Genomic DNA, 72,089 nt, shown 5'->3' with positions numbered 1-72,089 from the left:
TTATTGTTTATTTTACGCATTTAAGGAAGGCTTGGACTATATTACGGAGATATAAACAATGGAAGCACGGAGTAATTTGTTTAATCGACGAAACTTATATATTTCCATGACAATGAAGACAAGCTTGACGAACCAGACGGTACACCCACGACAAAGGTGATCAAATATGGTGTTATCAGTCTACGGGTTGATGGACTTCATATCCATTGATGGAAAAACTACACTTTGCAAAAAACAGAATGAATTGTGTCCCTTTGCAGGGTCAACCGTATGTAATACTATATCCCTACCTGACCTTGAGAAATACGTACATAAATGTTATTGTATCCCTACATATCTACCTGCCCTTGAGATGAACGTGTAGGTCTTCTAAATCCTTCTGACCTTGAGATACACGTGTAGGTTCTGAATCCCTGTCTGACCTCGAGACGTACGTGTAGGTATATTTCTGTATCCCTGCCTGACTTTGAGATGTGTTACTGCGTCCTTACCTGACCTTGAGAAGAACAAATTGTACGAATCGTGTTCTTTGTGCTCTGCTCTCTTCATCCGACATCTTAGAATACACAAGAACAGGAAGATGAGAATAAAGCAGATCACGATCACTGCACTTATCGTGGAGCTGGAATATAAGAAACATATGATTGAAGCTGTACAATAATACGAAATAGAACCAAATATCGATGCAAGTGTGATGTGCATTGGTGCTCTCTCTCTCTCTCTCTCTCTCTCTCTCTCTCTCTCTCTCTCTCTCTCTAACACACACTTAAACACACACGCACGCGCGCGCCTGGGTTTTCAGTACTACGCTTACCACATAATTTAGGACAGGATCGGTGTCAATCTTTGAGAGATTGGGCGTGTCACTCCTTTTGCGAATGGATGTTCCTCGATGTTCCTTTTCAATTTGATTATCAACTTTACCTATTTAAATAGGTAGTTTGCATTCCCAATCAACATGCCTGTATGAAGTGCATACTGTACATGTATACCTGTATGAATGTGATAGTCACAAAATACCTGCATTCGATAAGGCCGCTGTAGCTCAACAGGTACAGCTTCCTATTGCATCATGTGCGAAAGTTTGGGCCTAAAGGCCACGGCATACATGAGTCTTTGAAATAGGTATCAATTGTTTCTTCTTCAAGCACATTTTATTAGAAATGAAAAATCACGGATCTGTTGGAAGATCGATCTTCTAAAGCGGAGGTTCTCTGGGTGTGTGGGTAGGTAGGTTAAACATCAATGTATGACACGTGATATAAATACCATATTAAATGACAAGTACATTGAAATATGAATAGATGTATCAATTTCTAGTATAATCTTAAAATGTTATGCAGTTTAAATAAGACTAGAAATTTGAACTAAATAAACATATACATGTTGAACTAAATAAACATTTACATGTTGAACTAAATAAACATATACATGTTGAATTAAATAAACATATACATGTAATGGTTATCACAGTATCCTTGTTTTGATTTGCATCTAAGGATAACCCATGAAAGCACAAGTGCTTATTTCCATTGGGGTCCTTATTGTAACAAAAATTAACAGCAAAAATATGATTATGTAAAAAATGTGTCACAATTATAATGACTAAACATCAAAAGTATACAAACGAACTCTCTTCACAATATTTTAAATCCTCAATTAGATGTTTCTTAGAGTGTTTAAAAGATGTCTTGTTAGTTTGATGTTAGTTGGCAAATCGTTCTAATCCTTAAAGTGAAAGGCAACCCTAACCACACTGTTGCCTTTATGAGTAAAGTATTACTTACTGATATCGTAAATGACAGTCTTTAACAACAAAAATCCTTGCTTAACAATTGAGACATATTAATCTATCTTGTATTTCAAATTACCCGCCGCTAAGAGAGCGGCCATTGAAGTTTAATGTATTACGTCACACCGTCGGTTCCGGTTTATTTCATCAGCAGCACTGTAAACATGACAAGTCACGAACAGTTAAGTTTGGAGTCGTATAAATTTGATCCCGCTCTTTCGCAAGAAGAATTTAAGAAAGACGTTCAGTCGAGTCGCCGACCAACCACATGGTATTCGTTTCTTCATACATGTATAAATGTGTCAAACCTCAAATTTTCATTACGCAAATGGTCATGATCCACAGTTTACATAGTATTTTCTTTTTCAAATAACTTTGATGCGTCAGGAATTTCGGGGGGGGGGGGGGGGCTGTTTTCACATCTCCCCTTCGCATTAGTGTAATTAATTTCTTAACAGGAAGGCATTTAGTCCACCTATTTAAAATGTATTTGTAAAATCTACCACATGCACATCTTTGATGATCTCATCTAAACCGGAATAGACGGTGTGACGTCAAAATTATTGATTTTTGTGATATTGAATACAAAAGAGTTTCGCATCATGGCGGGAACTAAGTTCGTTTGGTATCGTATTTGGCCCCCTGAATTATTCAAAAATGAAGTACATGTTGAATCAAACTTCTACATTGCAAAATACTGACGGAGATACACTTGTCCCAAAAATAAAACGAAACTTTGAAAATGTGTCACATTTCTACTACATTGACGTTGCCAAAATACGTACGGAACACAAATTTCCGGAAAATTTCATAAAATTTAACCACTTTTAAAGATATTTGAATAGGTCCGCATAATATCACCACTTTAAAATTTTCACACATAAAACATTTATGGTTAAGCATTTCACATACAAAAAATTACGAAGGTGATATTGTGCGGACCATACTTATTTCTTATTTTACGTTCATATTTTTAGCGTTTTTACAGCATGGAAATACACGTCATGTTTATGGATGTTGTTATATATGTGTTGTTACATAAGTTTACCTATATTTTGATTACAAAAGAAAATACTCGTCTAACACCGCATCAAATGATAAAATTCCTAACATCAATTTAAAGGGGCAATGTCATGATACGATATTTACATGTCTTCCCTTGTGTTGTGTATTATATTAATCATGACATCTTACTTCCGTCCCTGTAACTAAGCGGCATGTACACTGGTTTGGAATACTTTGATATCAATTACTTTTAATCAATGGAAATTGCATTATATGAAACATTTTGCCGAATACAAAATGCTACTATTTCTTATTAATCTATATAGCTAAATGCATGGCAAAGCACGATGCCGATTTATACATATGTTTCGGTATATAGACGTCACTTCTCAAAAGTGACAGACGTCACTTAATTCTCTAAAATGGCTGAAATAATGTCAATACGATGTAAAACATTAAAACAATTTATACTCTACATGTAGGATTTAAAGTATAGATTATAATTTACACCTTTCACTAGTTAATGACAACAAACTGCTGGATAATACAAACCTTTGACTGACGGTATTATATATGGTAGTGAATTGTCATAAAAGAATTTACTTTTGTACAATTTAAACTGTCACTACTTCATCCATCATTAGAAACTGACCGAATAGGACTAAATCAGGCATGCAGCAAGGAGGGGGGGGGGTGCATTAAGGTACGATCCTCTCCCATGCGGACTTCGGACGCGGTATGAGACGATAATACTGATTTATAATTCAAACTGTTTCAATTGCGTAAATACCAATGCATTGAAAGATGTGTTGTATATAAAGAAGTATTTATGATATATTTTTTAAATAGATATACGTGCATATGCTAAAATCTTGAATCTTAAAATCCCGCAAGATTATTCTTAGTTATATTCTTTTCATTGTGATAGTGTTGAATACGTGTGTTGTACATTCTCAATCTCAATGTCACGTGTGGGTTTTTTTTTAATTTCAAAACATTTTGATATTTTTTTTCATATTACTTTGAATGAATTTCATGTTCTTTTCACTGTGACATTGTTTGGTGTCTTCGCTGAGCTGAATACACCTTTAGTGTTCTTAGGGGGGGGGGGATTGAACATGGTGTGTATATACACATAAGTATAGTTTCATGTACCCACTCACCATTCATACAACTGATATTCATTTAATTCATATTTAAACAATACAATTTAATCCAAATGTAAAGACACAAACATGTGCTGAATGATAAAATTAATTGAATATGGGTTACTCTACAGTTACTAAATACCGTTACACAAATCGTCATTCAAATCGTAGCACCCGTCGCATTGAATCATTTACAATTCATGAAAACTTTCGGAGTGAGTCAATTAAACTTTTCAAATAATAATCACAGTACACTGATACGGCACGCTATGTAATAACGAGACGGTCCCGGAATCGGCCTAAAAAGGTACAGTCACCACACGCGGTTGCAAAGCGTTGCACGAATGACGACGCTATGTACCAAAAATTATTGTTACACTGTGCATACCTTTGCCATTTATGCCACTGTATGTAACATACCCTCTCGTTATTACATACCGTACCGTACCAGTGCATTTTTACTTTTGCCAAAATAATAAGACATTTAGCCTTCTTGTTCATGACGTCGCATAACGTAACGTCAAAATGGCACAACGTTATCGTAAACTGTACTGTATTAACGTATGTATTATATGAAAATAAAGCTTCTTACGGACATATGATAGTCATTTTATAAAAACATATATCTTATTAGAGAACTTTGAGGGATATCTTTTAATTTGAACACGGGGCCGAATTTGGCCCCAAACGCACCGAGTCCTTTCAATTTTTTAACGTTTTGAAATTAGTACAGAAGCTTATCTAGGCCGTATATCAACAGAATAGTATGAAAAATCTATATCATATAATTAATCATATCATTTATCATGAAAAATGTTTATGGGTTGTCTTTCCCTTTAATGGCATTGTAATACAAGGTTTGATCTTGACCTAGTTTCATCGATGGTAATCTAAAATGGAGACTACATGTATTTGTCGATCTGGTGTTACAGTATTGATCACATAGACTTCTCTTAAAATAAACAGGGGCTTATGTACAATATTAAAAACATGGCTCAGTCTCATTTGTATCACTCTTCTGTCAACATTCAACATATTCAAAGTAATTAACTGAATGCCTTGGGGTTAAATCTAATATGAATATTATGACCTTGTTCTGACAAAGTTGGAATTTACGTTTCAGTGCTTTGGATGATCCAGAGTACCATGAACTGCTCGAATAATCTGGATGACAGAGAATAAGTGCTGAACATGATGAAAATTTGCTCTTTTTTATCCAAAAACCTTGCTTGTCTATACAAAAATTTCACTCTACAGTTGACTTTTTGAACAATGGTAGATACAATATTTTCACTACTCAATTTAGCATCAATGTACAAACCCAGATATTTTACTTGCTTTGAAGCTTTAATAACATGCTCTTTACATACAATAGAGAAATCATCAACTTTCCTTAGTTTTCTTTTAGGGCCAAATAACATACACTCCGTTTTCCCTAAGTGCAATGACAATTTGTTGTCAACCAACCACTCTGATTCAAGATTCAAGTACTTTACCAAGTTCCTTTGATATAAAATCTGTACATGTATGAGAAAAGAGGATGACACTATCACCCGCCTACAGAGTTGTCGAAATGTTTAGATCACTGTCAGACATTTGGTCTGACTGAGTTAAAGGTTCTGTCAGACCAGACAAAGTTTTGTCAGACCAGATACATGTACCTTGACCTTGTATTGCATAGAAAGAACGAAGGGGAAAAAAAGAACTGCAATTACAATTTATGTCCCCCCTTGTCCCAATGATGTTCCATACCAAATTTGAAAAGAATTGAAATGGTAGTTGTTAAGAAGTTAAAAATGTTTAATTGTTAACGGACGACAACCAATTGCAATAAGTCACCTGAGTTTACTCAAAATTTGAAAGTTATAAATGTACACTTTTCGAGAATTTTTGACACAATGCTAAGAATACTAACAGGTATATAGTTTCCAACATCAAGGGGGCTATTTTTATATACAAAGGTTTAACACGTATTATCTGGTACCTCACCCGTTGTTATAGACAATGAAAATAATTGGAATCTTTAAAACCGATGTACCATATAGGATTAAACATTCTTTTTGAAGAATTTATCGATGTGTAAACTCCGGACATTTTACTCACAAACAGAATAAAAGTGCGAAGCACTTTTATGTTAAGTTTGTGAGTAAAATGCCCGGAGTTTACACATCGATAAATTCTTCAAAAAGAATGTTTAATTCTTATAATTCCAATTCATTCACTTTGTTAACAATTGCAAAACTTTGAATAGTTTCCCCGCACTATGTTATTTGTTTTCAGGCGTGTATGAATACTTCGCGTTTTCGGATTTATTGATGTATAAACTTTTGTTCAGCTTTATTTTTGTCCAATCAAAACAATTGTAATAAATAACATTGGAATTATTCCTTCATGAACCTAGCTGGTAATTCGTAAAGACCCGTGCTCTTTGATGGGTTTAGACAAGTTAATTCCTTATAGATGCAAGGTGAAGATAACGAACAGTGATCAATCTCATAATTCCTACAAGCAATACAAAATAGATAGTTGGGCAAACACGGACCCCTGGACACACCAAAGGTGGGATCAGGTGCCTAGGAGGAGTAAGCATCCCCTGTTGACCGGTCACACCCGCCGTGAGCCCCATATCCTGATCAGGTAAACGGAGTTATCCGCAGTCAAATCAGTGTACCAAGAACGGCTTAACAATCGGTATGAAACACGTCAGACAGCATTTGACCCAATGCGAGGTTGTATTGACGAACTAGATCGTTATAACGACCATAGAATTTGCGAAATGCTGACTTCAATCAAGACTGTTGAAATCCCTGTACCATCAACTTGTTTGTCAGTAGCTTACCTCGATTTAAAAACTGACTATACCCAGAACAAGCTCTTGCATATCGAATCAGTTGAGATATATAAACACCATATGCAGGTGATAATGGAATATTGCTACATAAATGTGGGAAGTTGACGATGGAGAAGCTGAAATCATCTCGTTTGTCATACAGTTGAGTTGTCAGTTTGCCGTTAATGTCTACTTTCAATAAAATATCTAAGTATGAAGCAGAAGTGGACGACTCTGTGGTGTCCTTTATTTCGAGCTCACAGGGATATATCAAATCGACAAATGAAGGAAAGCTATCATGTAATCTTCACTTACAGGTTTTAAAACAAATGTAGATCTTTTCACATTTCTCCGTGAATAAAAAGACTTAAAACACTCGCTGCTCACAGAAAACAAATTTGGACATGCCGGTAGTTTAGACACTAGGTTTGAAGCTACATTGGTAAAAAAACAAAAAAACAACAACCCAGTATTGCTAATTTTACAATAATTTTTATGATCCTCGTCTTTCTTTGACTTTAAAACAATGTAAAAGTTTGTCTCTTTGACGTACTAAAGATTCAGAATCCGTCTACTCCTCTGTCCTTTTGTTTTATTCGAACTTCCTTTATACATTGTAGGTGCAACATTATTTAAAACTGATAAGATAATTTTCTGAAAAGCATTTCATATGGTATTTACACATTTGGTAATAAAACATTCATTACAATTCGCATCTGTAAGCTGCTGCAGAAAGTTGTTCACAGAGTAGTTTCTCATAGATCGTATACGAACAGTATTGTGCATGTTACATATTGTAAAACACCTCTACATGTTTTCCTTGTCACATAGGTAAGTACGTGGTTACTTAAACCAACGGAGACGGTTCCTGACTGAATGATATTTTCAGGTGAGTTGCACAGTATATGATCGATAATAGTGTTGGTAGTAGGTGTAATTCTAGTTGGACTGTTGATCAATTGCTTGAGATAAAACAAACCTAACACATGCTTATACGATTCTAACATATTACTTTGCTGCTGGTAAGAGATATTAAAATCCCCTAAAATGTATGCTTCACAGTTTGTTCTAAGCTTAAAAGGGATTTCCCCAAATCTATCTACAAAACTGGACTGTTTTGGTGGTCTATAGCATACGCCTAAAATGATTGGCTTAAGACTTGGACAGGTAGATGTTAAAACTAACAGCGTCTCTTCTTCCGCACTGGTTACATCATTAATACGTGATATGCTGTTTTATTGTTGATATACGGACACACTCCGCCACCACTTCGGTTGCGATCCACCCCTTCTTCTAAACAGTACCCCTCTATGGACACTTCACTTACAGATCCGTCTAACCACGACAAGCACGAGTTTGTCTGGCAATATGCCTAAGTTCACTAATCATACCCCACGCAACGAAGTTTCGAAGGGTATAATGTTTTTGACCCGTCCGTCACTCCTCTGAAACCGCTCAACAGAATTACGTGAAACTTCGTAGTTAACAAGGACACACTGTGTAGATGTGCATATTCCCAGGAAATTCTGATTCAATAATTTTTCTGGGAGATATGCCCCCTATTGCACTTAGAATTTCAAGCCCGTCTGTCCTACTCCTGTCAGCGCAACTCCTCCGAGACCGTTCAACAGAACTGTGTAGATGTGCATATTCTCAGAAAATTCTGATTCGATAATTTTTCTAGGAGTTATACCCCTATTGGACTTAGAGTTTTGAGTCCGTTTGTCCTGTTTTTGCAGTAATGCATAACATTACCATTCATTATCTGTGGCATTGTCAAGCAATGTTGGAGCGGGGGGTATGTGAGCTTACTCGCCTCTGCTTTCTTTCATGTTTGGTAGAATTTATCTTGCATTTATTTGAATAAAATGTCATCCTTTTCTTCCAAAATTGTCATCCTTTAAATGAGATGTTGACAGTGGTTTACTACTAGTACTAGTAGTACATTTGGTGGAAGGACTCAATGGCTCTAATAAAGTTGGTTCATTGTTTGTACAGAATGACAAATCTACAAAAGTGCCAGTGATTTTTTTTTCAAACTACCACCCCTCCTTTTGAATTGGGAAAAATTAGCGACATTTTCCTCAAATTGGGAAAAATCATTCATAGTAAATTAAAATGGTAAAGATGCATAAAATAATCAAATAACATTTTTTTTGCTTGAGGTTTATTTGAGATCAGATTCTGATTTAAAATCATAAAATAAATCATTATTTAACATTAAATATGATTGTATTGGAAGTCACACCTTGAATAGATATTACTTACTTTTTCTAAGAAATACTTATTGTCTAATTTCATAAAGAAAATAATAAATTATTAATTCACCAGCATTTGTACCCATAATCTTGTAAATATTATATTAATAATCAAGTTTGCAGAATGTCTCTCCTGTTTGTATTTTTCGGATTTTAGTAAAACCCTATACTGTTGGCCACTTCCTGTTATTAGCCTGACCCTACATATAATGGCTTCAAACTAAATTGTCAACAATATGGCTTAATGTGTATCTGGAAACTATATACTTCACTGCATATCTGCTTATATGGATACTTCTATTGTTTTACATATTCTTTACAAAACATTGTGCATGTGCAATGGTTTGGAGAATAAAACTGAAGAAAAAAACGTATTTACTCTTTGTCAGCAATATACGCTAACCTGTTTAACTATTGCAATTGGTTTTCGTCCGTCGTCGTCCGTCGTGCGTTTACAATTGAACATTTTTAACTTCTTCTTAATAACTACCAGCCCAATTCTTTTCAAATTTAGTATGAAGCATTATTGTTACAAGGGGGATATAAATTGTAAATTTCAGGACTCCAGCACCCCTGGGGCCCTAGGGGCGGGGCAAAAACTGCCCAAAATTGACAAATTTTCAAAAATCTTCTTCTCAAGAACCACACACATGTAAGAAAAACTAAATGCATGGTGATGTAGAGCAGGAAGGCCTCTACCAAAATTATAAATTTCATGATCCCCGGGGTAGGGGTTCTGACCCCAGGGTGGGACCAAACTTGTTATATAGTGTTTATGTGTAAAACACTTAAATAACATTTTCTTTAAACTAAATGGATAGAGCAGGTAGTCTTTTACCAAAAATATAAATTTGATTTTCCCCAGAGTAAGGGTTTTGACCCCAGGGTGGGGCCAAAGTTAGTATATATAGTATTTATTTGTAAGTTTGCTGATACTGTATAAAATCTAAGTGTATACTTAGAAATAGCAGAAAAGGATGTACAAAAAATGGTGAATTTCATTACCCATGATTATGACTTTAGGATGAGTCCAAATTTGTCATATATTTTGATGTTTTAATGTTAATACACTTATTATTTAAAGCCTTTCATCAGTGTATGCACTTTTGAGGGCTAGAATTTAGCTTAGATATTCCGAACAAGAATTTTTTTCTAGATTTCATAGCCCATGGAAGTAATGATACTTTTTCACTAGTATTTAGGTGACCGATAAGGCCTGTGGGCCTCTTGTTTTTAAATGGCATAATTTCCCTAGATTTGAAATTGGGAAAAACATATATATATAATTGGGAAAAAATAGCTAATTTTAGTGAGGGGAAACAGTCGAATATCGGTGGCATTTTGGCCCCAAGAAAATCACTCAGTGCATTCATTGCAAATATATAGTTCTTCTTTCTCTCCTGCTATGTGTTTGGTCGCCTTTAGAATTTGATCACTAATGCATCGAACATGCGTTTCACGTTTGCATTTGTCACACAACACCGCTTTGCTTGTTTTGATAAACACCCCTTTCACACACAGTATATGGATGTGATATTTTACGAGTTGCTGGACCAGGGTTGAGCTGTACATCGTCACTGACAAGCATTGATGAATAAACATAAGCTGCATTATAAGCACGTAGTTGTAGAACAATGATGACCAAATCGGTATGAAGACCTTGCCCTAATATCCTATGACCAAGCTTGGTATTCACAGGTTTCAAAAGTGAAAGTAGAACATGGACCCTGTAATGTTCAGGTATGACTCTGCTATTGTCAACTATACAATATTTACAAATCGTTGACGGGTATACAATCTCTTTAACCGGATTTTGACGTTGTGGGGTTTCCAACATGTAAAATATGTTTTTAAAAATTGCTGCCCTGATTTTCGTACCAACCGTCGTCTTGCTGATCCCTATTTGACACGTGTTGACACGATGAAGAGTCCTTATTGTGAACGCCTAGCGCAAGATCAAAGTGCCACGTCATGATCACTTAGGAACTTATGAATGAATTTGTTTGTTTTCCGTTCCTTCGAGAATTTTTAACTCATAGCTATTGTAGTGAAATACCTCAAATTTGGACCTATGCTTATTAGTCCCCTACCGACGAAGTCCGTCTGTCCGTCAGTCCAGTTTTCCGCACTTTTTTTCTCTGTTCTTGCAAGTATTTATTTTATATTTGGTATGTGGCTTCGAACTTCGTCTCGGTCCATTGATTTATCACTTAGTTATGGCCCTTGAACTAGAAAAATAGCATGAATAATCAGTTTTCCAGACGTTTTTTGGTTGTGCTTCCAGATATTCATTTGATATTTGGTACATTGCTTTGTCATAACAAGTTACAGATAAAGTTTGAATTTCGTCTCGGTCCGTTGATTTTTCACTTAGTTATGGCCCTTGGACTTAGAAAAATAGCACGAATTAATTATCAGTTTTCCGGACTTTTGTTGGTTGTGCTTGCAGATATTCATTTGATATTTGGTACATTGCTTTGTCATAACAAGTTACAGATCAAGTTTGAATTTCATCTTGGTCCGTTGATTTTCCATTAAGTTATGGCCCTTGGACGTAGAAAAATAGCATGAATTGTTAGTTTACATCCAAGTTTCTTATCTCTGTAGATAAGAATTAAGAATACTACACTCATTAAAACTTCTAGCATAGTGATACTACAATATAGCTAAATTATTCATGATCATCTACATGTCACAGTTTATTGACTTGGTTAAAGACCTAAACCTAATTATAAATTTGTCTTTTTTCTTGGTCTAGTCTCTACTCGAATAGTAATTGATTTCCAACCATTCCTATCCTGGTTCCCCAATTTTCCCTTTTACCATAACCTACATAATGAACTTGAATATTGTTGTGGTACAGTGATTTTTTGCAACCGGTAGGGGACCATGCAATACTCTCAGAATGCTTGTTTTAAATGCCGAGCATTTGGCAAAGGAGCAACGACTACCTATATAACGCGGTCAAGGCACAAGCGATTCCCTGATCACGAAGCAAATCTCCACCACTGAGCTACAGCGAGCGGTATAAATGACGTCTCTAGATGAGTGAAAAATTGTTCAATGTAAAACTTATACGGTACCAATTTTGATGCACCAGGTGTGCATTTCGACAAATAATGTCTCTTCAGTGATGCTCAACCGAAATGTTTGAAATCCGAAATAACAATGAAGTTTTAGAGCTATTATAGGGGAAAACAGTGTGCCAAAAACGTGGAGTCAAATTCGTCTAAGGATAAGAGCTATGCGTGAGGGAGATAATCCTTAATTTTGAAATGAATTTCTAAATTTTATAACAGCAATTAAATATACATCCGTATTTTCAAGCTAGTAACGAAGTCATAGCTACTGGGCTGTAGAGACCCTCGGGGACTAGCAAGTCCACCAACAGAGGCTTCGACCATGGGGTCGTAATGTAAAACTTATACGGTACCACTTTTGATACACCAGATGCGCATTTCGACAAATGTCTCTTCAGTGATGCTCAATGGAATATAAAACTTCAAACACATTGAGTATTATATGCTTGTCTGTCCGGTCCAGTATCTAACAACTTGGTACATTTGATCACCATGATATTGTTTCTCAAGGTCACATTTCAAGGTCGTATTACTCTGTAGGAAAACCTTGTAGGCAGGATACGAACCAAATCGTAAGGTCCAGGATCTTACAATTTTGAAATGTGAATATGATACAGTGTCTCGTACTGCAGTCGAAGCTGAATCATTAAATGCATCACTCGTGCTGGATTGCATTTTCACTCTTTAATATGTGAGCAGTGTACATCATCAAAATATTGGGAGTATACAGCCCTACAACCCATTTTACGTACTTTATATAATGCATGGTCGCTAAAAGGATTTACTTTAGAATTTTGCATTAGGACACTCATTCGGAAAATAAATTGGTAGTCACATACAATGTATGAAGAAAATAACACCACCTGTATGCTTCCATAGACTGAAGTTTGAAGTTTCGTTCATAACGTTGTCATTAATCCAGAAAATATGATACATGTACCCATGAAATGACGAACTATGACCGCTGGTATGTACAGTACTATACTCAGATTGTCAGTAACAGTCTGGACCAATGCAGAGTAAAGATATAAACGCATTAAACTGTTACACCATCTGCAGAATCTACATGTAAATAAAATAGCATCATCATGCCGGACAGTATGTACATCATGCTTGGATGTCCGTCTGTGTGGGGGTTATAGCATACAGGTAATAAATCCGTTCTATAACTAATCTGGGTCCTCGATTATCTGCTGATGTTCCAAAAATCTGACGAAGTCGGATAACTCTGTTCTCTACTATTGTAGGATAATGCACATACATAGACGAAGCTGCAACATGACGACTAGATTCTAGTCTTCCTTATCATGAATATATAAACACAATGTGTCAAGTAGGAAAATTATCTATAAAGCTAAATCTAAACATGTTAATGATTAAAAACTTAGAGATACTCACAAAGTCAGCATTGCGGTTTCTCTTGAAAACGGGCCATCTTATATTATATTGATTCCTGTTTGCTGATCCTTAGGTCTCGAAGTCACCATATCAGAATTGTTCTTCTGTAGACAACAAATGCATACTTAATCTCTCTATATACATAGAGCACAATGTGCATTCGTAATGAAGAAGCTAACCGCACGCTTACATTCAATGATAATTACAGAGCTAACTGTCTACCAATGTCATCAGGGCAGTTTATAGACTTCACATAACTACAAATACTTTGTTAAAACACAAGACCTATTACTTGTGTCCTATGTAATGGTCATTAATTTAAATCTATTGCGCTGTTCTAACTACACAGAAACATGGGATCTAATGATATAGACGTGGAAGTTAAATCGTTTGATTCTTCCTCTTCTTTGCACTTAATATTCTTGCCGCTGTTCTGAACCAACAATCACTCTGTTTTTCTTCTGTGATATGTCTTTAAGTTACAGAGAGTATACCTTATTTGGAAAGCAGAGTTCCTTAACTTGACTTCCATAATTGTTTGAAATAATCTGCCTTCGGGGGTCTTAATTATGTCCTTATTATTAAAGAAGTTGCTGCATGTCATTTTTCCTAATGCTATTGCATTTTCAAACTCGAGTATTAAAATTCTTTGAATGACCTGTGAAAAACTTATACTTGTGATTTGTATACGTTGTGAAATTGTACGAAATGAATTTGGTACTTTTAAAATAATGAAAAATGGAAAACAGATTAGCGCGATTTGTCGATTTCGGCTATTAAACAGGGGTAATAAACTGCATTCTTAAAACAAAACATTTTTTCACCATTCTAAATCGATGATAATCGTTGCCATTTCAAATAATACATCTTCATCGGAAATCTTATAAAATGAGGTGAGGCATGCTCTAAAGTCGTTATTTATAAAGATGTCAGTATTAATTATTTTAGTGTGAAATTGAATGGTGCCAGTTGGATTTATTTGCGGAAAATCATTCATGGATTGACTTGTGTGAATTTTTGGACGATTTATATCAAATGTAATCTGAAATAATATCGAGCCGAAGTGCGATGATGTGGTAAACATTTCCCACTTACTTGACCAAATGTAAATTATCCACGCGTTGCCATAGTACCTCTATACCCAATTTGTAATTTTCATGATCGAGGCAGAGGTTCTGACTTCAGGGCGGGGCCAAACCTAACATATTTAAAGTGTTTATGTGTAAAACGTTTGAATAACATATTCGTTAATGCTATCATATTGAATCTGCATTTTCGGACGGTTTCGGGCAGGAAGTTGGCGTGCCACAAGGGAGTGTTTTGTCGGTTACATTATTTAGTCTGAAAATGAACGGGCTAGCTGATGTTACGACTTTCATGGAAGTTTATATTTCGATGACTTTGTTCTCTGTTGTAGGTCTGGGGACATAAATTGCATTGAGCGAAAACTACAGTTGTGTCTGGGCAGAGTGCGGGGTTGTGCTGATATAGGTGGTTTTGGGTTTCCCAGGACTGAGGCTACATGCGTGCATTTCTGTTCTGGGCGGAAACGCCGCGGTGGTCCTCGGCTGCAGTTGGAGGATGTTCCGATTGGGGTTGTGAAAGAGTTTTGGTTCTTGGGTGTCGTTTTTGGGTAGTGGGCTTTCTTTTATTTCTCATGTGGCGGTGCTCAAGGAGAGATGTACGGGGGCTCTTGGTGTGGTTGAGGTTGTTGCAAGCACGGGATGGGGAGCAGATACTCTCCTGTATCTATGTCGCTCTCTGGTCCGGTCTAAACTGGACTGCGGCTGTGTAGTGTATGGTGCTGCAGGAGCATCTTGTGTTGGGCCCTCGGTGCGATTCGCCATCGGGGACTTCGACGGTGAGCGGGAGCTCTCCGAACCTCTCCTGTACATACTTTGTGTGTTTAAACCAACGAATCACCTCTCGATCTACGTGGAATGGAACTTGTCTTGCAATGCATTTTTGAATAAGGGTCTAACATTGGAAGTCCTGCGTTTTCCATCCGCGTTTTGAGCATTTATATGACGGAGGTAGGGTGTGTGTGTGGAATCAATCAGTGTGCGAGTTGAGGGGGGGGGGGACATGTACATGGTTCTGGCTTGCCTTTGAACATCATATGGCCCTCGTCGCGTTCTGAAATGCCACCATGGAAACGACTAAAACCCAAAGTAGACACATCACTTTCTGAATATAAGAAATCTGAAACAAATTCCGTTATTTTCAAGCAAAATTATCCGAAATAAAACAATCCAAACATAATACAATTGATATCTATACAGATGGTTCCAAAGACCAAAATAAAAATGCAGCAGCTGCTGCAGTTATCACAAACAACGTTTTCTCTGCACGACTTCCGAATGAAGCAACAATTTATAGCGCCGAAGCAAAGGCTATTCAGCTTACGTTTGAGTACATTAAAATTTCTAATGATCAACATTTTACTATATTTTCAGACTCCCTGTCATGTCTACAGTTAGCTGCAATAATGTAACCCTCTCCATTGATGGGGGGAGGGGGCTATAACTCCTTAGGATCTCTGTAATGGTGCAGATGCGGGAGTGGTTCACTCCCGCAACATTTTCGATCATTCTAATTATTTGCTGACTTTCTTTACGTAAATAAAATGATATTCTATGTTTCTTAGTATATAAATTTACAACCTGCAACTTACGATTTGTGAGGTTCTATTCTACCGTTTTCAACGATTTCGATACATTCCAATTTCTCGATTCATATTTGTGCGCCATGTTTGATGTACTGAGTTTCAACTTCCGATTGTCAAGTTATTTGCATATGCTATATAAGGTAGTATTTTAATCAATGGACGAGTACGGAGGAGAAAGATATTTCGTCGGTATTGAAAAGGTTTAAATATAATATCAAGTTAAAAAAACGAACAGCAGAGTGTAAATTCTTTCTGCCACCATATGATTTTCCTTTCTTTGTCGAAATGGCTCGAGTAACTACGTTTTCGCGCTGATTGTCAATGTTTAGGTTTTTCAGTAGATCCACCTACGAGACTCGCGATAACAAGCATGGCGGAGCAGACGAAGAATTTTGCATGCTGTACATGATATTTAATGAAAAACTCCTTTATTAGACATGTCCAAGCACAAAGTTGGTACTACTTTTTGGTGTAAACAACATTTGGAACTAATGCATGGAGCTTAATTTCGGATATTCATAAAATTATTTTGCACCATTACGGAGATCCTATGGAATTGTAGCCCTATCCCGAAAACGTCAAAATTAAAAAAAAAGGAAAGGGCTACATTATTGCAGCTAGTCTACAGTCAATAAACAACATGAATATTGATCATCTATATATTTTAGATATTTTAAACCGGTACTATCTTTTAACTAAACAAGGTAAAATAGCTGAATTTTGCTGGATCCCAGGTCACATTGGTATCCATGACAACACCAAAACAGACAAAGCGGCAAAAATACACTTCAAGATGATATTGTACACTTCGAAATTCCCTACACTGATTTTAAATATTTCTTAAAACTATATGTAAATTCTCGTTGGCAAATCTTTTGGGACTGTGACACAAGTAATTTCTATTCTATTCAAAACAAAGTAAACAAATCGTGTAACATCGTAATGAAACGCCAATACCAAGTGATTATTTCAAGAATACGCATCGAACATTCAAGATTGACGCATTCTTACTTACTAAACAGAGAACTTCATCCTGAATGCATATCTTGTGACTGTTCATCAACTATACATCACATTCTTTTAGAATGTAGTGGTACGAAATAGACTTTTTTAAAATTATACTTTCATGTAAAATACTCGAATCTGATTGGTTGAGAAGCATTTGAAAAATCATATTGTTGCCCTCTGAGAACAGAAAGCACGCGCTCCAGGGTGATATTATCTGCCAACGAGTTAGAGTATTTGACAACGGGTGATATTATATAAATATTGCATGTAGTTGAGGGTAACATTGAAACTTTCACCCCGAGAAAACCATTGTCAACCATGGCTACACATTGAAAAAGCAGCATTGAAAATTTTCACCCCTCGAAAAACCATTGTCAACCAAACTAAATTAGGATATTTGAAAGGAGCAGGTACATGTACATTACAGCTATATACGGTACCAATATGTCCAGAGATAGGGTTTTTGGTACCTGGGTGGGGCCAAAATGGTCATTGTGAATAAATGACTATCATTTGAAAGACTTCGGAATCTTTTATTTTGATAATACTTTATAAAAAATAAAGGCATATTTGGGAAAATAAGAAAGGGTTGTATAAAATATTCTGACTCTAGGGTGGGTCCAAAGAAGTCCTATAATGGTAATAACATATTATGTTATGTGAGATCTTTCATAAATATGAGCACTTTCGGGCCGGGAGCGTTTAGGAATCAATATTTTTAGGTGCTTGTACTTCAAATTATGTTGAACTCTATTAATGCGTATTAAACTCCCCATATTTTGTTTTGTGGTCAGAGTCATGTACAGTTGCTAACTGTTGGTTGTAGAAAATAATACATACGAGTATATATTAAGAGCTTTTAGACTGTAGTAGTACGGAATATTAAATATTTGATACACTCGTAACATGTGTATCTGATACTCAGAAAAAGAAAAGAAAAGGAAATTTTTCACGATTTCAAAACTTATGTTTACACTACATGTATAATGTATTGACACATAAAATGTGTTGGGCTTGTCCTTAGTACTGGGGAATCCTACAGGTATTTAAATGACAAATACGCAATAGGAGTATAAATATGGATAAAGGTCAGTTCTACGTCACGAGACCTGGCACGAAGCTCCGATTAGAGAAAGCTCCCGCTTTGGTGCAACATCCTCTTTATTATATACCCCTTATAAATCCACATTTATAAGATAATAATGTAATCCAAATGATCAAAACACAGACGTACAGTGGTAATATATTTTGTGTTAACAGACTCCCCGACGAGGCCTCATTACTTCATCTACGTATAGACCTCTCCCAAGTGACTCAGTACAATATACAGATTTGTATATTGCAAGTCCGCAATTATCACGAGGGCAAATAACACTAAAGAAGTAGTTCGTAGTTAAAAGCTTGAAATTATTGACATTAAGAGCATTAATATGAAAATATGGATTTTATTTTAAACATAGAATGATCAAAAGATCATTAAAAAGTATGGAGACTCTGTTCAAATTATAGTGTAAAGTTATGAACTTTATGTTTACGTTTGACGTTATGTTTTTTCCTCATTCTACAGTAACGTCACACAGTATACGCGGCCTAAGAAATCGCTATCCCATAATGCCTAATTGGAAGAGGTTGGTTCGTGAGCAAACTAGCCTAGGTCACGCAAGCCATTTGACTCCCCACTCACTCGTAGAACAGTGCATTGACAAACGTGTAGGTGACCTAGACTATGAGCAAACGAAGTCTGGTGAAAGTTTTTTTGTGTTCAGTTTTGTTTGTGACGCGGTCGATATTTTCCACAAAAGACGTTACGTTGATGTATTGTGACATCAATTTCAGAGGATACTGACACCGGATCAGAAAACCTCGGTGTAGTGACTCGGAAAATCTTACACACTCTGTGAAATCCACAGTATCAAAAAACGAAAGATTGATGGGTATATGATGAAATATTTTATCCGTAATCGGATATTCGGTGGCATATAGTTTTTGGTACGACTGTTGTCTGTTAGACAATATTTAACGTTAACCTTGGTCATGGTTTTTGAATAGATGTTGCGCTCATAATTGGCATGTGTGTATTTCTTGTGGAAAGACTTTTCCTTGGATACCAGAACTACTTTGCAGCCATTTGGGGACATCAGTTTTTCACAAACATGTACACATTTTGTGATTTTATAAACAACGTTCACGCTTTACAATCACTGTACATTTAATTATGTTAATAAAACAAACCTCTATGTTGTTTATGAAAATAAGTTGCATGCATATAGTGAGTCAAATTAAACAGACATGTGCATGCACAAGTAGTTATAACAATAGATGCAGTCCAATTCTAATTACTGTTGCTATTTATATAATTATTATTCAGTACTGGCACACTATGATATGTCCTTAGATATATTCTGAATTCCAACATCCTTCTCATCAACATCGCGATTTCTCAATGTGGTGCCCGCACTATTGACGTCACTGACTGTCTTCGTTTGATGACACGAATTCGAAGCAAACACTCGTATGCTATAAATAGTAAAGCAGAGTAGATGAATCAGTGGTACAACTATTAGAGCAGTTGCAATCGTTAATAGAACAGTATTTGGCATTTTGTTCCAGTCCAGAATTTCGTAGATTGTTCCCCCACCAGCTTCTTGGTAGATAGCTGAGAACACGGTGTACAGTACAGACAGAAGAACAGCCTGGTATACGTGTAAAAGACGTACGGTTTTCGCGGATATGATAAGGTTCGATAAAGCGTATACAGAGTTGATCGCATGTTTTAAAATACTATTGGCATCCATGTCTGAAAAAGCAATAAAATAGATGATCATTAATGTGATCACAAACGATAGCTAGTCAGGCAGTAATTACTATACATTGTACATTTCGCATTTAATCACTTTTCCGTAATTTTAAATGAATAAGTACATTGTAGTGTCAATGTATGTGATACTTTGACCACAATCTTTCAACGACAGTATAAGTTACCGGTAACAAAGCAGAACGGTGCAGTGATGTTAGACATCCTTTTGTTTATTTGCATTACTTTTTAATGAAAACAAGACTTCGTTGGCCATTAGATATAAAATTTATACCGAGTCTCTCTCTCGTACATGTAGTCCCACACTACATACCTACATGGGACAACTATCCACTGATTTTGTATAGCATTTTAACAAACAGCATACTTATTATAAACACTCACTGTGACCATAAACCTGCCCCTTGTGTCACGGTATAAACAAATTTATAATGAGCTACACTACACCAGAATGCTTGAATGTCAATTCATTGCAGTGCAGATCCTCTCGAGATGAAAGGTTTATTTCCTGTATAATCTAATCCGTGAGTTGCCCAACCTTAGCCCCAAGAATCCTTAATCTAGATAAGAGTGTTTCTACATTTTTGGCCAAAACATTGTTCTCGCGCATGTCCTATGGGGCCCTCTGTATTCTTTATGTAGATGATACCCCTTATATAGGTAAATCCACCGTGATCCAGACGGCAATGGTTCTAGCAAACGTAAATAAATGTTCAACGTACACTCGAGAAATATGCTTGATATATATTATTTTCACAAACTGTAATCGTGATATTCGTGAGAGGAAGTATATGTTTTAAAAAATTCTTCTCCTGTATGGGGAATATACCCATTGTATGTGGCGCATCTCAGTTTACATTTACATGAACTGTGGCAAAGTTGTTTTGGGGAATATTATCTATAAAATGATTTTGCTATCGATCAGGGTGATGCGGTTTGTGTCTGTAATGTAGCTCTTCAACTGCGTACGTAAAAAATGAATTTCATTTTTTGAAAACATTTACTGCTACGCTTTTAAAGAGTTCTCGCTTCATGACAAACATGCCGGCGTGAAGCGTTGCAGTTCATACCCTCATGTATTTCATTTTTATAAATTTACATTCTATCGGAATTCCCAGTCGTTAAATAGACGTACTATATTTTTTAATATTCATATGCGTATTTTTAAAAACTGCATCGCATTCATGAGGAATTTGTCACTATTACATTTGGTAAAGGTAACAAAGGGGAAAAAAATTTGGAATGTAAATATACATGTTTATGGGTTTATGGATTGTTTTTCTGAAATTTCCCTTCATTTTTTTTAAAATTCTGTATACTCTAGAGGCCCTTTATTTGAATGAATATTATGCCTGCTTTGCCAAATTGTTCTGGATCCGCTCCTGAATGGAATGGGTGTTTCATCAAACCCAAGGCAAATATGCCGGTATGGTCAACATTAAACAAGTGCAACAGATGGGAAAAACAACATCGATTGACATTGTATGTACATGTATATACACATGTATCAACGGCAACTAAAGTACATCCACACGTATCTACGAGGATCATTCATTAAATATGCAACCTATGGCTTTCCATTAAATATACATGTACATGCATGTGACCATCAGAACCTTGAACGTAGCCCTGTTTACTAAGATAATTCTGTAATTTGCTAGTACCTGGTGTTAAAAGCGTATAAAACAACAATGTTATCACTACAGCTGTGACAGTTGAGATATTGAATAAGACCCACTGTATCTTCATGTACCAAGGAATCTCACACTCATCTGAAAAAGAAAGCAAACATTAAACCATTAAACAAGCTATCACCGAATGCTGTCAAGATATAGGGCTCACGGCGGTTATGACCGGTCGACAGGGAATGCTTACTCCTCCTAGGCACCTGATCTCATCTCTGGTATGTTCGGGGGTCCGTATTTTCCCTTTTTGAAATTTTGTAATTTCATTTATTTTTATTGAACATTAATAATCTAAATGAAAATCTATCATCATCGGGACACTTAAGTCGCCTCTTTCCCAATAAACAACTTAGGTGATATAGGCTACACAGTTGTTCTGCAGAAAATGTTGCAATTGCAAAAATGGACTGCCACACGTACTGGGATAATTTTAACACTACCTTGTACTGAGGCCGATAGATGCCAGAGTATAGAATTAATATTCATTTAACTGGCGGCCGCCACTTCATTTATGTTGCGGCTGCCACTTAATTTTTCTGGCGACCGACACTTAATCTATATATGCCGACTGTCAATTTCAAAAACAATTTAATTCATATTGCTGAGTGATTATTTTGGAAAGATTTAGAATACTAGTATGTAGTACGCAAAAACGTAACATCATTTTTCAAAGTGTAGGGAAAGTCGGAGGAGAAATTGTCTACTACAATTGTTGACAAACAAAAAAGGAACCTAAATACATGAATGTCTCTTTTGCCCAAAATTCATACATGTATTCCTAAATTGAAGGGAGGGGGCTTCGTTCGTTCTTCTATTCATCAGTTCATTCATTATTATATTTTTACCATTCATTACTACCACCAAAAGAGTGGGGTGGGGGGGTCAATCCGCCAATTAATTTTATTTCACGTGTGAAAATAACTTAGTATGCATAGGAAAATAACAGAAAATGAACGTTGTTAAAAAAAAGTGGAGGGTCAACCCCCTGGTTCTACGTGCCTGATACGTTGGTATATTAAGTACACGTAAAGATTTGCTCGTGCGCGAATCTTGTCGACATTTGATATCGTGAACATTTATAAAACTTTGTAAATTGACAGCACAATCGAAAAACAATAATGCTCTTAATTGTATATTACATACATATTACTAAGTATTGAAGAGGGAGATTACAGAGATTGTATCCCTTTCATTTTGAGAGAGATAGAGAGAGAGAGGGGGGGTGAGTAACTGGCGGCCGCCAGATAAATTAACTAGCTGCCGCCAGTTAATAAGGGGCGGTCGCCAGGTAATAAGTGGCGGCCGCTAGTTCAATGAATAATAATTCTATACCCTGGCACGTATTGGCTTTTGTAACTTTGTATATAATTGGAGGTAATTTGTTTAAAAGTACACATATACGTCTGCTAATTACAAGATTTGTGAGAATTTTGATTCTGAACGAGAAGTACTTTTGTAAGAATGTCATTATTTCCTCGCAAACGTCATTTCACGTGTTTAACCATTTATACATGTATATCTAAAACAGAAATAGAGATCTTTATTACAGGTCTAAGCCGTCTGTTTTAAATGAATTGTTATTGAAAGACAAGTCATCTAAGATTCGTTTGTGTCACATACACAAAAGAATCTTTTTAAATAAAGCTGTATACTATTGTCTCCTTTTTTCGTAAAAGATGCATTTCTCTGAAGTATTTGTGCTATTCATTTGCATGTGATTTGTAGACAAGACGGAAGTATGCATGTGTTTAATAATAAATATTATAGAACTCGAAAAGTAGTCATTCTGACATTGTGTTTTTGTTCATATATTTATTCATTTTTATGTTTTGTTGCGTTTTAATCCCTGACATCAGAACATGAAACTCAATACTAAATGTCTATCAGCGTTTGTTCAAGGCTAATCAGGTATTCACTGATGGAGAAACTTGTGTGTTCAAATCAATGAAATATTTCCGAATTCTTACGGCCAAAAATCATCGTAAAACTTGACTTTACAACTTCTAATATCCGTAATGAACTTTTCTCACGATGAGATCTCGATCTACCATATCAATGTCATCTGTATACAGAGTGGCATCCAGTAAAATTACTCCGACAGATTCACATCAATGAAGTTAATTCATTTTGTGTACATGGAAATGTTAGTTGTGTAAAGAAAACACTGTGCAAAATCACCCATGTGCTAATCTGGTACAACGGTGGGAATGTGTGATATGAAGAAAGCTTCATGTATGCACAACTCTTCGAAGAAGAGACGTGCACGCTATAACAAATTTTGAAATGGCAATGAAATATACCGATTCCCGTAAAGAAAAGTATGTGCGCTTTGAAGGGATATAAAATTACGTTATCTCAATTATATTTTTATTCTAGAATGGTGACATAGAGTCATATTACAATTATGTAAGAATCAGATATCGGATTGATACGATGGCAAAGTTATGTACATGTATTTTTTACTTTAACAGTTTACTGCAGCAAAGACTATACAATATATACACTTACTTTTTCACTACCGTGGTACTCTTAGTAATGCACGTTCTGTCATCGTTTTAATGAATGACAGCTTACACTAAATAGTAAAGATTTTGTGACACATGAAATAAAACACGTATACAAACAGCAGGAAAAGCAAAACAAAAGTACCGCAAACGGTACATCATTGGGACATTGATGACAAACAGTGCAATATCTGTATCCATAATGTGAAAAAATCTAGGAAACTATTTGACCTACTTTTAGCCCTATTGTAGGTCATAGTGCACCAATTAAGACGAAATGCGAACTGAAGCTGTATTTCTCTGAAAGAAAGGGCAATACCTGTATCCATTACGAAAAAAAAAATATCTGGAAAATTGACCTACTTTTAGTCTTAAAGTAGGTCACGGTGCAGCAATCCAATTGAAATGCAAATTGAACTTGTATTCCTACGAGAGGAAGCTTGTGACTAAATTTCAGGGCAATATCAATACCCGTAACGAAAAACGTCCTTAAAAGCATTTGACCTACTTTAAGTCCTAAAGTAGGTCACGATACACCAATCCAGCTGAAATGCAAAATCAATCCTACGCTTCTTGAGAGAGAATTTGTGACTGAATTTCAATATCCAATATCAATTACATTTGTAACCAGCTGTGATTTTTTTAACTTGATAACTGTATTTTATTGTGCAAAGATCCCCGAACATTTTCGGGAGAGCATATAGCCGCTGTCGTGTCTGTCCGTCCATCAGTCCGGACTCATCTCAGTAAACGTTTCATCAGACAATGATCATAACAAATGTTCTTTGAAACAAGGACTTTTTGACCAATGTCTCTCAAAGTTATTTCGGAAAGGTTAAGGTCACATTAAAAGTTTCATATTTCAACAGTTTTTAAACAGGTATTGGTCATATATCACACAATTATGAAATAGGCAAATGGCGTTCAGACAGAGGTCACTCAAGGTCATTTTGTAAAGGTCAATGTCACTATGAACAGACACATTATAGATGAAAAACCCTTCATTTCAACGATTACTTTTCATATATGAATACACAATTGTGCGAATGACTTACGCGCAAAGGTTTTGATATAAGGAAACAGTTACTCATTTCAACAGTTTTTGAACAGGTATTGATTATATATCATTAAAATACAATGTAAGTAATAGACAAATGTCTTTCCAACAAGGGTTATTCTAGGTCATTTTGTAAAGGTCAAGGGCACTCAGAACATATACCTTATGTATGAAAAAATTCATTTCAACAATATTTCAACAGTTAAATTAAATTGATCATTGTGCGAGTCATTGTATTATTGGTTAGATGCAGTTAGGAGAGCACCCATCAGTTTTACCGATATTGAATTGATGTCGGGGTTATAGTTCTTATGTAATATCTACGTTTCAGTAAATTATTATTTTGCTATGAAAACAATTTCAAAATTGGTTGTAGTTAATTAGACTACAATTCACAATGAAATCGCATCGCCACACTAAACAATAATATGGACGTCACAATGCCTAACCGACCCAAACATCGGTGACTATTTCATGGCGGATAAAATGGGATGTTACCATGACACTTCTAGATTTATTATAATTATCGGCGTTACACATTTAACAATAATCTATTAAAATGTGGAAATGATGCGACCGTGTGTAGATAAACTCTCGTAAGGCGCGTATATTGCTTTAAACAATCTCACGTGCTTATCGTTAATTTTCTTCGTATCAGTACATTTACATTCTTTGCACACAGAGAGACGAGGAAACATTAATACCATGAAATATGATCTTTTATTTGTATTTAATTTTTTCAGCATTACGGTTCATGGAATTACGTACATTTCTTTCTGGAGATTGCTTGTAGAGCGATGACATGTTCACCTCAGAATGTGTACAACCCCTATTGGATATGGTATTTACTCATTCAAATGTGCAGGGAATTATCTTCAAAGCATATAATTATACCGGTACTTAGGACAGACAGGGTCTATATACCAATTGTAAAATTGCCTATCGGAGAGACTGGTAGTTCATGTGTATTTAATTTGTGTATGTGTAATGTGTATTTGTTTCAAATGTGCAAAAGATTAACTTCAAAGCAAATGATTATACCAGTATTAATGACATACAGGGTCTATGTATAATTGCCTATTAGACAGACTATGACATTCAATGTGTATTGGCTTCCTCGTTCCCTCATAATTTTAAACACTTATCTCGCATATATCTGTCTTATCATGCATTCTCATCGAATAAAGCACAGTGTGCCACGACACCGTGTGTCTGATTCTATCGACATCATTTATAAAGTTTGTCAAATCTTACACGTAATTTGATCATAATTCAAAGCCTGTCTTAACATTTAAATTTCATTTACCATGCAGTCGATGTTTACTTTGTGATGTTTTATATACACACATATTCTGATCTTAAACAAATATCTTTCATTTGTCCTTTAACTGCACTCCATTTGAAATACAGTAAAATAAGAAGGGTACATGTACTTGACTGGGGACCGTGTGTTGTTCTAACGCTGCTAGCGTCTACCGTCTTATAAAAGTTTACAAATTTAAAGTTAGAAAAATTCCTTATATGCATGTTACATATTGTACATGTATTATTATCTGTTTATCATTTAGTAATTAAATCTGCGGTGGATGACGGGTATGTGCACTCAGTAATAGAAAAAATTATGGAAAAGTAATTGGATATTTGATGCAAGAATGTGAAATATTTTATGACTATATAGGCTTGTGGTGCTCGGATTTTTTTTATTCACCAGATGGTATTATGTATTCCGAGACGAGAATTAGCACCCAATACAAATGAAAACATAAGGATAATTTTACTGTAATAGATTTACCAAAGAAAAATAAGTGCAACAAAAAATAAAATGCAAAGCTTTTAAATCATCAAGACTTTACCCCAAAGGAGAGAGAGAGAGAGAGAGAGAGAGAGAGAGAGAGAGAGAGAGAGAGAGAGAGAGAGAGTTCATGTATCAGTAACAACTGCACAAATAATGCTGACATAGTACATGTAATACATACCATTTTCAAGCAACGCTTTCTTTGAAATGTTAACGTAGAAAGTTATAGCACAATCCACAACTGAAAACAGCACAAGGAGGATGTACCCCCAGTTTGTCAAAAAAGAAAGCCATTTTGGATTAGGATGGTCGTCGATGAAATAAAACTGCAGGGCAATGACGAGGAGATGGAATATGGCCCATAGTAGCGTCCATGCACAGAAGAATTGCGAGCGGAAGAACTGTTTGAAGAAAAAAAAGTTTGAAATATGAAAAAGTATACCTATATTTTTTTTAAAGAAAAGATATAGGTCCTTTGCTTATCTGCCAAACGCAAAACTTTTTGGTTCGTCTTGTACGTGATAATCAAAAGAATATGAAACGTACTGGATATTTATTAAATTAGTTACATGTAATAATTGCACGTATTCGAGTTATTCATGGACCTACACAGCACAAGAGTTTATTTGCAACTGCTGTAGAAAATTGATAAATGCAGTATCCTAATCAGAAAGATTAACAATCGAAGTATGATATTACTTGCTGAAAAAGAAAATTCGGTCATTTCATTTTAAATGCAACTGCAAGAAATCTAAAGTAAACACTTCTGTTTTGCATACACCCCTTTTTGGTTTTGCAAGAATTTATATTCTTATTTGCTATCCATTCACTACTTGCCTGTGCTGTTACAAAATTCCTAGGGTGACTGTCACCAAATCCAAATCTCGGAATTCTGAATTCATCTCGGATATTCCCACAAGTCCTCGTGGTCATTTTACCCGTTTCTGGATCCCTGGTCATGTTTCCTGAATATCTCGTCTTTGTGCGACATCCGTCACAAACGCTCACAATCTTTGTAGTTTCATCAACGATTTATGACGGTAGAAAGGTCGACACATTTTCCACTTTATTGCAACTTGAGGCAGAATACTTTTAAAACCGTGTACCTGGATGGTCGTTCAAATCATCTCTCCTGTAGGTAAACTCCTTGGAACTATATGGTTTAAGTACACTTATCCAAAATGCCAAAACAAAATATTGACTACTTATAAAATAGATGATATATAACAGAAGTCAGAATTCTAATAAAAGTGGCGGTCACTTCATGCGTGACAGTTAGATTAGCTGTTTTACTTAATCCTGTTATTACCTGTCTTTAAATTTATTTGAACAATTCGCAGTAGGAGTAAAGTTTGTCCAATACCTGATATGTTCTTTGACAATAGTTTTTTTAAAGCTCTTTTATGGATGTCGACAGTTATATAAAGAATAGCAATCATCTGAATGACAATCATAAACATAAAAATTAAACATCGATACAATGATGACCTTTTGACTATTTGACCTACATGTATATTCTAAAATGTTTGCGTGTATCAATCAGTGTTTTATTTCTTGTAATACAAGTTTATGTATTCTCTCAAAACCACTTATAAAACATGGCACACGAGGTCCACAAATAACATACAGAGGACGTTCATTCAGATATCACACACGCGGGGAAAAAACTTGCGAAAATAAAATAAAATAATCAAATCCAAGGACTAACTCCCTCCATAAAATTTTAAATAACCTGATTAATATTTTGTTTGTTACATTGTAGTTAGATTTAATTTAAATAATTGATAAAATGTGAGTGTTAGGATTTGTGCAATAACACCATGAAACATTGGAGTGCCTACAAGTAGTCTGTTTTACATGTATATATTAGTACCATTATTCATTACCAATCTCATTTCTATTACATAGTTGACAAATTCTACATTCTCGTGGTATGTTACAGTGACTACATCACAGTGACTACATATGTATATAAGAACATTCTTATGACGAAGTGGTGACGTACCAAGAGAATATAGAATTTGTGCTAACCTTATGACTTGTAATAAAACAGATATGATTTTGATATATGATATAAATTATTTAACATCATAAAAGTTTATGCACTATCCATTTACTACTGTTTGTATATATAATATATGTGAATTCAAAGAGCAGTATGGTTCACGGAAATAAAGAATCTGAAACTGGTAAGAAAATTACCATTATTCTTAGAGAGAGAGAGAGAGAGAGAGAGAGAGAGAGAGAGAGAGAGAGATACAATACAAACAGGTACATTCCAAATCTATACTGAAAATACTGCAGAGGTTCTCATCGTCCAAGTGAGAGCTGTACTATAACTGTAACTGACATGCCTTTGAATACATGATTGGGACACTGACGGGGTAGGGGTGTACTTATAGTGATAAGTAAATGACCAGGGTATATTAAGTCAATGATCAATAGCTGGTCAGGGTATACTTAGAAGTGATTGATAGGTGGTAACTGTTTAACTTCTACGACTTTAATTCATTAACCAAAACATGATGAGTATGTATGGTAATTTAAACGTACAGTTATTCCTGCAGACCAGGCAAAAAGTAATACATTTCGTGTCAGTCAGAGAGAAAGATCGAGAGAGAATCTTGAATCGATTATAAAAACTTTATTGAAAATATTTGAAACAGATTTAAAACTACTCGTTTTTTTCCTCGTCAATATTAGATCTACGATAGTTGTCCTTGAGCAAACACATACACGGAATGCAAACAGTTATAACTGCCATCAAACACCAGTTCTCCCACGACGACCCTACAGACAGACAGACGGATGAGTTAGAACACGGACAATAATTATTAGTAGTAACACTAAACCAAGATTTATGAGAAAAGGAAAAGTTCATCAATGGTAAATTCATTTAGAAACTTATAGGAAATGACAGAACTTTTCGAACATAATTCACCTATATTTCAAAAAGATTTATATTTTATATGAACGATTTCGCATTTCAGATTCTGCTATCAATGATGATTTCAGTCCTCTAGATAAAATCTCATTGTCATTTTAACACAAATTCAAAATGCATACATGTATATCAAAATTGGCAATGCATGTACTTTATATATACAACCACGACAACCACGACTTTTACCATGCTTTTCATATATCTGACAGCAAATAGAGACGTGTGGCCTGAAACATTCCTCTTACATACATACCTATTTTTGGAATCATTTGTAGGAGAAGGAAGACGAAACTAATCACATTGGCCAATAAGGTTAGTAGGACATTTGTCAGTCCCTCGGCCACAGGGTAACACACTTCACAACCCATCTCAAAGTACAGGGGAGTCGATGCCTGCAGACACATAGTCCCCAGTATAATGGACACATACAGAGACACTGCAATAGATCAATCAATTAGGCTATTAGCTCCATTGTTTTCTTTTCGATTACAAGTCTGTAAAAGTGGGAATAAGCGATACACCACGGAATCCGGGAAAAAGTAGATATCTGCTGTTCGTGATATATATTTAGTTTAGTCTTATTTAGTTTTAGACTGGTGTATCGATAAAGCAGTGATGAAATGGTGACGATGGTGAAATAATGTGGTGGTGCGATAAAACGATTAACGTTTGTGACGTCAGCACGATAGTAAAATAGTACGTACATGAAAGGCCGTCGAAATTCACCATCGCCTTTATAATTTTACCGGCATTACTTATCACGTTGTTGTCCACACATTTTGTCTTCTTCGTCGTGACATTAACGCGTCGCCGTATCGGTTAATCGGCGTGACATTAACGCGTCGCCGTATCGGTTAATCGGCGTGACATTAACGCGTCATCGTATCGTTAATCGGCGTGATATTGTAAGGAGCAGTAAGGCCCTGTCTGGATTTCAGAATGATTGAATAATCCGTGTCAACAAACAACCCACAGTAACCTTGTGTAATTGATGTTTCAAATGGGTAAATTATTCATAAATGCATACCCTCTGAGTCTGGCAATATGTCCTCTACTAATAAGATAAACCATAGGAAAGCTAGGCCTCCGACTACATATAAACCAATCAGGAAAAAACGGTGATGTCGACTGAAAATGTCGGCAAATCTAAAAAAATAATCAGTAAAGCCAAATAGTATTTCAAAACATCATTAAAATTGTCTCCTAAAAGTATCATCAAAATTTTCCCTCAACTTTTACACCAGGAAACGTTTAGGTGACTGTATGAACTATGCATGTGTTTCAGTCAGCATAAACGACTTACTGCAAGTAACAGTGAAATGCAAACCTGGAGATCACAATGCTGGATACGAATCCTGCACAGATAGCAGACGCCCCTAACCATGCCACCTGGTCCTGAAAGAGATACTCGGAATATATTGCTATATATATTTCCAAAAACATATTGTCGTTTATCCATCAAATTAGGTATTTAAAACAAACCTGACTGAACCCATGCGGCTTCAAGTAGACATCGAAGATACCTTGCCATACATTGAACACGCCCATGGATATGCTATATATAGCAGCTATTATCCAAAACTCTCGAATTCTGCAAAATATTTAAAAGCAAAAATGTTATGTTAAAAGTTATGATTATGTATATAATTATAAATAATATACATAATTATAAATATGTATATAAATTATCATTCTCTGAAATTGCGGTAATATGGAATATAAAGTCAGTCTTCCGGTAAAGGAAAAGGACACTGGATCTGCAGCATTGTTTCATTATATCATGTTTTCTTCTTTGATTACCTAATTATCTTCTTCAGTCCATTCTTGAACTCAATTCGAGGAATGGCCGCTGTTTTCGTTGGAGGTATTTTTGGCTTGTTTGGAAAATATATCAACATAACAACGAACAGCAGGACCGCCCATGCACACTCTACAACACGTTCAATACGTGGGAATATATAACTATACATGTAAGATACGTGTAACATCAACCGAAGACACACAGCACAATACGTGCAGCAACGCCATTTAATGCTAGACACAGTCTGTCGATATCAATGACGTCAGTGATAGCCCGCTGATATCCAATCTCTACACACCACGTGACAAGCTTTAACCCAATGAAAATCATTGACACATAGGACTTTAAACGTTCACTGTTTGATATTTAAAAAATAAATTTTATCATTGAAATTACATGAGAGTGCATGAACTGCGACGATTCATGCAGGCAGACTTCCTGAAGCGCGTTAGCCGGTGTGAAGTGTTGCAGTCCATGTATTTTCAAACCTGAATTTTATTTCTTATCTTTACATATTCTACTTGCATCTCTGTCAGAATTCCCAGCCGTTAAATTAAACGTACTATATCTATCTGTATTCATACGCACATTGTTCATACGCGATAATGAGTTTCACGAAGTACTACATGTAGTTTGCCGGAGTGAAGCTTCGTAGTTCATACGCTGATATATTTTCAAAAATAAAATTTATTTTTTAAAGTAACATTGTTTAAAGAAGGTGACTTAATGAGTACGGTAGACCATGTACATATTACTTCTCACCATCGTTTCAGTGGACACTTTGTATTTTTTCTAATCGAGATTCTGATAAATGCTCTTACACTGATTGACTAATTAAAAGGGGTTGTGTATGCACCCGTAGAAACTCATATGTACTTAACTCTAGAAAGTTTATAAACATACATGTTGCCGTGAAAGAAAAGTAGATTCACTATCTAAAACAACTTTCCTCCAGAAAAGATGTTTTTGGATTTGTCCCAGCACAACTACCACTGTGGATCAGCTCATTGGTACTATAATATGTAATTCGCTTCCTAGTGTCAAGCCAAAAAGTCATAAACATGTAATTTGTAGTGTATATACGTTTCATCTGCGGATCTAGGGGTGTGTGTGTGTGTTACGGGGGTTGCACCCCCCCCCCCTTCGATTTTGGGGGAGAGAGAGAGAGAGAGAGAGAGAGAGAGAGAGAGAGAGATCAGATTATGGTTTTTATATTTTTCCAGGAACATCATTACTGCATTGATTGTCGGATAAAAATCTAAATTCAAACAGTTAGTGGGAGGGGTTTGGTTTTTGCTATGAAAGAAAAGTAGATTCACTATCTAAAACAACTTTCCTCCAGAAAAGAACTCATTTTTACTGGACTGTTTACTTCACCCCTTAGCAATAAACGTTGTAAATTCGTTTGTCATTTGTCATTTTAGGTTCTTTTTTTAAAGAGTGTTTTAATTGGTAGCTAACCTATATCAAAGAGCAGAAAAAAAGTACAAATTATATTTCATGATATCAACAATTCAAACCTCTGGTACACCCCACCCCCCTTTTCTAGATAGTGTGTGTGTGTGTGTGTGTGTGTGTGTGTGTGTGTGTGTGTGTGTGTGTGAAAGATACATATATATATATAAAATATCCATACCGACATACATCAGCAGCATGATTTGTTCTTGTTCTTCTTGGATCCGCCTCTGATCGGAAGTAAAGGTGAAGTTGTTCATTTGGTGCAAACCAGTGGTCAAGGTAGAGGAGTCGTTATGTATGTACTCAGGCGCACTGGACAAGTTACTGAGGCGATACACAAAAAAGTTGGGTTGTTAAAAAAAATGAAAAACATAATTTTCTATGGCAATCATTGCAATAAAACAAACGTGAAAAAAGTTGTTTTTTTTATATACTTTTTACATTACATGAATGTTACATGTGCTGAATTTCTATTAAAATCTATTCCTTCTCATTTTCAACAAAGAAGACACCTTTTTCCTTTTTCTATCTAGTAAGATCAGGGGTTGTTTTTTTTTTTTTTTTTTTTTTTTTTTTTTTTTTTTTTTTTTTAGAGCTGTCTGTCCGCGTATGAATATATACAGTGTAGATTCGACGAACAACGGTTTGAACTACTAGCAAATAAACACACGTTTAAGCAGTGTGAAGTGACATGTACTGTATATCAACTTGAAATTCAATAAGGAAAAACATACAATTTCAATCTTGTTATGATGTTTTATTCTATGCGTGTAGAATTTGTTCTTCTTGGGTTATTTTCCTTCACTTTCGTGCCCCGTGGGGATCCGCGTTAGAATATGTCCTCAATACCCCTTGCTTGTTGTAAGAGGCGACTAAATTGGGCGGTCCTTCGGATGATACTGCAAAAACCGAGACCCCGTGTCACAGCAGGTGTGGCAAGATAAAAATCCCTCCCTGCTCAAAGGCAGTAAGCGCCGAGCATAGGCTTAATTTTGCAGCCCTTCACCGGCAATGGTGACGTCTGCATATGAGTGAAAATTTTTACATGTAGCAATTCTTGTTACTGTTGCTTTACAGTTACACATGCATACACTTCATCGTATACGAGTACCAGGTACATATTCTTACACACGTGGCATATTCATACACATACAGACATGCATAACGGGCCAATCGATAACGTCGATGCCGTTCGTTTGAAGGAAAAATAGTCTTGCTGTAACGTCTGCGATGCAGTTTAAGCCTTTATAAGATCTTCTGCAGCGGATCCCATGGTGTCTCAATATTCTGGATATAGTCTTAAGATGAATGGACCTACCATGATGCCCAGTCGTTTGCATCGACTTAGTCACAGCAGCCGTAAACCTATCCCGGAAGTGACGTTATCGTGCGTACACTTGTTCACACAGCGTTATCAGAAATGGTCGATCAGTCTGGTTGGGTAATCATTAAGTGATTTTTTCAATATTGTTAGACCAAGGATGAACGTGAAAACGTCATCCTACCTTCCGCCGATTAACGCCTTCTTGCAGCGTACGAATGGCTAGATTTCGCATTTCATTGCTTTTCAAAACGTAGCATTATTCTTATTCTTTATCTGATTATCTACTGTTGGTTTGTCACGACAAAACTCCGCCCCAGACTGCGCTTCAAAGACACCTGCAAAAGGGATATGAAGAGTGCTGGAATCGACAAGCAGTCGTGGGAAAGCCTCGCAAGATCCCGGGACTCTTGAAGGGCCGTTGTGCAGAGCTGAGCAGAAGCGCATCGAGTGCCCGAAAAAGAAAAGAACCTCCCGCAAGTCCAGCTTCACAGGCCAGGCGGTGGCAATTCACACCTGTAGTCTTTGCGGCAAAGACTGCCACTCCCACGTTGGCCTTCACAGCCACACGAGGAGATGCAGCGAATAGACCTGACACAACCTGGTGCAGCCATCGTCTCTCGAGACGGAAGGAGGCCGACGACGAAGCCATTGCAATGGCATAGCCATTGACTTTGGTACAGTCTAGACTGTAACTACATATACTGCGTTTATCATTAGAAATTGGCCAAAAATTGCACAACCATTTATCAGACAGAGAATCGAAACGAAAGGTACCCCCTTGTGCTGTTTTAAAGATCATTGTTCCATACGGATGCTCATTTCATTTTGAGCCGGTTTAAGAGGATTGTGGTATTTTCTTGCAAAAAGTTGAATCCTCTGGGGAAAAAATCTTGGATCCGCGCATGACAAATACTCATACACATACTCACCCTCGATTTTCCTCCTTGGATGAGGAGGGAGAAGTTTCTACAATTCTAGGCCCTGTAAAAAGCATTGAAATCCTAAATAAATCATAGCAAAGGAATATACACATACATAAATGATATGATATGCATGAACTACTTCAGATACTAAGAGTAGAAGAACCATTGCTGCACTTTCTAGTAATATAAGTTCTCCTGATTCAATCTATTATACCTATAATGAAAGAAATGGCGATTCCAAGCAAATTAAACCCTGAACTAATACTGGTGGCGGTCGTCCGTTCGTGGACCGGAAACCAGACGGCGGAGACCAGGGGAGGGGCTCCCATGGCAATAGGTCCTGCAAATCCATTTAGGGCCTGACCAATGTTTGCAGTCCTGAAATGAACAAAAACAAGGAGATGAAATCAAGGTACTGAAACTACTTAAACAGTACATAACGATTACTAGAGTTTGTATGATTTATACAACTGGTCATCAGAATTTTAGTATTTGTAATAGCTATCAAGTGAACCTTGATGGCCACGTTCCTGCCCAGGGTGTTCTCTTTACGAGTTTGGACCTGGCTGACTTTAGCTTTGAAATCAGTCTATCACGTATCATTAATTTCATACTGATTCTGAGCGATATACATGAAACGTAATAATTATATTTACTTCGAAAAAATATGCAGTCACAGAAAATAAAACGATTGAAATGTCAAGCTGTTTTGGTACTCAAGATGATATACATATTAGGTATATGATGCAATCAATGACCGCCAGGTAACACAGGGATGCATGTTCCTCCGTAATACCTGTACAACTGTTCCCACCTGACCGGTAATAAACTTAGATGATAGAATGATTACCAGGTAACATAAGGATGTTCGCTGGTGATACAGCGAATCCCAGCCCCCGCCGCCACCAAAAAAGCGGCCAACACACACGAGAAACGTAAGCCTGGAAAGATACATATTATTATGCAATAATTTTAAAATCATATACTTAGACACGTGCGTTCTGATTCATACCAGTTGTAGTACTAGTAACACATTTGTATGGCACGAAAGCTGAACCCAGACTTAAAATAAACATCGAAGAATACCATAATGATAATGATAATCGCTCCGATTTGCATGTAAATTGTGTAATTCACGTGACATGCATTTACATGTGTTTTTCTTTACAGATTCATTATAATCTCAATGATGTACTAGGTCAACACCATTTAAACAATGAAATGCTTTCTCTTTTGGTTCATCCGGTGATGAAGGTAGCAATCATTGCAGAAAAAGTTGCGTAACACGATAACGCGGGTTATGCAATTTTTTCTGCAATGATTGCTACCTTCATCACCCCCATGAAACAGCAAAGAAACACATTTTTTTTGTTTATACTCATATTTTTTTCAATATATAGACTAAAATAAAATATCATTGCACCCTTTGACCTTGACAACCCTCCATGTTTCGTAATTATTACGCGGACAGGTGGTACTAAACACTGGATAGAACTAGTGTATTCATTGTTTATGAAGAAAGCAATGTCAATTTCAAGAGAAATTGTGCTCCTTTGTTAGCTGACCTGCTTTTATATTCCTATGAAGCAGAATTTATTCAAAAACTTCTACGTGAGAAGAAAAAAATCTCTTGCTATGGCCTTCAATTCGACATTTAGATATGTCGACGACGTATCATCTATTAACAATAATAATTTTCATTCATACGTCGATTCAATATATCCCAGTGAATTCGAAATAAAATCCATACGTAGATATTAACGGCAAACTAACAACTCAACTGGCAAACGGGGTGATTTCAGCTTCTACATCGTCAACTACCCATGTTTATGTAGCAATATTCCATTATCACCTGCATATGGTGTTTATATCTCTCAACTGATTCGATACGCAAGAGCTTGTTCTGTGTATGGTCAGTTCTTAAAATCGAAGCAGGCTACTGACAAACAAGTTGATGGTGCAGGGGTTTTAACAGTAACAGTCTCGTTTAAAGTCAGCATTTCGCAATTTCTATGGTCGTTATAACGATCTAATTTGCCAATACAATTTATCATTGGGTCAAATGCTGCCTGACGTGTTTCATATCGATTGTTAGGATTTTCTTGGCACACTGATTTTGAAAACGGATAACTCTGATTACATGTACCTGATCAAGATATAGGGCTCACGGCGGGTATGACCGGTCGACAGGGGATGTTTACTCCTCCTAGGCACCTGATCCCACCTCTGGTATATCCAGGGGTCCGTGTTTGCCCAATTCTCTATTTTGTATTGCTTATAGGAGTTATGAGATTGATCACTTCGTTATCTTCACCTTTTATGCAAGAGAAAAAATTCAGTCAATGTAAATATCACAGCTTGACACCACCATACCCAATGGCACCAGAAAGCGTGTTCAGCACTTATATTGAAGAAAGCAGCCCTGGCTATTCAGTGGTTGTTACATCCTGTAGACTCACAAGCATGGAAAGTTGTAGAAAATCAAACAAAATAAAACAATGAAGTCAAAGTAAACAATACATGCCGAATTCTAAATTACTAGCAAACATTATATAAAATAATAATATAATATGACCATCATGCTCATCATTGTATATACTTCATTTTTTCATAATTATACATAAAACTGATCCCATGGAGATTCGGATTAGAATAGGTCCTCTACTTGCTTGTTGTAAGAGGCGACTATATTCATAAATAGGGCGGTACTTTAGATGAGACCGCAAAAAAACCAGGTGTGGCACGATAAAGATCCCTCCCTGGTCAAATGCCGTAAGCACCGAGCATAGGCTCAAATTTTGCAGTCCTTCACCGGCAATGGTGACGTCTCCACATAAGTGAAAGATTTTCAAAAGGGACGTTAAACAATATACAATCAATCAGTTATACATAAAAGTGAAACAAAATTCTTAAATTATTTAAGTTAGTTGGGATAAAGAAAATATGGAATTCATTCCGTGGTGCCTCTAATTAAATAACACAAAATATGAACATATACCTTTGACGTCGGCAAGCCAAGCGGAGAAAAAACCCGCCACAAGGTACCCAATCGGTCCCCAGTTCTCAAATAGCGCAATATCGCTGTCCTCCCAGTGGAATGCGTCTTCACTAGATTCGGCGATGGGTCCCCAGGTGTTCCAGTAGGCACCTTGTGTCATGGCTAACAGTGAAAACAGCAATAAAATATACCATCTCCGTTTATAAATGTTCGTTTCATCTTCCTGTTTTTCCCGATGCAAGTCCATCATGCTGACTCAAGGTACTAAGTAAGTACCCAATGCTTAGAGATTGAATTAATGTTGTCTGGGATAAAATTTATTTATCTATGTAAATAGGGCAAATTGGTCTCTTGTGGTTCGGATACACAAGAATTTCTTGTGCTATCAATGGGAACATGCGTGATATTTAGGTACACGTATGACACACAGTTGGAAAATTTTCATTGTATAAAACCATATAATTTTTTTTTATTGTACTGAGTGAAAGAGTAGGCCTATTGTACGAAAGCCGATTAGTATCATATAAGAAATAAATTCACCTACCACTATCTCGTAATTACGAGATAAATATCTCGAAATTACGAGAAAAGATCTCGTAAATACGAGATAATTATCTCGAAATTACGAAAAAAATATGTAAACATTGGTCAAATGATATCTTTCTTTATATGAGCTCTCCTCTCCTCATTCCGTCAGTGTGTTTTGGATGCTGTTTTAGATATAAGAAATCACTTTCCATTCAAAGCATCCAACTAGACCATTAGAATTTTTAGAAAGTTTTCTTTAGCTTTATTATTATTATAATTTTTTTTATTTACAAAATTTTTACTTCACACATACACTGTTGCATACATATGGGAGATAGGTTACACGGATATTTTCTTGGTAACAGATTTTTAGAAAGTTAACTTACCAAGCGAAATTTTATTCATGCACGTACCCTCACGGTACATATTGTCCGTTGGTACATGTACATATACTACATATTGTTGCCGACGATGGTATGTGCCGAGACAACGCATATTTTTTGCATCACGGTACATACTGTCGTCGGAGAAATAGACCATTGGAATATATTGTCGCCGGCCGCGGTAGATGGGAAAGGTGGGAGGGGGGGATAACTTAACTATAGGTATCTCTGTAGAGAATGTTTAGCTGTGGTTAGATGCTGAATTGTTTAATGCGAATGAATATTTGGAATTCTTGTACGATTCCAATACTATTTTTAATGGAGGGAACATGCGTTTTTGTTGATCTCATTAAATGATTACATGTTTGATTTGTTACATTTTATATATTGATGAATTTCAATTTAAAATATCCATAATATGAAAATATCATTATTTTGATACAGCACTATCCAGCGCTTTAAGTGTATACATCTTTTGGTTTTACTTTCTTAGTAACATGCATGTACAGGACTAGTGCCTCTGTCTGTCTGTCTGTCTGTCTCTCTCTCTCTCTCCTACTCAATATCTTAAAGTAACCAGTATGAAATGATTTGATCATTAAAGATATATCATGGCATTAATCAATAAAAAAGAAAAATATTGCATACATTTGTGTATATAGATATAGTCTAGATTTAAAAAAAAAAAATAGATAAATAAAAATCCAAACTTAATAGTTCAAGAAGTTTCATTCCTACATGTAGATCAGTACCTGATGTTACATGTACATCTAATGATGGTGAGGGTTTGTGTCGGTACATATTGTAGAAGGAGTCATGTACATAACAACTCTATCTGCAGGTTTCACACCTCAAACCTCCGTGATAAAACAAGAATAAACACCTGTTGATCTGTATAAATTATCCAGTTCTAATGATATTAGTCTTTGGTTATTGTATAACCCGATGAAAGAAATAAAACCCACAAGAAATGTGCATAGTAAACATATGCATTTCATATTTCTAAAAGTGTGATTATGACCGGAACTAAACTTACGCGGATCGGAACGTAAATTATAACCCGGAACGAAAACTATAGGTATTTAGCATTCCTAAATCATGCGACACCGGACGACAATATGTACCGTCACACACACTTTAAATAAGATCATTTCGATTTGCTGAGCAATCAACAAAGAGGGAAATAGTATCAAACTTTCCCAAGATTATCCATAAGTTGTGCAACTCGGCTTTATATCAATATTTTCTCGTAATTACGAGATGGTTTCTCGTAATTTCAAGATAATTATCTCGTAATTACGAGATCTTTTCTCGTAATTATGAGATAATGGAATGTGAATTTATTTTTTCACATGATACTAATAGGCTTTCGTACTATTGCTAGTAAATATCGCATTGTATATAGATTTATCTAGTTGCCGGGATCCAAAAACTTTTTGACCTGCGTTCGGTGTACAGTAATGCGGAATATGCCACTTTTCCACCTTACGAAGATACTTGTTTGTGAAAAATCTGAAGAAGTTTCGAGAATTTTGTCCCCTTGACTTCATGATGACTATAGGGGATTTTTATGTTTCCAAGACCGATGCACATTCCGTTTTACTTTTTACATACACCTCGGAAATGCAACTGGGAAACTATCGACACGTGTTTTTCTCAGCGGTTTTGTAATTTTATCTTAACACAATGAAGCCCTTCTGAGTTAGAATTCCTGCTTCCTAATGAAAAGGTTAGGGTGTGGTTAAAATGAGGGCTTACAATATGCATAATACATGAATATGGGAAATTCTTTTCAAATTTTTTTTTTGCTTTTTGAACAGCAAGACCATGTTACACGTAACAATACAGTTGAACTTCAGCATCTTGAATACCAATATTACGAATTCTGTAGATTTATCCCAACTATATTTTCTATATATATATATTTTCACCTCAAAAATTGATATCTCGGATACCTCGAACCTTTTTCTCGGTCCCATCGAGTTCAAAATAACGAAGTTTCACTGTATTCTTTAACATTGAAGCATTTTTATGCCGTGTCGCTTGGTTGATTGATTTAATTAACGTCCCCTTCGATAATTTTTCACTCATATGGAGACGTCACCATTGCCAGTGAAGGGCTGTAAAATTAAAGCCTGTAATTGGCGTTTATGGCCTTCACGGGGCCTTGGTTTTTACGGTCTCACCTGAAGAACCACCACATTTAGTCGCCTCTTACGACAAGCAAGGGATATACTATTAAGGACCCACATGCTTTCTAACCCGGATCCCCACGGCAATTGTGTGGATTCATTGTATGGATTCAAGTGTAGTGAAGTAATGACCCCATGGGACTATAGAACGGTTTCATATTTTAGGACCAAGAAGAGGCATACAGGCCTTATTATTAGTATTAGTGAAAAGCATCGCTAGTCTGTTCTGCATACATATATGCTAAATTCTAATATTTAGCAACAGGGGAACAGGAGCCCTGAAATTTACAACTTATGTCCTTGTTCCAAAGATGCTTCATAAAAAGATTGAAATGGGGTTTATCAAGAAGTTAAAAATGTTCAATTGTTAACACATTTAATCACTGCCCATTTTGGTCCCACCCTGATACCAAAACCCCTACCCCTGGGATCCTGAAATTTGAATTTTGGTAAAGGACTTACCTGGTCTTTCTTGACATTCATTTAGTTTCAATTTAGTATCAAAAGCACCAAAGAAGATGTTATTTAAGTGTTTTACACATAAACACTATATATACTAAGTTTGACCCCGCCCTGGAGTCAGAACCTCTACCCCGGGGATCATGAAATTTACAATTTTGTTAGAGGCCTTTCTATTTTACATCATTATAAATTTATAATTATACATTTAGTTTTTCTTACAGATGTGCAGTTGTAGAGAAGATATGTTTTTAAAAGTGGTCAATTTTTGACAGTTTTTGTCCCGTCCCTCAGGCACCTGGGGTGTACGAGTCCTCAAATTCATAATTTACGTCCCCTTGTCCCGAAGATGCTTCATACCAAAAAGAATTGAAATGGGGGTGATCAAGAAGAATTAAAAATGTTCAGTTGTTAACGCATGACGGACGACATCGGACGCTTACCATTTTTTTCGCATTTGACTTAAGATTTTCGTGGAAAAAACTTGAAGAACAGCGGTGCCTAGGTGACACAGGTGAGAACACATAGCCCCTGTGTCATTTCTTTCGATATCAGGAAATCCTTTCTTCGCATGAGGGAAATAAAAGTACATGTATGAATGAACGAACCTCTTATGAACTATGATTTCACCATCGAAAGAGTGTAATTATTTTATATGAATTTTTATGATTTTTCCGGAATGATAAAAATGGTGTTTTGTTTGCAAATAAGAAATTCTAGTAAAGTCCAAATTTCGCTGTGATTTGATCGATGATATGAATATCTGATAAAACATGCCTAAACGACTCGGAATAATAGCCGTTCGAATTCTTCAAATTTATAAAAAATGTTTATGAAAAATTTAATTTGTTATTTGTTAATATTTTTTTTTTAATTTACAGATGAAACTTCCAAAAATATCAGGAAAAAAAAAGAAGAAGATATATCGGAGAAATATATTTTAGAAAGAAATTGGAATGAAAATAATCACAAAATTCGGAAATAGTGCGATTTTTCAAAATTTAACCAAGCATTAAGAAAATATATATAATCACGGAGAACATTAATTGTAATAAGAATTAAAACTACATCTCCTCGATGTAAAATGGTTGTGTAATTTGTGAAAGTAATCAATATGTTTACAAAGGAACTATTTGATGTTGGTAGCTGGCGGCTGCATGGGGCTACTTCACTTCCTGAGGACTCTACGCTCGGAACTGCTCACACACATGTGAAAAAACATGTGGATATTTGCAGGTAGAAAAAAAAGAGACAGAAAATGCTGTGTGGGGTGTTGTTTTCATTATTTCATGTTATTTGGCATCAATTTAACAAGCTGATTTTTATTGATATCTTTTACTACATGTACATTGCACATAGTACATGTAAGGCACCATGCAAGTGTTCTGACAAACAGAAAGAGTTGTCTCTCTTTTGCTCTTCTGTACTATGGTGTTTTTTGTTGTTGTTGCGCTGTTAGAAGTGCCAGGGCACATGTACAGTTTTCAGGCACAGGATGAAATCCTGGCCCAATATATTGTAAATGTGCTGCATCCTGTTAAAGATTATTCTCTAGCCCGGTACTTACATGTAGATCAATTCTTAATCTGATCTGTTTACAAATATCATTTACAGTACGTATACTGACCTTCCTCAAGAGGTACAGTGAATTGAATTAAAGGATTGAATGAAAATACAGATAGGGAATCATTTTCGATCTAAAGTACCTGTAATGTTTCAGAGAATTGTAGCTAGGGGGTGGTCGTTATTAGATTTTTTTTTTTTTCAAGAAGAAAAATTAAGTTGCTAGAATTTTTCTCCGATTATTTTTCAGTGCTGTTGTGAATTGATATACATATGTATGTATAAACAGAATTAAACTCTATAATTTCCAAAATCATTTAGCAGACAGAATGCAAGGCAAAGATGCTTAAAAATCTTGAGGAAAGAGGAGGTTGTCTTACAAGCCACTTACAGTATAAAGGAAATAATATACTTGAAACAACAGAGTATCATGTATAACTGAACAGCTCTTTAATTTGCAGTTCTTTGTGCTATTACTTAGGAGTATGGAAACCCACGGAAAACCGCAGGTATGTGCACAATCTTTTTAACCATGGCTGAGAATTGCTATACTTTACAAAGTGAAACAAGTATGTTTTGATAATCGATCACTTGTAAATGATATAATCACACAGATTTATTGAGATAATATTCAAATCATGCAAATTGTTAGGTTTTGTTAGACCCATTATGGCTAAACTCCCTTTAGCTCACCTGATCTGAAAGCTGATCATGCACCTTTTATTGGGCTGTCATCTGTCTGTCCGTCCATACATGTATGTCTGTCTTCCTGTCTGTAAACTTTTCTTCTTTCCAGAACCTCTGTGGCAATTTCAATCAAACTTGGTACAGATCTCCCTTGGGTAAAGGGAATTCAATTTCGTTCAAATGAAGAACCATGCTCCCTTCAAAGGAGAGATGATTAAGATTTGACTAAAATAGGTTGGGATCATTTAATCTTCTCAAGAACCACTGGGCCAGAAAAGTTTAAATTTACATGAAAGCTTCTTAACATGATAAAAATTTAAAATTATTCAAATCATGAGATTAAATATATCTAGGAAAAATCTTTAAAAACATATTCTTCTCAAGAACAACAGGGCCATGATTCGTCATATCAAATTCCAAGTTTGTCCAATTCAGGGGCCCAGGGGATAGGAAGGGGCCACAATTCTAGGATAATCAAACTTTGATATTTATCATTTTCAGGAAATTTAATTGCTTTAAATATTTTTTTTTATAAGATTCCTTATGGCAATGCATTGCATTTGTGACCTTGAGTCATAATGTCTTGACTTTGTTGAGGTTGGTTGGGACCACAGACTGAAAAAGAATCTTTTTAAGATCACAATAGCTGAACAACAGCAAGATCAAGGTGACCCAAGTGAGCAGTGTGACCTTGAGCCTCTTGTTTTTTTATTCTGATAGAATACCGTTTTAACAAGTTGATTATCTAAAATATTGTGATTTGTTTGTTCCATACTGCATGTTATACAGTGTATATAGTGCCAGATGAACTTAAAGTTTTTCTATTGATGTACATGTACCACAAAACAACACAGGAACTAGATTTTTCTATAAATAGTTATGTCACTGACTTGGCATAATGCCAATATTACATCAACATATAAATTATGACATCACTGATGGTCATTCTGTTTTAGCTGATTTGCTATAGTCATATTGACCAGCTGAGTGAACATATAATGTACATTTTAAAGGATATTTTTTCAAGGAATTACAGTAATTGTCACAAAGCAGGAAGTCTAGTGGTTAGGTGGCTTGCTGGGAGGTCCTGGGGTCAATTCTGAATTTCAGGGGCTGCATCAAACCTAAAGTATTACATTATGTAGTGACAATTTCTTCACCAAACACTCCTATCAGAGGTCACAGGTGTTTTGGGTATTACCTTATTGATGAGCAGAGGTTATTGACACAGTAGGCAATGACAGCTATGGCCTTGAGCACCATGCATAGATCAAAGGTTTGTGCACTACAACTAATCAAACTGTGGTGGCGTAATCAAAATCCAATCAAAATGTGGCAACCCAATCAAAATGTGGCAGCCCATCCAGATGGAGTACTTTACTCCCATTTTGTGAAATGCATCCATCTTTGTCCCATTTTCCATACATATATGATCTATGCAACTTTTTAAAAGTTTTAGAATAATCTAAATTAGGTTGGTAATTTCATATAAAATTGATTTAATTTTATTTTTTACATTCATTTTCAATAAAATGATATGCAATATGACAGCTTTTTATGTTATGAATGTATTTAGGGCTATTCCAGCAAAAAATGTATGGGGGGAGGGGGGAGGGAGGGAAGGCAGTTGATATTTTTTTGGATGGATGGTGGTGATTTGGGAAAATGTATTTGTATGGGTAGTGGTGAGTTGGGGAAAATGTATTTGTATGGGTGGTTGTCTTCTAGGTTAAAAAAAGGGGGTGCTAGTGAATTATGATAAAAATGAAGACATTACAGAGTCTGTATCATGTGAAATTTCTTTTATTATAAAAGAAGAGGAAGAAGAAAAGCAGAGCCATCCTACATTATGTACAAAAAAAGATTGATAAATGGGCAGATAACTCTATTTAAAGTAAATGTTTCAGTTTGTGTAGAAATGACAACAATAATAAAAGAAAACGAAATGTTTTCTGTTGGATTGACATGATTAGAAGTACATGTAGTTCACCATCTCCAGATATGATTTATTGAGTGATATTTTTAGCGAATTCCGAAGGGAACGAGAAGAAAATTATGTACGAATTAACAAAGAAGTTGTAGCCATAAGCCCACCGAAACATGTTTCCAAACTTTTATCAGCCAATGGCTTTGGCACTTATAGTCAGGTCTTTCAAGGTACATTTGTAATAATAATATCCACATTCATGTAAAAAAAGATTTAGAATGCCAGAATTTTCTCGGAACGTTGTGATGTGCCACACGTGTCTGAAACACCATGTACAACCTGTTTTAACACATAGGCCTATGTCACAGCCAAGGTTTGAACCTACAACACTGCTAGAAGACCAAATGCTTAACACTAGCCAGTCTAGTTAGGCCACTATGGTAGTGTAATAATTTTGGTATGAGTGAACCTTCTCTGTTAACTATTTAATCAACATGCTTAGGATGACATTACAGCTTGAGTTTGGCTTGAGAATGGATCATAAATTACAATATCAACGTTTGAATATTTATTCACATTAATGTAGTCAAAAATCATTTAAATTCGGTTAATTTGTTCATATAAATCACAAATTCTGGCTTATCTGGAAAATAGTTGCATGCACATAGGATTAAGACCAATATGAACTTGTTGAAACTGAACTCTACCTTTAAAGGAAAATAGTGTTATACAGGTGTTTTCAGTATTGAATTCTTAATTTTATTTGTATGGGTGGTGGTGGAAGGGAAGAATCTAATTGTATGGGTAGTGGTAGCAGAGGAAAATTTTATTGTATGGGTGGCTGTCTTAAAAATAAAGTGCCTTCCCTCCCCCCCCATATTTTTTTTTGCTGGAATAGCCTTAGAAAATATATATTAAAGGGAGAGTTCCTAATTTTTACCGGTATCATAGAATGACCCATATAGATTCCTCATGACCAGACCTTCAAAGACATGTGACCTAGTGACCGTAGACTTTTACCTGTACAGGTCTACTTTTCACAAACTTTAACCTAAGGTTTCATGTATGATGTTTTGAAGCAGTGGGGATTGGTCGTTAATATTTCGCCTATAGATTCCTCATGACCAGGCCTTTCTTTTTTACCAAGAATGTTGACCTAGTGACCTTGACTTTAGACTTTGACCCACTATTCAAAATCTTTAAACTTGGCTATATCTTTCGAACCAAGGGAAATAGGGTTCATATATAAGAGTAGAGTCTAGTAGGCTTTCTGGCAAACTACTTTGTCTTCTGACAACTCTAGTTACTGAGCAGAGTAAAGTGGCATTCAGTGGAGCAGAACTCGGATACAAGTTTATAAGATTTTTTGTGGAAAGGGTCAAAGGTAGGTATTATACCATATCATTTTATTTGAATTTGACAGGGAATTTTCTTGCATGATTTACCTGTGAAAATTAAGAGCTATAAATTGACTGGGATCATATATTGACAGCTTAATGATATAAAAGAGTTCAAGATTGATAAAGTTTTATGCAAAGTAGAATTGAATCTGACACTTTGACAGTTTGTAACTTTTGTGTTAATAAATAATTCCTTAATTGTTACATAAGAATTCATGCACTCTTTGTAGTTTCTTGAAGATATTTATGAGTATACATGTATATTGCATGTTTAATGTTAACAATATAACATAATAAATGATATATACATGCAAATCATAATGTCCATTTCATAATTTTAAACATTGAATGGCATAAATAGGACCTTTATCATTTTTATTCTTAAACACTAATGTATTCAGGGAATTCACCTAATTAAAAGAATAGAACAGGTTCGTCTTTGTTCATGCATATAACTCTGACTTTGATATTTCAAATTCGGACCCCGATTAATGTAAGTCATATTCAAAGATAGTTAGATTTGTTCATGCGTGTCTATGTTAATTAGGTGCACTGGATTTAGCAAATGTAACATCTATTATGTAAGATAATTGCTTTTGAAATGTTATACAGTGTAATGAATTATTTTTATCTAGTTTTACAAGGTCTCAGTTCACAGTGCTTTGATAAACATGGATTGGAGAGAGATATTTTTCACGAGGTTGATAAGCTAGTTAGATTAATAAATCCCTGTGAATTCCATCACTATGCAATCTTGTCTGACATGGACTTCCTCATCTCCAATGGCTCTAAGCATATGGATTACATTTCCTGAATGATGACTTGACCCTCTGCCACCTGCCTTAAGGCTCTCATTTTCCCCAACCCAGGGAGGGAGTATTAGATAAGCTAGCTATCACCCATTTATTATAAATAGAAATATTTGTAAACAGTCTGTAGAAGACTTTGTTTTGCTTGGGTGATTATGAAATTTTTTGCTTCCTAGTGAAGTTTGCAGAAGAATAATTTTTATATTGTATCTGTGCCAGCCATTATTTGGACTGGTGATTGTGGCTCTTTGTGTTGGGAGTGCCGAGTTTGTGAAAACTAGATTTAAATTGATTTACACCCCTGAGGAGAATTTTTTGGATGGAAATTTGATGTGGTGATATTAACGGAGGTTTTACATGCTGGAATGTGAGAGCTTATTTTACAGAGATCGAGTAAAGAGGTAATTCTATACAGAGTTTGACTTCTGTTGTAAGAAAACATTTACTCATAAATAAGTTATGATATTCTAAGTACATGTATATGTCAACAATGTAATATGAAGCCATTTTTAATTTTTTAATTTTAATCATTTTATGGTAACTATTTGATTTCAAAATGTGGGAGATTTCTTTCGTTAGCCATGCATGCACATTCATGAAATATACCTTGTAACTGTTAATTTATTCTCTTGGATGGATCAAATTATTTTCATCTTTATGACCTCCAAGCACATTGTTGCACTGCACTTTTATCAGATGTTTTCAACAGAAAAGCTATAGGAAATCAAGAGAGCATGGGAACTTTTCATTTATTTTCACATTGAAGTCAGTGAATACGATAAAATCATTATTATATTTTTCTTTATAAAAATGAGGGTAATTTTCTGCGATGGACTAATGTGAAAATTATAGAAAGTAAATTTTATGCATAAATGCTGAACATTTGATCTTATTTATGATAATTTTGAATTTGTCAGATACTTTTAAACTTTTCATAGAAACAATGCTGACTGAATGATAAGCAGGAGAGTGAATGATGTGAACTACAGCAGCATGGCTTGATCAGAAGGCTAACATAAGGTCAGCTACTAAATGTGTATAATTTGTTCTCAGAATGACTTGGGAGATTGTAGTCTGGTGAGAGAATGGGTGGTATCTCTTTGTTACAAGCCTAATTACACAGAAGAATGCCGGCATGATGGAGATTTCTGATGTTTGTACAGCCTTTACACAGGATTTATGTGTTTCTTGTTAACTTTAAACTTTGTGACTATATTGCATGTGCATGTTTGTTTTAGATGTGGTGCATCAATTTATGGGGAGCATATACTATTTGTTAATTCTGACAGTGTTAAAGAGGATGAAAACCACAGAGGTTAGTGCCATGCAATTTCTTTACAGTGTGCTATCACTCCACACTGGAAAACACTGTGGACCATCAAATCAGCTGTAAGACAAGATTCTTTTGAGGTGTCAATTGATCCATTATATACTTCCTGAAGAAAAATACTATTAAGAAAAATACATGATATTTGATTGCTCTAAGTTGTATCAGTATGTAATTAATTTGAGGAGGGAATGCACCATAAATTGATTATCTGCCGATATGTTCAGAGGAAAGTTGGACCCCCAGCTATCTCACTTTACAACAATAGATCAGAACTTTAATCATATGTGAAGGGTTTTTATTACATTTCATCCACCATGATATTTACATTACTGCCTGCATGTGAATGTGAGAGAAAAATTAATTATCCCAATTATCAGAGATGAAAAATTCCCAATGCAGGCAGTATACTTTGCTGAAATCGCAAGCGAGATAATGCAAATAGTTCTGCCATACAACTCAGAGCTAGCACCATTGATGTTTTTCTTCGTACTGATATTTCTGTCAGGTGCAGGGGCTTCTGCAGACATCTATCAATGCATGTGTGCATTCTCCTTACAAACAAAATATTGATGGAAAGAAATACAAATTCCTGTGCACTTTCACACAGAAATGTTTTAGAATCAAAGTACAATGTAGGTTAAAATGATCAAATGCAAGGAATTCTTTTATATCTTAATGGAAAAAAAATGTATGTCGTAATAATAGGGGATTTGAAATAGGCACCGTGTAATTCATGGACTGGAGTTAAGGAGTGGAGTTATGGAGTGGAGTTTGGAGTCAAATTTTGGAGTCTGTTTTTTCTCTTGACTTTAGTTTAATTTTTGCTTTCAAGCAAAAACTTAAATTAATTTCTTTTGTGGTTTTGTTTGTTAATAGAAGTAGTGTTCAATGGAATCTAATTTTGTGTCATCTAAAGCATGGGCACTAATGGAACACCCTTCCATTGTCTGTCTGTCCCTCTGCCACTAGGTGACACCTTATATCTATTGAACTGTAAGAGGTATTAGTTTAATATTTAGCCAAGACATTATGAAAAACACCAGGATTGCAGACCTCATGACATAATATTTGATCTAGTTTTCAAGAATATTTCACACTATCATTATACATTATGTCTTTTGAACCGTGAGAGATAAGGCTTTGATCTTTAGCATAAGTATTTCTAGATCTAGTTGAAATCAAATGGACAATTTATACCAATTGGTTAGATATATCATATGTTCTTACCTTTAACAGCCTCAGCATATGTTTTCTTCAGAATTATCTTCTTGGACATTTTTGAAGAAAGAGAAACACCTCAAGGATTTAGCTAGCAAGCACACAGTAATCTTGAATGTTAACAAGTACTCTTTATCAATGAATTTTTCATATATATACTCTCTTTTTGAGGTTCGTTTAGGTTTTAATTCTTAAAAAATGGCACATTTTTATTGCATGTGCTAATATCATTTACCCCTCTGTGGCTCCAGATGATTTGGATTTTAGAGAACCAAGTTATCCCGACATTAGGTCACATAGACCAAAATTAAACGGTCATTGTTCACAGTTTAATCAGCATCTCTGAAACTGGGTGTGAAGTATTCTGACCTTTCACTTAATTGGAAAACAATTCTATGAGCTAATGTAATCTAACAGAGCTTTCATTTTCAATTAGTATGTTACCTAAAACAGTGACAGTTTATTCTATGTTTTAATCAAATTTAACTGTTACATAAATAATGACCACCATTGCTTTCAACACATAATTGGAAGGTGATAAAACCCCTAAACTAAATTTTATCTTTCTGTCACATCTTTGTTATGCCTGCTAAAACTTTTATAGGTTTTTTGACCACACAGCTGTACAATGTAGGTTAATAAAATGTTACAAGGTTGTTTGATTTTTGCAAATTCGTTCAAATAGCTACTTCCATGGTTTATATGCATTTCCATATAATCCATATTGAGTAAGATTATTCAATGATTTTTCTCTCGTTTACTTTAAATATGCAACTATTAACTTGGTTTCTTAACATGGCACTTTAAAAAGATTATCAATTCACATATACATTTACTTAAATAATATACTTTGCTATGCATTCAATATATTGGTGACTCATGTTGTTCTGCGGAAAACTAAGTTAACCCAACACTAGGTCACATAGATCAAAATTAAACGGTCATTGTTCACAGTTTACTCAGGGTGTAAGGATTCTGGGCTTTCACTTAGAAAATTATCTATGAGTTAATGTAATCTAATAGAGCTTTCATTGTCAATTAATGTACTATCTAAAACTGTGACAGTTTATTCAATGTTTAATAAAGATAAACTGTTTCAAAAACAATAAATACTTTGCTTTAATTGACTGGAGGTGTGATATGACCCGTGGCTGATTTTGTTGTTCTCAGGCAGCATTTTAATGAAGATATTTTACATTGCATCTGTCTGTTAGAATCATTAGGTTAGCACAAGGGAGAGAATGCTTACAGAATAGGAATGCAAGAGTGCAAGTTTTTGAGGGAGGGAGTGGACTATCACTACTATGTAGTGGTATAAGTGTATAATTTATCTTAAATATATTTTTGATAAGTTCAGATAACCAAATGAAAAAGATCTTTCTATTTGTTTTTATTATTTTCTATAAAGATAGGACTTTTTCTGTTAATTACACAATTTAAATCAATCGTGTTTCAAAGATATAAAAAATCTAAAACAATAATCGATTTATTTACCGACTCCACAAAAATAATATATTTGAATAACTCCGCCTTAATTTGATCCCACGACACTATATCTAGGCAATCAACAATAATGGCGAACAATGAAAACGAGGGGTAGACCAGCGAACACAAGCAGTTTAACAGATTTAGAGAGAAAAGCGAGGAAGAGATAGGGAGATATGGAGAGAAGTAAAGAGAAAATTATGCTATATTAACAATATTATGTACATTCTTCCATCATGGCTTTAATTCTGTATTTTCCCGCAGTCATGCGCCTGGCGGATCTTATTAAGATTCAACAGAAAAGTTGAATGTCAATTTAACTATAGAAACAAGAGGTTCACCGAGTTCAAAATCGATGATAATTTTAATTTTAGCGTACATAACATATACCATGTATATCTACGCTCAATTTCATATCATTTTTTAAGCTCAGATACACCATATATAGCTTTAAAAATTAATTAATTAATATTCTTAAAATTTTATGAAAAACGATAGGTGTAACACCGAAAAATTGCTTTCTTTGCTATAAACTCTGAACCTAATAGCTCTTGAGAGGCTTGTTAACACATCTAATGAAAGTGCATTTAAACAACCAGTAAGGCAGACTAAATCTGTTGATTAATTATGTTCAAAATATTTCCAAATATTTTGAAAGAACCGTAGTTATTTCGTCAGTATCATGTCTATCTATTCACTTCTGGTTTAATTTTCCCAAGTTCTGACTACTTACATAAGTGTCAGAAACATAAATTTTAACTGGGTCATTGTTCCTGTGAATTACTAATCAGATGTGAAGCAGCCAACAATCATACAAAAATATTGAAGACTTTCAAACTAATGCAAATTCTTGAACGTCTTTTTCCATTCATATTTTTTAAAAATCTCAGACTCCAAAATTTGACTCCAAACTCCACTCCAAACTCCACTCCATAACTCCACTCCATAACTCCAGTCCATGAATTACACGGTGCCTTTGAAATACTCATGTGAATCTGGATATTTTCCCATGAGACTTTTTTCTGAAATAGGTGTTTAATTGACACATGTGAATTTAAGAGAAAAGTTTTGCTTGTGACTCATTGGATATTATAGTTAAATATGCATTATAGTTTCAGAAAATTCACAAGAACTAAATTTTGGAAGTTTGTATCAGTGCAATACCTCAATGAACTTGCAGATAATAAAATTGATGTTGACGTCTATAATTTCCTAAAGATGATTATCAGGGTCATCCATATACAAATCCATGTATTTGTGTATTAAGATAGAAAGTAATGAAAGTGCATGTCGAGGAGTGGAAAAATAATGCATACAATAAAGTTCAGCATTGAAATCATCTCAAATAGATCATGAGCTAACTAATCCGTAAATTCAATAGGAAGTCACAGATTCTTTAAATTAAATGAAAATTTGAATGGAAATTGATCAACAGAGGGTGTGCTACCTTGACTTAGGATTGAGGCACTTTAGGTACACAGTCTGAATCACAGCGTTTTCAGTTTGTACAGCCTGGGGAAGGTGACTAAGGAGTTTTTAATCAACGGCAATACACCATCCTGTACGGTATCAAATTAGCCAACACACTGCTGTGAAAGATTCAGTGGTAATTAGTGGTTTGTATATACAGAGTTTTCATATAATCCCAGATAGTTTGGGGTTCTTGTGTTTTGTTGTGAAGTATAAAAGTTTCCATTAGGAATATATTCATTCACATTTAAAAACTTGTACTTTTGTTTGGATGTTTGTAGACTAGTCATGCTGTGGTACAGTATGTAGTCTATATTCATTATTATATAGGTTAGATTAACTGTGTGCATTGTAAACTAATTCTTAAAATTCATAGTCATGTATGTGTCTTGTCTGTCAAATCATTATCCCTTTACAACAATTCCCCTCATTATAGAATTGTGCATGCTAGGATAATTATTGTGACTTGTCCATTCCTTTGTTCAGCCTTGTATACAAGATTTAAGCAACATCTCTGATTTTAGGGCAATTCAATTTTGATCAAACTTGCTGGAATTATAACTTGTATAAAGACCTACCAATTGGTTTTCAAGGATTTGGGTTAGAATATGTCCTCAGTACCTCTTGCTTGTCATAAGAGGTGACTAAATGGGGCGGTCCTTTGGATGAGACCACAATCTAATTAGATTGGATGAGACCACAAACACCATGCAAAGTCCCTGACATCACAACAGGTGTGGCACGATAAAGGTCTCTCCCTGCTCAAAGACTGTAAGCGCCGAGCATAGACCTAAATGTTGCAGCCCTTCACTGACAATGGTGACGTCTCCATATGAGTGACATATTCCTGAGAGGGAAGTTAAACAATCAATCAATGCATCTGAAAAATCAAGGTCACATACTAGAAGGGAAATTCCCAAATTTCTTATATACAATATGCACAATAAGCGTGCTTCATTTTTCATTCAGACTTTGTCAGACTTGCAGGAATGGTAACTTGCATAAAGACCTTGGTTCCTAATATTTCTCAAGGTTATGGGTAAAAAAAAAGGGTGAAAACCACTATCCAGAAAGCCTTTTTTGTGTTTTTGTGTACAAAATTTTCATCCAAACTTTGTCAGAGTAGCAGGGATGCTTTATATAATGTCCTTAGTTCCTATTGGTATTCAAGGTTACAGGTCATGGGAAATGAAATTCCATTTTTTTTCTGAATCAATTTTCATCAATCTTTGAGGAATGGCGCTTAGCGTACAGGTCTTTAACTTATAAAGTTTCTTTTGGTTTTCAAGGTTGAGTGTAAAAGGTCATTGAAAGAGATACACATGTAAATTAAAACTTCTGTGTGTACAAAAAATAATTAAGTTACTTGCCGTATTCAATTTTTATCACACTTTCAGGGAAAAAAACTTGCATAAAAATTTGGGTCTGCATTGGTTTGCAATGAGAAATGTAAAGTGTGACTAGAAGGGATATATTAAATCTATGTTGTATATTCTGAATTGAATTTGAAGTTTGTTTGCAAGATGTTACTCTTATTGCAATCCGTGGTTCCTATTGATTTTCAAGATTAAATGTAAGAGTTCAAGGTCACAGTGTAATGGAAACTCCAAAATTCCATGTGCTCTGATTTCAGTATAGCACATGGGATTGTTCTCTTACAAAATGTCATGATTGTAAGGGGATGCCCCGTTTTGTGGAGTCCTTTTTTCTAATTTATAGGGACCTCTGAATTCCTGTCTGGTTATAACTGAACGATACAAATAACTCTTTTTACCAATTTATGTACAATGTACATGTATTCAGTTTAATTTGGAATTTGTTTGGAAAACACTGATGACGCAATCGTTTGATGTAAGGTTGCATGAACAGTGTAATATGAGAATCCACATACATTAAGACATTATAAAGAGTTCAGTGTTGACCTGACATAAGCAAATGCAAATATTTAGAATTTTATCCTCAATATCTTGGGACGTACTATACATAGGGAAGCTAGAATGAAGACATGCAGCTTTGTGACGTAATGCTTGGCATTATGTATCGTAGTTGAACACCATAATGATAGAATTAAAATTTGTAAATTACCATGAAATATGATTATCATATATATCCTGTTGTTGTGTCATACTGCCCTTCATAAAATACGTGTAATGTACTACATTATACAGAAAACTTGGTCGGTTATGCTAAGATCAGCCATCCTCGAGTAATTTGCATATGGAAGTATTTGCAATATAAAATGTGAATACTAAGTACACATTGGATATTGCATAAATTCATCAAAAACATTGTTCACTTATACAGTATAATAATGAGACAGGAGTGATATAAGTGCAGATGCACTTGTTTTCCAATCTCAACCTTTCATATTGATATGTATTTATAATCATATCCTCTTGGTTTTCTTTAAATGTAAATGCAGTTTAAACTAAAAACATTTTGTCATTTCCATACTTTGAACTCATATATATATATATATATATATATATATATATATATATATATATACACACACATGTATATATATATATATATGCATGTTCACCTTTGGTCATAAGAGGTTCCTGTTATACATTAAGTTTGAATATGTATGTACAATTAATCTCACACCTTTCAAACAGCTGTTTGGGAGAAACGCATTGCACAGTATCATGTATTGGGGACGATTAAGTAACCTTATCCCATAAAGTCACTCTCAGGAAATGAAATGTCCTGGTTTGATGTCTGTGATGTCAACCATGTGCATCAATCAACTAAGGGGGTGATGAAAAATGTGGGTGTACAGTTTTTCTGATGTTAACATTGAGGACAATGGTGTAAGTTGTTAATGAATTTAATTTCACCAGAGGTGTATTTTGAATCAAGGGGGAAATAAAATGGGGATACATGAGTAAGTGTGGTATACAATGTATGTTGAAGATGTAAATTTTTTGGTTCAGTTATGTAGTTCATATTATATAGCCAGCTAATGAGTAATTAATGTTGAAGTTTTTGAATAAATGAAATTGTGTTTTATGGTCAACTTATTTATTCATGTCTTTGTTATAGATACACATAGAGTATCTCAAGATTGTGATGTATATTTGATAGTCTCATGGAGTTAATCATGATAAGGTTGATTTGTTACAAGTCAAGTCAGAGACATCATGTGTATAAGCACTACTGATGCATGAATTAATGAAAATATTGCTTTCATTTTCAGACCTTGGCAGAAAGTGTAAAGTGCTAGCTACCATAGCATGCCTCACTAGAAAAATATAGCTATTATAACAGAAGAAGAGAGACATCTTGTAAGTATTTTCAACACTCCAGTATGATTTATGATTTGTTATTTTAAGAATTATGTGCATGTATGTTATGAAAAGTTTATTAAAACATAGGATTGTGCTGTGGTGAGAATTGATGATTTTTTTGCATGTATCGTTAAGCTACGGTAATTAGTAATGTTATTACAGAAAATTCAGACAATAGAAAACATTGCTATTTGTGTTAGCTGACAGTTCCTTCTGAATATTGATCTACAGACAAATGTATTTATAATGTGTAATGTATGATGAATATGATAGAACTATTTGTGGACATTGATGCATATATATATATATATGTGTGTGTCCCAAAGCCCGATCATAAAACAAATATCCTTGCAACTTATTTTGGTAATTTTGTGTTTTTTGTTCTGAGAAATCATAAATGATGTACATGATACATGGTGAATGGTTGTATTTTTTATTCTATTAATTACATTTTTTCTGTTTTTTGATATATGCTTATAATTAATATACATGTATAGGCCTGCTGATATAATAATATGATATTAATGCACATGGACCGGGATATGGAAGGGAGGGGAGGGTCATAAATGAAAACACAGTATAAATGTTACTGTTTGTCAAATTCATTCATGACCTAATCCGAAAATCTGTGTGACCTTTGAAATATTTCAGAACCAAACTAAAATAATCATTGTATATTCAAGATACATTTTTATGGTAACTCTGGACATGTAAAATCATAGCTATAGATTATTTAAGCAATTTCCACTGCATGTGGGGTTTTTTAATTTCACATAGTAATTTACATATCCTGTGAAGATCTGATGTATATTTGATTTCCTGTACAAATTTAGATCCTTTTATTTATGAATTGTCTTAAAATAATTATTGTATATTCAAGATACATTTTTATGGTAACTCACCTGACATGTAAAATCATATATAGCTATAGATTATCTAAACATTTCCACTGCATGGGTCTTTTTTTTTTTTTAATTTCACATAGTAATTCAAGTATCCTATAAAGTCCTGGTGTATTTTTAATTTCCTGTACAAATTTAGATCCTTTTATTAATGAATTGTCTTTATGGTACATCAGGACATGTGCACTTGATGAATTATGATATTACTTCAGGTATGATTAAACAGTTTGACAAAAATAAATTTCATGATACATTATTAAGTGTATAAGGGTCACAAGCTTTATTTAATAACTTCACCTGTGTGAGTGAGTTTTTTTCCTTGTTTTTTATTTTACATTGTTGTTTATTAAGGACATGACTTTTTGCGTAACCTGCATGAATAATACAGTCTTTGTTTATGCATTAGCATGATCCTAACGTGCTATATGAGGAATGACTTCACATAAACTGTCAGCAGAACTTAGCTGTGTGTATATATGACTAAAAAGTAGTAAATACAGGCTTATAAGTATGATCATATTACTAAACCATGTTTATGTAGTCGGCGTAATTCATGTAACCAGGAATTTCATGTAGATATACCGCTTTATCTTGGTTTATAGGTAAGATAAAATCCTTTCAGATTCAGTTCAATCCTTTTTCAGAATAATTCTATTTCCACACACATTACATTTTTCATTTTATAGCCATTGTTCATTTTTTCTGTACAAGTCTGTCAATCTGTGTGCACCGGGACATTTAGTCGGCTTTAGAACGCTCAAGCAAAATACACATAAATCAAAAGTCCTGACTAGTATGAAGTAATCATGTAATACAGAATATTTTTATGAATATAACTGGGAATGTCCCTCTTGTCTCTCATTGTACTTAAACACAGTCATACAGTTATAGACCTATTATGTGGGATTGCTACTTTTGGCCAGAGGGTCAAAGTGGACATAACTGGGCATGTTGACCATTTGCACAACACATGTCAGAGATGATGAAACAAGATTTCTTTTTGGAAGTATAACATACGTGGAAGTTCTTTAGACCCAACAGGAAATTAATGTTATGTGTTAGTAATAGTTTGTATCTTGTAGTTTTCAATATGACTGCATGTGTTTAATGAGGAAGAATTTTTTTCAACAATCACCATGCAGGTATGGGTTACTCATGTGTATTAGTATTTTCCACCTGTTGGATAAAACTTTGTGCTTATATATTTACACCATTGTGGTCAGATTAAGAGATAGTTCATTTAAATCTGTAGTACATGAGCTGTATGAAGTTATAATCTACCAATAACTCATAAAGCTCCTGAGCCAATTAAGCTACATTTATAACATGCAGTACTCCTCACGTCAGTGCTATAAGTAGGGTTTATTTTTTACAGGACATGACTATATATAATTTCAAGAACATGCAGCAAAAATTCTAATATGGTTTTTTGGAATATTTGATACATGTTAATGTAATTTGATCCTCTTACACCAGTAGAAACATTGCACAGTACATACAGTATGTAATTTGTTTTTGGGTCTTAAAATTGTTTCCAGATGTGAACGGAGTTCATAAGTTTGTCCTATTTTTGGCAGCTGCTAATGGTGCTTGATTTATAGGTAAACTTGTTCAAAGTTCTTGCATAACAAACAGATTTAACCTCAGTATGATACCGCATCCTAAACAGAGTACTTAAAAGGGTAGTCAGGATCACCTCTGTAAATTCCTAGATTAGCTTGGCCCATTTGACCCTAGTGATGGGGCATTAGATAACAGTTGACTGAAATGTCAAACACGCCCAGAGGGTTCCCTCTCAATAATTCTTATGGCTTCAATTATCCTGTGGTCATATATTGATGAAATTGACAGGAATTTAACAGTTTTTGTGCTACATATGTACATGTGTGTAGATCAATTAGTGTTAAATTATTTAATTTGAAAATGTGTTGATTTTTTTAAAGTCGCCTTCTCAAGTAATACATTTCTACATGTTTATGTTTAAGCAATCAATTTCTTTAATGACAGGTAGGCATGATCAGTCACTTTAGATTAATTGTTTTAAGGTCATCAGATCATTGGATCTATCACTGTATCTATGTAACTGGATGTCTTCATGTGGAATATAGTACCAGTTTTTAATTCACCACAAGCTCGCCTTAGGATTGTTAATAGCACTAATGTGACTCTTCTAAAAGAGAAAGTTGCTTCTGTTACTGTTGTTCATCATTTGGATATAACAATGTTACCAGAGGAAGGTAAATACCAAGGATTAGTTATTGTTGATGATGCAGTGAGTGCTAGGTCTTGCATATTTCTAAATATATATATATGCAGTTGCTTTTGATAGTTTGAAAGAATTGTCAGATTTATGTACTTCTGACTCTAGGGAATGCGTCAGTTGGTTTTGCTTTTCTGTAACTACTGACTTGGTCATTTTATATTGGTATGTAAAATGTCAGCTTTGTTAGATAGTGCATGTATATGTCTGTGAAATAGGTTTGCTTGATTTTGAAATTTAGTACATGTAGAAAGAGTTATAGACTTCCCCTTGGACAGGCTTAAGTTAACCCATCCCTCACAGGTTATAGTTACCCAATTGGACCATGCTTGTCATTTTCCATAACCGGAAGGAAATGACTCGGATGTGGATCGGCGCAAAGATTGCGTCAAATCGATGCATTTCTTTGCCGTAAGCACACATGTGGATGAAGTTAAACCCTCTATAATCAGAGATTTATATACATGTATGTCTCTGGTATAATGTATTATTTAGATTTTCACCACAGATTCAGTTTTGGTATCATTAACATCTTATTTACTCTAATACATAAACATATAAGTGGAAATTGATAGTATTAGAATACCTTAGATATGTATGAAATCACGTCATAGTTGCATTTGTGTACACATAGGAACCATGCAACTCTGATGGCGTCGATCTACATACGAGGTTTATTTGCAGTTACGGAAATAGCTGAGTATAGTTACTGGTACAAATAGTATACCCTCATTCCCTCACAGGTTAATTACCCTCAGACACTCACAGGTTAGTTACCCTCAGTCCCTCACAGGTTATTTACCCTCAGACACTCACAGGTTAGTTACCCTCAGACACTCACAGGTTAGTTACCCTCAGACACTCACAGGTTAATTACCCTCAGACTCTCACAGGTTAATTACCCTCAGTCTCTCACAGGTTAATTACCCTCAGTCTCTCACAGGTTAGTTACTCTCACACACTCACAGGTTAATTACCCTCAGACACTCACAGGTAATTACCCTCAGACACTCACAGGTTAATTACCCTCAATCTCTCACAGGTTAGTTACTCTCACACACTCACAGGTTAATTACCCTCAGATACTCACAGGTAATTACCCTCAGTCCCTCACAGGTTAATTACCCTCAGACACTCACAGGTTAATTACCATCAGTCTCTCACAGGTTAATTACCCTCAGACTCTCACAGGTTAATTACCCTCAGACTCTCACAGGTTAGTTACCCTCAGTCTCTCACAGGTTAATTACCCTCAGTCCCTCACAGGTTATTTGCCCTCAGTCTCTCACAGGTTAATTACCCTCAGACACTCACAGGTTAATTACCCCCAGACACAGGTTATTTACCCTCAGTCTCTCACAGGTTAATTACCCTCAGACACTCAGAGGTTAGTTACCCTCAGACACTCACAGGTTAATTACCATCAGTCTCTCACAGGTTAATTACCCTCAGTCTCTCACAGGTTAATTACCCTCAGTCCCTCACAGGTTATTTGCCCTCAGTCTCTCACAGGTTATTTACCCTCAGACACTCACAGGTTAATTACCCCCAGACACAGGTTATTTACCCTCAGTCTCTCACAGGTTAATTACCCTCAGTCTCTCACAGGTTAGTTACTCTCACACACTCACAGGTTAATTACCCTCAGACACTCACAGGTAATTACCCTCATTCCCTCACAGGTTAATTACCCTCAGTCCCTCACAGGTTAATTACCCTCAGACACTCACAGGTTATTTACCCTCAGACACTCACAGGTTAATTACCATCAGTCTCTCACAGGTTAATTACCCTCAGACACTCACAGGTTAATTACCCTCAGACACTCGCAGGTTAATTACCATCAGTCCCTCACAGGTTAATTACCATCAGTCTCTCACAGGTTAATTACCCCCAGTCTCTCACAGGTTGATTACCCTCAGTCTCTCACAGGTTAATTACCATCAGTCTCTCACAAGTTACATGTAGTTACCCATATATTTCTCACAGGTTATATAGTTACCTAGGATTCAGACATTCACATTTCTGTAATACCCTCAGATCATCACAAGTCATAATTTTGGTTTGGTCCGTGGGCATGAATTTCCACTGAGTTGGCTTACACATGCAAATGTGCCTCACAGGAATTTCATGTGAATTGTTGTAATTCACGTGAGGCACATTTGCCTGCAGTGTACACAGGTACATAAAGCTTTGGTATCAAAAGAGGAAGAACCCTATTATTTTGGGGTCAAAAGGTCAAGGTTACTATGGGACTTCATAGAAAAACTTGTAGACACTCATTGTAAGGGAATATGTCCTGCCTTATTGAGCTCCTGTATAGGGAATATGTGCAGTTGTCCATTTCATCTTCAACTAAAAACATGCTGCAAAATATGTTACATTTAATGGATGTGTAAAATATGAGAACAATTGCCTGCTCATTTTTTTTTTTATTTTAGAAAAACCAGATTAAGGACATTTGCAATGTTTCTTGATAATATATAATTTTTCATGACATTTCACAATAATTCACTTGTATTCTACAATTCTATCTCATTTCTACAAAAAATCTTGGGGTATGTTATAATGTCTGTTTTAGAGTTCACTGCATAACTTGATAGTTCCTGGTTATTGCAAGTAAAAATGGAAAATCGGTTCTTACATATTACAGTAAGTTGTATATACATGTATAGACATTACTGATTCAAAGAAGGAGTGAAAAGTCTTTGGAACGATCGGTTATAGAACCTGGAACCAACACATTACTAGTTAGGTGATCTAACCACTGAGCTACCCAGCCTGATATACATTTAGTATTGTAATATTACTACAATATAAAAATTTAACCTTTTCAAAAACCAAACAAGAACTCTTCATATTGAGGAGATTAAAAATAATTTTAGATAAAATGTCAGAAATGTCGCGTACATGTATGTCCTTAAGTTTTGAACAGGGAGTAAATGCAATGGACAAAACCAGGATTCAAACTCAGGCCCCCAGAATCTCTTAATAAAGTCAGGTTCTCTACCGACTGAGCTAACCAGCAATCGAACCCAGCTGACCATTACATTCCTCCCTCCTAAAATGTCTTTTCACCTGAAGACATCAACCCAAGATCTTAATCCCATGCAGGCATTCTCACCTGTCAGTTCCAGGGGCATAAAATGTAACAGGGAAAAAATGCAATGGTCCAGACTGGGATTCGAACCCGGGGCCCCCTGAATCTCTAGTCGGGTGCTCTACCAACTGAGCTACCGGTACATGTAATCGGCCACCAGCGATTGAACCCGGCTGACTGCTACATTTACTTATATCAGTTCACTTTTTAAAAGGTTGAATTATTAAACTAACATGTCATGTTTTAATTATGATGCAATAGCATGCATGCCATCACAATTGCAGTATGCAGTGTAGTTCGGTATCCCTAATTTAAGAGTGCTAAACTTTTTAAACAAAGGTTCAAAATTTGTTCACACTTATTAATTTCTATGATAAAGAAACAGATAATAGGGTTATTATTATATGGTAAAAGTTCAGTTTCTACCTGAAAAACTGTATAAAGATTTACATCAGCAATAGTCCTTCATGTCCTTAAGACACCTAGCAGCTCTTTTGATACATCCTTCAGAGCACTAACATAGCCTTACAAGGTTGACTGCTTATGTAATTCAGTGAACACTGAAGATAATACCTTTCACTAAAGTAAAGAGTCTTCCTCGACTTTATGTAAAATAAAATTCACTCATGTAAACTTTTGACTAGAATATAAAGACTTGAAGGGGAATAATATCTAACACTGATTATACATGGAAGTCAGCTAGTTCATACTTCCATGGCCCAAAAAAAATAGCATTCATAAAAATTGGAATTTTTAGGTCTGCGTCCTCCATCGTCTGTCGTGCAATGTGCATCAACAATTGAACATTTTTAACTTCCTATTGATAACTACCATTTCAATTCTTTTCAAATTTGGTATGAAGCATCTATGGGACAAGGGGGAAATCAATTTCAGAATACCTGCACCCCTGGGGTCTTATGGGCCAAGCAAAAACTGCCCAAAATTGACCAATTTTCTAAAATCTTCTTCTTTACAACCACACATGTGTAAGAAAAACTAAATGCATATAGTGTAGAGCAGGAAGGCCTTTACCTAAATTGTAAATTTCACGATCCCCTGGGTAGGGGTTCTGACCCCAGGGTGGGGCCAAACTTGGTATATAGTGTTTTTATGTAAAACACTTAAATAACGTACATCTTCTTTAGTGATATTGATACTGAATTGATATTTAGAAAGAGCAGGTAATCCTTTACCTAAATTGTAATTTTGATGATCTCAGGGGTAGGAGTTTTGGTATCAGGGTGGAGCCAAAATGGTCAGTTATTAAATGTGTGAATAATGGAACTGTTTTAACTTCATGATAACTACCATTCCAGTTCCTTTCAAATTTGGTATGAAGCATCTTTGGGACAAGGGGAACATAAATTGTAAATTTCAGGACTCCTGCACCCTTAGGGCCTTAAGTGTGGGGCAAAAACTGTCAACACATCTTGTTTTATAATGTTGCTGAATATTAGAATTTATAAGCTTAGATATTTTCAGAACAGAACAATATTTTCAGGAATTTTTTTCCCTAGATTTTTTGCCCTTGGGACTAATGATACTTTTGACTATAGTACTAAGGTGACCGATAGGATCTGTGGGCCTCTTGTCCAAAAATGGAATGCATATCTATCATGCATGTATATACAAAGCTTTTGATGTATTTGCATGTAACAACATTTAAGATTTCATATTATAACAAACATTATATATCATAACTCTCGATGTACCACAATGCAGGACATCAGTTCAAAAACTGTTCCAAGTGTTACCATTTGTACATTTCAGCTGTTTGGCCACTAAATGTATTGTGTTATCTCCCCTGATGGACATTGATTGCTGGACAGTGCCTTATATGGATGTCTGTCTGTCCTAGCACTTTGACCTATGACTATACTCACCAATTCTCATAAACTGTGTAACTTTACAGTGTCCAATCATCATAAAATGTCCACATAAACTGGACGTTACAGTGATGGATTAGGTCATACACTCTTGTGTACAGTGTTCTGTATGATATAGGAATATACATAGTTATGTTGTGTACATTGCTTATACGATGTAATATTGAAGAAATGGATACTGTGCCGGTATTTTTCAATTTCTTGTGAGCAGAATGTTAATTGTGGTTTAAATACTATGTTAGGTATGTAAGTCAAGGTACAGTGTAGCTGAGACTGCATGAAGTTTAACAAAATTATATTCAGATGTTACATATTATAGATTAATATTAATTAGATAAAGGTTGTTGATCACAATGTTGCATTTTGAAAAATTAGATTTCAGTTGAAATCTGCACTGAATGAACTTGAATTTGAATAATTGATAAAACTCAACAGCTCAGGTATATGAAGTTATTCCAGTTAAATACATGTAGTTTGGACATTGTAATTACCCCCAATATGCATTTGTGTGTGTATGTGTTAAGGATGATATAAAGTGCATAGTATGGTTAGGAAACAAAGTTGGATTTATTTTTGTTTTGTTTTTCCAGATGTGAACAATGAGCAGTATTGTCTGGCTGGATTCTAAAATGTAATTCACGTGAATCCGAAGATGAACCGGTTACAGATCAGGGTGTCTCTTTTAGGAGCAGTGTTCCTGCTATTGTTTTGGTGTGATGGTTGTGATTCTGTCAGAATTTCTACTGGGGGCACCTTGCATGGTGTGGTCAGCCAAAGTAGTGTGCAGTCGTCACTAAAATATAAACGATATGCAAGAGATACACATGATCCAGAACTCAGTGTGAATGAAAGTTACCAAAATGGAACAGAATTACAAGTTAACTCTATTAATGGAACAGCCGATTCAAATGGGACAGAAATTTTCTTGAATGTGACAGGCTCAGAAAGCATCAATAAAACATTGCCAACACACTCGGATCTGATAGCTAGACAAGAAATAAATTCATCAGTTCAACTTGAGCTTGAGACAAATTCTACAACTCCAGAACTGGAATCTACACCAGAACCAACAACCATTGAACCATATACTGCATCTGAATCACTGACAACATATGAACCTATCAATGAACCAGAGACTACAAGTGAGCCACAATTCACATCAGAACCTGAACCAGAAACAACATCTGAACCAACTCCTGAACCAGAGTCCACCATGACAACTAGTGAACCTGAACCTACAAGTAATATAAACTCTACAGAAGAGCCTATTTCTGAAACAACATCTGAACCAAAACCAGAGACAACCAGTGTTTCTGAACCTATATCTGAGCCAAAATCCTCAGCAGAGCCTTCTACAGAACCATCCACAACTGAGCCAATATATGAACCCAAATCTGAGCCAACAAGTGAACCTGTCTCCACATTTGAACCAATTCCTGAAGTAACGTCTTCTGAACCAATATTTGAACCAAATTCAACAACAGTCTCCATTTCTGAACCAACACTGTCAACAGAGCCTTTTCCTGAGCCAAAAACAGCAGCAGAACCCACATCAGAACCCAGGTCTTCAGCAGAACCAGAGTCAACACCAGAACCCAACCCTACAAGTGAACCAGAGTCAACACCAGAACCCAACCCTACAAGTGAACCAGAGACAACACCAGAACCAGAGGTTACTTCTGAGCCACATCCGGAGTCAACAGCAGAACCGACAGGTGAACCTATATCAGAGCCGACCAGTGAACCAAAAGTGGTATCAGAACCATCACCAGAACCTGAATCAACTTCCCCTGAACCAGAAGTGGAACCAACATCAGAACCAGGAAGTGAACCAGAACCTGAAGGAGAGGCTTTTGCTGAACCTCATCCAGATTGGAATATTGCTTTGAAAGAATGGCAGTGGGGATGGGAAGTTCTGGTGTATTTTTTTGCAGGTTTGTTTCTCGTCCTTGCTGGATTAAGTCTGCTTAGTGTGATAAGATTATGGAAAATCAAACATTTACTGAGCAAAAACTACTTCATGGTGCTAAATATTTTAATTATCTGTAAATGTGTTCTACGAGCAGTATACTTACTGATAGATCCGTACAATATGCATGGCACCTACCATGCAGTATTATCGTATTTTCTTTACAGTACTGCTTTTCCGTGTCTGACGTCAGCGTTCAGTATTCTGTTTTATGCCCTACTACTGGCAACCAAAATGAAAGTATTGTCTTCTAAAATACAGAAGTCCTCAGTGTTGATCAGTATTATTGCATTCCATTTTGTGCTTTCCATTGCGACGGATTTCGTTGTGGGATTTTTCACAAATGCAAAAATAATGCTTTTAATTTGTCAGTCCTTTTACATTTTATGGGGAATTATTTTATTTGTTGGATACATTTTCATCTTTCGACGATTACGCGAATCAGCAATAAACAGAAGAAAAACGTTGAAAAAGCATTCAGTGTCGTATCCTTCAGATGTTTCCAGGAAGTCCGTAATTAGTTCGATGGGAAGTCTTCCACGACCAAAGAAATCCAAAAATAAGTCTACGCTAAATTCTGCAATCACTGTAACGCTGATTGCAGCTACTTGTGGAATATTCTGTATTTTTCTAGAACTTTTTGGGATGTTTTATGTCTTCCGGGTGTTCACCGATGGTCACATCCCAGAGCCTTGGGCGTGGTATGTGCACCAGTTCTTGTTGCGAGTTTTCGAAGTTCTAATGTGTGCAATAATGATATATGTTGGGTCGCAACCAATGAAATACAATAGGAGGAACGGTTCCCAGCTATGTTATGTGTTCTGTTTCGTTTTAAAAAAGTGCTGCTGTTCTAGTCAGGAAAACGATGCTATGGAAATGGACCAAACTGCATCATTTGGCAGCTCTCGTATCAAAAGTTATTCAGATAGCGAATGCGATTCAAGTGATGCAAAATTTCCAAGAAAAAAGAGTAAAACTGTGATAGTTGAACAAAACGGGAATGGTCCACAACCATGTAAACATACACACATTGTAATTGAGGAAGGACTCGTAAGATTTCGTAGTGAGGACGAACTAACGGACGGCTTCTCGGACCGAGCGGCGAGTCTACCCGACCTCCTCCACGGTAATGTGAGTTGTAGTCCGGGAGAGAACACTGGTATGTGCAACATGGCATTCACTTCCAATGGCAATGTGATGGGTGTAGCTCCAGCATTGCATAGGACTAGTACAGAACCCACGGAGATTATGGAGAAGAACTTGGGTAGTGTGGGGACCATTGGGACTATAGGGACCAATATTCCGTCAATTAATCTAGCCCACAGTCTCCAGTGGGAATTCGACAAAGCGTACGATCGCAGCTTTCAGTTAGCAGACGATACGCCACCTACATACAGCGAGGTGGATACACAGGAACAACGAACGGATTCAGTCGACAGTAAAGCGGACTCATCCGACGGAACAGATGATTCTAGTGGACCCGTGTCTCCGACCAGACTTCCACTAATTAAGGACAAAGAATCATCAGCTGATGTCAGCCTCTGAATATATAATCAAATTTTGACATATTTTGTTTACATTTATATGATTATCTTATGTACAATCGCATGAATATTCGCCGTTCCATTTCTTAGTTGTACATGCATATTATGAAGTATATACAAGCACTTATCTTACATGCATTTAAATAGGAGAAAGTCATCACCTGAGTACATGTAATTTATTTTGTATTCTTTTTTTATTATTGTATTGTTGGCCAAAATAAATTTTGTGTTTTATTCCAAATAGGAAATTTTGAAGGCAAAATGTTATACTCTTCAGTTTTTTTTTTTGGGGGGGGGGGGGGGGGTGTAACGTTTTGGAAGTGTTACAAATGTTATTGTTTAAATCTTTAATCAATCTTTTGTTTAGCATCAACAGATCTAATTTACATCCTTCGTTTATCTAGTAATTGAGTACAGGTTATTTTATTCAAGTGTTTAAATTTTTTCACGCTCTCTCGCGTAGCTGTAGAAATTTCCCCTTAAATGTTTGATATATTTCCGTTCATTTAATCAATTATTTATAATGTGTGCATGCTGATTCCACGATTTTAGATCATATTAATGTAATTCGAGTGATTATTTGTTGAACACTTTTGAATATGAGATGAATGTAAATGTGACTGAACTGTATTTTTTTTAAAAAAAATTACCTTGTGTAAAATCATGACAAATCATACACTGATAGACCTATGTTGTGTTTGTTCATACACACACACGCACGCACACACGCATTCTAACACCGTGGAGTTATCAATTATATGTGACGAGACTATATACATTTTTAGTCATGTGCGCATTGTTAGTTGATGTGTGTATGAGTGTGTAGCATTGTTTGTCATTAGAAGAAGGATATATCAATAATCCGTTACATAAACAGTATATATATTACATTGAAATATTTAAGGTTTCTGGTTGACTTTTTAAAATTATTATTTATAAAAGCATTTCTTTAAAATAAATTGAATGATGAATTTGTGAGACTTGATCTTTTTGAACTGCTGTACATATGCCGTTCGCTTGTAGACGTTTGCAGGATGGTTGTCTTTGTCTTGAGGTAGAAGTTTTTTGTAAGGCATGACGTTACCAGGTATTGGTAAGTACGTACTCTATAATATGTAGAGTACTTCACCACAGTTGTCCGCCCACGTGTTAGAGGAAACCCACGTGGTGACATGTACATAGTTCGGTCTCGCTGCGTACGGTACGCAGAGTATCAACGATGATGCGGAGTACATGTTGATTGGACAAGAGGTCTATGGTATACATGATACAATGCTCAATACGTAAAGTCAACTTGTCCTTTATGTCACAATATTGGTCATGAAATGAAAATGTAACAATTAAAGCTTCTTGCGCTACCTTAACTCCGGGGGGGGGGGGGGGATAAAACCAAAACTCTTTTGCATTTTACAGCACAGTCTCTTAAAAAATCTGATCTGTTCACAATTCAAATAATATTGAATCTGGACGTATTTACAGTCAGATGTTTGAATAATTTATGGCTGTCGATCCAGTCCAAATTGACGTCATCTGAATACGTTTGATGATCACCTCAGGCAATATGGTGGGATATATCGTGTATTATTGGTATCGGTAAACTTGTGGGTATGTCAAGTCGACATACTCTACATTGTTTTCTGTCATCCTCGCCAGCCAAGGGTGACTATCTTCAGAGTAACACGGTGTATTGTCAGCCTTGGCTTAATGGTATTGCATTACTTATTGTGACATTTTAAATGTAACTGGAAAGGAGAAATGTTACGGACCAGACCACGGGATTCGAACCCAGGCTCCCTGATTCTCTAGCCGGGTCTGAGCTGTCTGGCCGCTATATTCCTCCATGTCTTCACACTTGAAGACACCAACCCAGGTTCTGTATCCCCTGGCAGGCATTTTTACCTGTCAGTTCCAAGGGCTGGTCTACGGCACCAGATGTTATCAGGAAGGGAGAACATACAGTGGACCAGACCGGGATTCGAACCCTGAATCTCTAGTCAGGTGCTCCACCAACTGAGTAATCTTAAGCCAACGTACATTATTTTCCTTCTGTTATATTTGCATGCGTAATATGAACAAATATTGAAAGACTTCATTTGATACAAATTCACTGATTGTCAAGCAAGACATATACATGTATATCCTAAATGATCCAGACTGTAAATACAGATTACGTCCATTAAGAGTGAAATACACTTAGTGTGACAAATACCGGTCGCATAATGGAATTGGTAGCTTGGAAATCCCTGCCAGTGGTTTACTGCACGTGGCAATGCCAGGATACGTTATGGTTCTTTCTGTCCATCCTTCCACACCTCTCCGCAGACACATATCAATTGTTTTAAATCTTGTGTTGTTCGCAATCTATTTCCGTTTACTAAGCTTTGGTCATCGTGTATTTTCTTATGCCATTCAATGTTATTACAATTGGTGATCAACTTAAAAATCTGTGTCCAAAATACATGTATATGTATTAATAATTTGTCTTCAGTTGCTGCCCACCATTTGCGCGGACGCCCGGGCCAATTGCAGGTTCTGTGCGGTGTATTCGCAGCTCCTTTCTTAATGAAGTCCATTTTGTTCATTACACAATATACAAGTATAAATGGGACAGTGATGGAATTTTAGATTTACAGTACAAAGGATGCTTCCATATTTTGTTATGTTCCAATACCCATACAGCCTTCATGTCAATTTTAGGCTATCATGACCTTGGGCATCCCACATACACTGTTTAAACTATATTTAAATTCATAAAATTGGCAACATTAATTTTGTTAGGAAACATACAGCATGGGTATACACGGCCCAGTGGTCTGTGATTAATGGCCCAGTGGTCTGTGATTAATGGCCCAGTGGTCTGTGATTAATGGCCCAGTTTTTCACTGGATTTTCAAAACGATTGAAAATTTTAAGAGGTTGATATTTTACAGTTGAATACACGAGAAGTACTTAGGAAAATACACATCATTATTCAGTTCAATCTACCGTATGTCATGGATTACAGGACAGGATATATATATATATATATATATATATAGATATATATATATATATATATATACTGTAAAGCGAAGCGCACAAAGGTACATATGCTGGCCCATATAGAAAAAGTGCGATCCTCCCCCCCCCCCCCCTGAAAATTTCATTGCAATGAATTCTCTGCTTGTTTTGAATTATCATAAATTTGTTTTAT

At 35.6% G+C, this 72,089-nt stretch overlaps 3 protein-coding genes across 17 annotated transcripts; 1 reads left to right on the top strand and 2 right to left on the bottom strand.

Moving 5' to 3' along the window:
- Window positions 1–19,384: 19,384 nt before the first annotated feature.
- Window positions 19,385–28,962, bottom strand: LOC125653255 (uncharacterized). The gene is made up of 4 exons (XM_048882630.2): window positions 27,881–28,962; window positions 27,225–27,444; window positions 21,667–21,774; window positions 19,385–19,984 (listed from the first exon to the last, which is right to left on the bottom strand). Exons 1-4 carry the CDS (start codon window positions 28,001–28,003, stop codon window positions 19,566–19,568), a joined length of 870 nt encoding a protein of 289 aa, XP_048738587.1. The 5' UTR covers window positions 28,004–28,962; the 3' UTR covers window positions 19,385–19,565.
- LOC125653242 (solute carrier family 49 member 4 homolog) lies at window positions 28,060–38,820 on the bottom strand. 2 transcript variants are annotated; one of them, XM_056144709.1, is made up of 11 exons: window positions 38,492–38,774; window positions 36,344–36,434; window positions 35,708–35,871; window positions 35,500–35,551; window positions 33,425–33,570; window positions 31,788–31,917; window positions 31,470–31,578; window positions 31,315–31,382; window positions 31,015–31,133; window positions 30,241–30,423; window positions 28,060–28,175 (listed from the first exon to the last, which is right to left on the bottom strand). In XM_056144709.1, exons 1-11 carry the CDS (start codon window positions 38,739–38,741, stop codon window positions 28,162–28,164), a joined length of 1,326 nt encoding a protein of 441 aa, XP_056000684.1. In that variant the 5' UTR covers window positions 38,742–38,774; the 3' UTR covers window positions 28,060–28,161. The 2 variants fall into 2 exon arrangements, with proteins under 2 accessions (XP_056000684.1, XP_048738566.2); XM_048882609.2 differs by lacking the exon at window positions 28,060–28,175 and adding an exon at window positions 29,673–29,833 and having other exon boundaries at window positions 38,492–38,820.
- Window positions 38,821–43,240: 4,420 nt separating this feature from the next.
- LOC125653236 (uncharacterized) lies at window positions 43,241–69,869 on the top strand. 14 transcript variants are annotated; one of them, XM_056144707.1, is made up of 6 exons: window positions 43,241–43,289; window positions 44,078–44,125; window positions 49,378–49,459; window positions 49,678–49,754; window positions 57,145–57,232; window positions 65,974–69,869. In XM_056144707.1, the coding sequence occupies exon 6, from the start codon at window positions 66,036–66,038 to the stop codon at window positions 68,895–68,897; it is 2,862 nt and encodes a 953-aa protein (XP_056000682.1). In that variant the 5' UTR covers window positions 43,241–43,289; window positions 44,078–44,125; window positions 49,378–49,459; window positions 49,678–49,754; window positions 57,145–57,232; window positions 65,974–66,035; the 3' UTR covers window positions 68,898–69,869. The 14 variants fall into 14 exon arrangements, with proteins under 14 accessions (XP_056000682.1, XP_048738548.2, XP_048738553.2 ...); XM_048882591.2 differs by lacking the exon at window positions 49,678–49,754; XM_048882590.2 differs by lacking the exons at window positions 43,241–43,289; window positions 44,078–44,125 and adding an exon at window positions 48,319–48,840.
- The last annotated feature ends 2,220 nt before the right edge of the window (window positions 69,870–72,089 follow it).

The sequence above is a fragment of the Ostrea edulis genome, chromosome 7, assembly GCF_947568905.1.
Source record: "Ostrea edulis chromosome 7, xbOstEdul1.1, whole genome shotgun sequence".
In the NCBI taxonomy this organism is placed as follows: domain Eukaryota; kingdom Metazoa; phylum Mollusca; class Bivalvia; order Ostreida; family Ostreidae; genus Ostrea; species Ostrea edulis.
Note: the sequence above shows the minus strand (reverse complement) of the source record. Positions and strands in the feature narration are given on the sequence as shown.

Excerpts from the sequence above, each read along its gene's own strand:
- LOC125653242 (XM_048882609.2), bottom strand. The coding sequence starts at position 38,741 with ATGATGGACTTGCATCGGGAAAAACAGGAAGATGAAACGAACATTTAT. Across the intron at positions 31,383-31,469 it reads AGCCGCATGGGTTCAGTCAG|GACCAGGTGGCATGGTTAGG; the intron begins GTTTGTTTTAAA and ends TATCTCTTTCAG. Across the intron at positions 30,424-31,014 it reads CATATTGCCAGACTCAGAGG|TGTCTCTGTATGTGTCCATT; the intron begins GTATGCATTTAT and ends GATCTATTGCAG.
- LOC125653236 (XM_048882591.2), top strand. The coding sequence starts at position 66,036 with ATGAACCGGTTACAGATCAGGGTGTCTCTTTTAGGAGCAGTGTTCCTG.
- LOC125653255 (XM_048882630.2), bottom strand. The coding sequence starts at position 28,003 with ATGACCAGGGATCCAGAAACGGGTAAAATGACCACGAGGACTTGTGGG. Across the intron at positions 27,445-27,880 it reads GGAATTTTGTAACAGCACAG|TTCTTCCGCTCGCAATTCTT; the intron begins GCAAGTAGTGAA and ends TTCTTCAAACAG. Across the intron at positions 19,985-21,666 it reads TTATACGCTTTTAACACCAG|ACATGGATGCCAATAGTATT; the intron begins GTACTAGCAAAT and ends TTGCTTTTTCAG.